Source organism: Dryas octopetala, chromosome 5, assembly GCF_963921425.1.
Source record: "Dryas octopetala chromosome 5, drDryOcto1.1, whole genome shotgun sequence".
In the NCBI taxonomy this organism is placed as follows: Eukaryota; Viridiplantae; Streptophyta; class Magnoliopsida; order Rosales; family Rosaceae; genus Dryas; species Dryas octopetala.
This window is the reverse complement of record NC_141370.1, coordinates 11,048,942-11,113,345: the sequence shown is the minus strand read 5'-3', so window position 1 is coordinate 11,113,345 and position 64,404 is coordinate 11,048,942. Positions and strand designations below refer to the sequence as shown.

At 37.5% G+C, this 64,404-nt stretch overlaps 4 protein-coding genes and 1 pseudogene across 4 annotated transcripts; all 5 read right to left on the bottom strand.

The window, feature by feature from the left end:
• Window positions 1–19,272: 19,272 nt before the first annotated feature.
• LOC147284241 (uncharacterized) lies at window positions 19,273–20,489 on the bottom strand. The gene has a single exon (XM_086245233.1). It carries the CDS (start codon window positions 20,366–20,368, stop codon window positions 19,358–19,360), a length of 1,011 nt encoding a protein of 336 aa, XP_086101359.1. The 5' UTR covers window positions 20,369–20,489; the 3' UTR covers window positions 19,273–19,357.
• A 4,488-nt stretch (window positions 20,490–24,977) lies between these two features.
• Window positions 24,978–27,702, bottom strand: LOC147284240 (uncharacterized). The gene is made up of 4 exons (XM_086245665.1): window positions 27,613–27,702; window positions 26,518–27,022; window positions 26,019–26,215; window positions 24,978–25,919 (listed from the first exon to the last, which is right to left on the bottom strand). Exons 1-4 carry the CDS (start codon window positions 27,700–27,702, stop codon window positions 24,978–24,980), a joined length of 1,734 nt encoding a protein of 577 aa, XP_086101791.1.
• Window positions 27,703–29,338: 1,636 nt separating this feature from the next.
• Window positions 29,339–32,362, bottom strand: LOC147284239 (tubulin alpha-3 chain). Its single transcript, XM_086243062.1, has 4 exons — window positions 32,098–32,362; window positions 30,801–31,035; window positions 30,348–30,718; window positions 29,339–30,250 (listed from the first exon to the last, which is right to left on the bottom strand). Exons 1-4 carry the CDS (start codon window positions 32,188–32,190, stop codon window positions 29,594–29,596), a joined length of 1,356 nt encoding a protein of 451 aa, XP_086099188.1. The 5' UTR covers window positions 32,191–32,362; the 3' UTR covers window positions 29,339–29,593.
• A 3,760-nt stretch (window positions 32,363–36,122) lies between these two features.
• LOC147284238 (uncharacterized) lies at window positions 36,123–39,166 on the bottom strand (annotated as a pseudogene).
• A 6,757-nt stretch (window positions 39,167–45,923) lies between these two features.
• HSL2 (HAESA-like 2) lies at window positions 45,924–50,546 on the bottom strand. Its single transcript, XM_086244860.1, has 2 exons — window positions 47,341–50,546; window positions 45,924–46,356 (listed from the first exon to the last, which is right to left on the bottom strand). Exons 1-2 carry the CDS (start codon window positions 49,919–49,921, stop codon window positions 45,980–45,982), a joined length of 2,958 nt encoding a protein of 985 aa, XP_086100986.1. The 5' UTR covers window positions 49,922–50,546; the 3' UTR covers window positions 45,924–45,979.
• Window positions 50,547–64,404: the final 13,858 nt, after the last annotated feature.

Below are 64,404 nucleotides of genomic sequence, written 5' to 3'. Positions count from 1 at the left end.
TTTTTATTTTTTTTAAATTTTTTTTATTCAAAAAAAATTATTATTTTTTAAATTTAAGGAAAAGACGAAAATACCCCTGTTATTTTGACAGAAAAACTAACGGAGGTACTATTTTGACACAAAATGAAAGTTGAGGTACTTTTTTGCAAGGTTTTAAAGTTGGGGTACTAAATTGATACAAAATGAAAGTTGAGGTACTTTTTTGCAAGGTTTTAAAGTTGGGGTACTAAATTGTAATTTGCTCTTTTTAAAAACTATTTCCTTATATGGTGGATTACGTATTTAGCCCTTGTGTTTTGACCAAGGTGTTAAATTTCGATTTTTTGGGGTATCGAAATCGAAACCCATATTTATTAACTTTTCGGGATAATATACTGATTTCATTTATTCATTATGCTAATTTTATTTAACAGTATTTGTCTCCAGCGCACATTATATTTATCTTATATCACATGAAACCTACTATATAATTTGGTTTCTTCAATGTTTTTTATCAATTTAGTAGATAATATGTTAAATAAACATATAGTAAAGTTTCATTCAAAATTTCCGTATTTTGATAGCAATTTCCGTCGTTTCCATCTAATTTTTTTCAAAATTTAAAAATCTTCGAAATTTCCATCGAAATTTCCTCGAAACCCGAAATTTTATTCCTTGGTTTTGACTAGAAATCCCATTTGTTTATCGTGGTTTAAATTTTGCAAATTCGATGCTTGTGTTTTATGTCGTTTACAATTTTAATTAGGACATTCTGCAGTGAACAAAAAATTTTGTTCTCCAATTAAAACTAATTACTTGTTTAAACTCTCAAGTTAAACTAAAAAATGATCGAAAATCATTTATGTAGTCTTGAATTTGATTTTCAAACAATAAATTAACGAAATCTCAAACTTAAAGTTCAAGCTTAACAATTTTTGTAAGCCTCAATCTTTAAGGGTGAAAGAGGAATTTTAAAAGAATGGAGGGTCATTGAGCAATTATAGGGGTGCATTTAGAAATTTTCTAAAGAACACAAAAAGGTAACCTAAATTGTCATCCCTAGTATGACAAAAAAAAATATCATAAAAAATTACAATTTAGTATCTCAACTTTACGTGTTGTTTCAATTTAGTACCTCAATTTTGAAAACTTGCAAAAAAGTAACTCAACTTTCATTTTGTGTCAAAATAGTACCTCCGTTATTTTTTTTGTCAAATAAATCGTTATCTGCTGACGTGGCAGGGGTATTTTCGTCATTTTCTTCACATTTAAAAAATAATAATATTTTTTAAAAAATTTTAATAAACAAAATTTTAAAATAAGGGCAAATTACACAAAAGTACCTCAACTAACCACCCTATATCACTTGAGTACCCCAATTAAAAAAAGTTGCTCGTAGGTACCTCAATTACTGATTTTGCACACCCAGGTACCTCCGTCAACTTTTCCGTCAGGCCTGCCGTTAATTGCCTACGTGGCACACTAGAAACATGCCACGTGGACAAAAAAAATTTAAAAAATAAAAAATGTTTTAAAAAATAAACTAATTATTTAAAAAAACAAAAAAAAAAACAAAAAAAACAAAAAACAAAAACAAAAACAAAAAAAAAAAAAAAATGGTTGCAGGGGAGTTGCAGCCAGCCTCCCTCCGCCTCCCCTCCCTCCGCCTCCCACCCTTCCCTCCGAGACCCACCCAACCCAGCCACCCACCCCTCCGACCCCAGCCACCTTGCCGCCGACCCCAGCCACCACGCCGCCGACCCACCCCTTCTCTTTCCACGCCCTTCTCCTCTCTCTCTCTCTCTCTAACTCTCTCTCTCCCCGAAACCCCAGCCCAAGCCCAACCAGAGCCTAGTGACCCACCCCCTCCTCCCTTTGCCTCCCCCAGTGACCCACCCACCTCCCTCCCATCTCCGGCCACCAGCTCCATCTCTCTCTTTCTGCCATTCTCTCTCCTTATGTTTCTCTCTCTCTCTCTCTCTCTCTCTCTCTCTCTCATAGATCTGAACAAAGGTGGAGCTCAGGGCAGGCGGGTCGGCGGCGGCGGTGTGGTGGGTGGATCGGCGGCATGGTAGCTGGGGTCGGAGGGGGGGATGGCTGGGTTGGGTGGGTCTCGGAGGGAGAGGTGGGAGGCGGAGGGAGGCTCCTGCAACTCCCCTGCAACCATTTTTTTTTTGTTTTTTTTTTTTTAGTTTTTTTAAATAATTAGTTTATTTTTTAAAACATTTTTTATTTTTAAAATTTTTTTTGTGTGCCACGTAGGCAATTAACGGCAGGCCTGACGGAAAAGTTGACGGAGGTACCTGGGTGTGCAAAATCAGTAATTGAGGTACCTACGAGCAACTTTTTTTAATTGGGGTACTCAAGTGATATAGGGTGGTTAGTTGAGGTACTTTTGTGTAATTTGCCCTTAAAATAATTAAAAAAATTAAAAAAATTTCTGAAAAATAATTAAAAAATTTCTGAAAATTCCCCCCCCAGCCCCGTCCCCGTCCCCGTCCCCGCCCCACCCAGCCAGCCCCCCCGCCCATCATCCCCCTTTCCCTGGCCCAACCCCGTTGCACCCCCCATCAACCCCATCCCCATCTCCATCCCCATCCCCATCCCCATCCCCATCCACATCCCCATCCCCGTCGCACCCCTACCCCCTCACCCAGCCCCGCCCACCCAGCAGCAACCCCCCCTTGCCCCTCTTTCTTCTTCCCCTACCCAGCGCCACCCCACGGAGACCCGCCTCGCCCAGCCCAGCTCCTCCCTTCCCAGCTTCCCCCAAACTCAATCCACTCCTCTCCCTCGCCCGGCCAGGCCAGCCCTGACCCACCTCCTTCCACCCCACCCAGCTCCCCCCAAACCCAACCCACCCCCTTCTCTTCACCCACGCAGACCCGCCCCGCCTAACCCCAGCACTAGCCCAGCCCCGCACAATCCACCCACCCTACCCAGCTCCCTCCCCCAAATTTTTTTAAAATTTTTAAATGTTTTGATTTTTTTAAGAAATTTGTTTATTAAAAAGTTTTAAGAAATTTTTTTAATTATTTTAAAATTTTGTTTATTAAAAAATTTTAAAAAATATTATTAAAATTAAATGTGGAGAAAAAGATGAAAATACCCCTGCCACGTCCGCGGTTTATTTGACAGAAAAACTAACGGAGATACTATTTTAATACAAAATGAGAGTTGAGGTACTTTTTTGCAAGTTTCCAAGATTGGGGTACTAAATTGAAACAACACGTAAAGTTGAGGTACTAAATTGTAATTTGCTCATAACTATAACTCAACATCGTCTATATATATACCACTAGGACTGTCATTGAGTCCTTGTAATTTTTAATAGAACATTTTTTTTCCTTCTAAGTGAGAGGTTCTAAATTTAACTTTTACACATGAAAGATATGCCGAACATTTGTGGAAGGGATTATGAAATATGAATAGAGAAAGACATAAACTAGCATGATCTAATTACGTATGCATAACAACATAAATAGTAAGTGCATGTTTATCCAAATCTTTAGAAAATTGTGAATTAGCTTGGCCGATTAAATGGGCCTAAATACAGAGGCATGACTACTGTTCTAATTGGCCATTTGATGCTGGCCATTAGGTTGGTTGCGAACTGACCCACATCAAATTGGTGCTCAATAACAAATGCTCTTTATCAATATGTTGTTTCTAGAATAATATAACATGTAGCTTTGCTCGGTAGAACATGGTATAAACAATCCACACCTTTGGAAAATTGTGATTTGATTCACCCTGCACCAATTGTTATATCACTTTTTAATCTTATAAAGATGAAAAGATTATCTGTATTCAATGTTATCCAACTATGGCTGCAAAAGGATGGGGGAATGATTATATCATATCTAAATCTAATGGTCAACGAAATGGCCATTAGCAAGATCAGTTCTAGGAAGACGGGACAATTCAACAGAGTAGTCAGAAGAGGAAGGTTGCACTAAAAGCTCATTCTGTCTAATTAATACATTCTTCTTCAAATTTTCCAAAGCTCCCTTGAACTTGGAGAGCTCCTCAAAGTTGAGCTGGTCAATTGGTTTGCACAACCAATTAGGCCTTGAGATCTCAATGCCAGTTTGTTGAAGTTCCTTCCCTCGTTTTTTTTCTATTTCCAATTGTTGAAGCAGAACAGAGTGTTCTTTTTCAAGATCTTGGATAATAGACTTTTGGTCAACCATCTTCATTGGAGTTTTTTTGTGGCCTATATTTGCCATTCTTACTCTAGAGAACAATGAAAAAGCAACCAAAATCTTACCCAAAAAAAGAACAACCATAACCTAGTCCTACTTGGATAGGAATGAGAAATTTTAAGGGTAATTTATAGGGCCATGGTCCGCTAACCAACTCTTAAATTAATTAATTCTAATTTTTTATGAGTGCTGCTATTTGCACACCATTTTCTTCTCTTTGCACACCTTTTCTTTAAATTTAAAAATAAAAAAAAAAAGAACTCAAAGGAAAAGACCTTATACCCCATCCATTTTTCTTTTTGCACACCCTTCCTAAACAGAAAAAAAAAAAACACACACACACACACCCAAAAATCACACACCCCATCCCCTACTCCTCCCCCCGTACACACCCCTTCCCTACCTCTCCTCTCTCCGACACACACCCATCCCCGAGCAGCCTACCACCACCGGCGACCACCCCACCCTCTCTTCTTTTTCTTCCCCCTACTCCGACCACCTCCCTTCCTCCAGCAAGCTCACCGTCACGCGCCGGAGAAGAGAACTTAAAAAAAAAATTAGAGCGGGTTCGGTGGACCAGTGCCGAACCCGATGGTTTCGTTCGGTAGGTACCCACCGAACAATCCTATTCTATTTGGCGGGTACCTGTCGAATGAAACCACCGGGTTTGGCACTGGTCCGCCGAACCCGCTGCAATTTTTTATTTTTTATAATTTGTTTGGCTGTCTGCTTGGGTGAGAGGAGAGAGGGAAGGAGAGATAGAGAGAGAGAGAGAGAGAGAGAGGAGATAGGGAGGAGCCGAGGAGGGGCTGCCGGGCTAGTTATGGTGGCTGTTTTGGGTGGTGTTGCGCGCGGTGGTGGTGCTACAAGGAAGGTGGTGGCGCGCGGTGGTGGTGGTGTTGCGAGGAATGTGGTGCTGCTGGTGCGAGGAAGGTGGTGATCGGGCGAAGGGAAAAAAATAGAGCAAGGGGAGTGTGTACGGGGGGGAGATGGGGATAGGGGTGTGTGGGTGAGGGAAGGGCCAAATTGTCTTTTCTCTTGAATTTTTTTTTTTTTTCAGAAAAGGTGTGCAAAAAGAAATTTAGGGGTGTGCAAATAGCAGCCCTCTTTTTTATTAGTCATATATCCAGATTTCTTTCCAAATATTACCCTTTTTTGGACTATTTCCTTATATTCCTTAGTTATATGAAACTAAAAATTTTCATATTTGTGTAAATATAAAGAAAAATTGAATATTGTAGTTCTTCGCTAGCACTTTCAAAACTTCGATTGATTAAGTATTTTAGACAAAAATGGAATTTAATTTCAAAACAATACTACCAAATATATATTTAAAATGAACTCTAAGAGTAATAAGAAATTCTAGAACTATCTATTACTAAAGATATGTGCAAGAGGTGGGTCCGAAGAGAGGGAGGGAGAAGGACGGAGAGGGAAAGAGAGAAAAGGTGCAGGGAAAGGAGCCAACTGGGCAGTGATGGTGGAGTAGAGATGAGGGTGGGGGCTGGGCTTTGTTTTTTCTTTAAAGGTAAAATAAAAATTTTAAAGAGTGAGGGTCAACTAAACAATTATGGGGGTACATTAAGATTTTCTCTAGCACAAAAAGTCAACCTAAATTATCATCCCGAAATATAACTCAATATCTTCGATATGTAGATCCTTGAGCCCTTGAAATTTAATAAAACATTTTTTTTCTTTTAAGTGAGAGATTAATTCTTTTTGAGAAAGGGAAAATATGGCTACACATTTGTCAAATCAGAAACAACATGAACTAGCATGATCTAATTAATTATACATATATGTATAACAACATAGTAAATGCATGTTTATCCAAACCAGGGGTGGAGGAAACTACCCCACTAGTTTTTCACTCAAGTCTATAAAAGGAGGCCTAAGTCATAAAGTCAATAAGTATTTTGGAATTCCGAACTATTTTTTGTGAATTTACAAAGTTTGGAAAAATAAAAAATAAGAAAAAGTAATTCATTTCTAATTGGAATGACAGCACACTACGTGGTGCTCTGCTATTCGTCCGAACTCGCTGACGGAGGATTGAGTGAGCGAGCTCACGGTGAGCTGTGTAGGATGCACCACACCAGATCAATCTGTGTGTTTTAATCTGGACCATCCAAGATCATTAAAACCCTTTAATCTCAGCCATTAACTCCTTAAGGGAACCAGTCACTATTCAACTGGGTCCTCTTGACCCACGTGTCTTCTATCCGCCCCGGCCCCGCCCGCCCCGCCCGTTTTCTCTCATGAAATGGGTAACCCACCGGACCCAACTTGTGTTTTTTCCCTTGTTTTTGCACTTTTAGTACATTTTATCACACATTGAAAACTTATGACTTTTTCCAGCCCTCTAGTGCCTATAAATAAAAACCCTTATATCTCATTTTTACTTGCACCACCAAGTGAAGTTTGAGGTACACACTCCTAGGTTTCTTTGGGATTCTCTTTAAGAAGAGACAAACCAAAAGGGAAGAAAATTCTCATAGTTTAAAAGTTTTGGAGAGTAAGCTCTAGGAGGAGGAGTCTAGCTAAGGAGGTCTACAACCGAGTAAGTGTTCTAATCTTTCTTATTTATTTATTTTTTGGCTTTAATTTTAGGTTTCCATGTTTAGATTAATTAAGTATGATTTATTTATTAATTGAGCATGCTTAGCTTTATTTTGAAAATTTAATTACTTATTTAAAGGTTACTAGCATGATAGGTTTAGCAAGTTTATATTATAGAGATTAAGTTGGTTTAAACTAAATTAAATTGCTTTGAGTTAAAATAATTAGTCAAGTGGTTTGACTTTAAGATAAAACTTGAAACTTGTAAACCCTTAACTAGCTTTGAAAGAGTAGATCAGTTTGGTCCACTTAGGGCTAGTGACTAGTGATGTGTGACTCAAGGAGAGGTCATACCGTCTTTCCTTATTTGTTGTCATCCCCTAACTTATGATTTGTTTTCTTTTGTCGAAATTGTCTTTTCCTAGATTACTCAGTTGACGAGTCGTTAAGAAGTTAAGGTTGTCATTGTGATTAGTTGTCGAGGAGTTGCCAAGATAGGACAGTGCGAGAACGTGGAAGGTTATGGAAGAGAATATGTGATGAGCATAGAATTCCAAGTAGAGGGATTTATCCTACATGTCTGATTATGGATTTTGTGTGTGTATGTGTAGTTTTTAGACTATTATAACATGCTATTATTTCTATGTTTATTATGATTGGTTTTAGAGTAAAAATAACATAACTTGTGACCCTGAGTTCAAATCCTTAAACCTTCTAAAAGAAATCATCATTAAAGTTATGAAGGATCTAGTCAAGGCAATTATGTTGCGATGTCGTATGCTCGTGCGAAGTAGTTGCTCATAACTGATCAAGTGGCAGTTGGTACGGTTACTTAATTGCGAGTTTTTATCCCTGTTAACCATGACACTTTCACTATGGTAGTTGTTTCGTTGATGACGGTTGACTGTAATAGTACCTAATGTGTATCGATCATTTGAGTATTGTAATTTGTGGGTTTTTATGCATGTTTCTCATATACTGTTGCAGCTGAGGTGTTCAAATGTTTTTGTAGAAGCACTTTTGGTGTTTTGGAAAACCATCTTTCACTGGTAATGGTTTTAAAGGTTTCAAACCTAGCAGGGTCCCCTGAAGGGAAGCAATAATCATGTGTTATTCTTACCCAGTTACCCCTACCTTCTTTGTCTTGTGTTCTTTTATCTTGTTTATACAGATTTGCCTCTTGGAGACAATTTTGATTGAGGGGTGCGCAACGTTGAAGTTTCTTGTCAAGTGTCTTTATGTCTCATTGCTCATGTCTTTTGTCTTGCAACCATTCTGGTCTTTCCTTGGTTATCTTATGCTTATCCCATTTGGGAGCTTATTTGAACAAGGATGTTTATGTTTTAATCAGTTTGTAAACTTATTTAGGTTTTGTTATACTTTAGTAATTCTCTTTTTGGGATGTTAATTCAATTATTTCACCCTAACGGGTTGGTTAATTTTATTTATCTATTTTGATCTTATTATTTACTTAAAGATATATCCTACTGTGCAATGGGTATTCGATCTGATCCAACTCTTTTTATTTAAATAAAAAGGCTTAACCCGCCTTAAGTTTATTGGGGGATTAATACCGATCTATTGGTATTAATTCTTTGGGGCATTCAAGATGGGTGCCTCTGTCGTATACCTGGGGTTTGAGGTGCGACAACTTTTGTAGGAAGTGCTTTTGTTAGAAAAACATAATTTTTTTTTTTTTAAAAATCTAAGTGCTTCTTATGAATGTATTTGAAAATTTACCTGCAAGTACTTTTATAACCCAAAAACATTTTTTTTTTTGTCAAACACAAGTAAAAACGCTTTTGACTATTTGAAAGCACATTTAAGGCATGCTTCTAAGAACAAAGCCAAACAAGCCCTAAAATTTCAAGTGGTAATGTGAGACTCAAACAAATACTTTGGATGGTAAAACAAATGATAAGCCATTGAATAAAACCAAGTCTATCCATTAAACAAAATGGATTTAATCTTATTAATCCTAAAACATAATGGAAAAACTTAAAATCTTTAGGATCCACATAATCCTAAGCCTTCTTAAGACGCTTGAAATATAGGCGATATTCTCTTACATTACCAGTTACTCTCTTCTTGACATGGCTGGGAGCAGGAGGTTCTGGTGAATTCTCTCTATATGATTCTTCCTCTGATCGAGTCTTGAGAATTACTTCCTTCTTGGTTTTCAACTTGAAGATCCACCTCTTTAACCATATATTGATTCGGCTGTACTAATGTAGGTGGCCATACTGGCCGGGCCGGCTTGAATCTAACTCTACCTTGATAAGAGACTTTGATTCTAGTGATGAATACTCTGTCTCAAACTCTGATAGTGGAATCTTTAGGTTATTCAGTTCTTGTCCTTGACTTCTATTTTGGACTTTTTTATGAATGTCCTCCATGTCTTGAAGGTGACCATCCACCATCTTTAACCACATGTCATCTGAAATCGTGACTAAGTTTGGATTACACTCTGCCATAACCTGCAAATAAGAAAACATGCAATTTTCAGTATAAGATATATATGCATGTATGGTAAATCCAATTTGGGAATTAGGACTTTAAGTCCAAATTGGGCTCCCACTAATTAATATATATATCTAGCTCAAGCTATCCCTGAATCCCTCCATTGACCTAACGGTATAATAATAATCCTTAGTGGAGATCGATAGCTCACTAATGCCAATCGGAATTCACATAATAGCGTATTAACAATATATAATGACTTTGACAGTTTTTTTTTTTTTTTTCTTCACTTTATGTTTTCTCTTTTGGTGTATAAAAATTGGTAAAAGGCTAATAATACAAACTGAATTGAAATTAATATTTTCTCATCATTTGCTTATGCATCTCTGTTAGTTGCTATGCAAGTACAGTTAGACGTAAAGCACACTACAAACTCAAATGAAGCAACAAGAATATATGAGCTATAAGCGAGTAAATAAAGAAAAGCATAAGAGAATGATACCTGATCACTTATAATTGAATAATTTGATCACTAGTAAGTGTTAGAAATATTAACCACAAGCATCAAGAAATCAATCTATAGTCAGTAAAAACTAAACCAACACAGAAGGAAAACACATACAGGAAGCCATCGAAAAGTGCAGCTAGTCTTCTCCTCTCTGTAGTCTTCCTTAATTGCAGCTCAATATGGGACTGAGTTCTTGTGCAAAACGTGACTATGAGAGCAGGGACTAGTTCCTTTTATATGTGTTGGTCAGATAAGAGTCCTCCCATAAAGGTGCAACTCATGCCTCTTATCTAAACATACACAGCTGTCAAAGAAACCTTAACCATGTCCTATAAGGATTCAATTACCTTACTAATCAGGCCCTTATGCTTATTGAATTAGAATCAGAAACCAATAAGGATCCGGATTGACTTAGTATTGTTCTTTCTTGGACTGCAAGTTATGAAGCCTTGTAGAATCCTAATTCATTAATGATAAGTTCATTAGGAAATCTTACATTCTCCCACTTGAACTTATCACCAATGTCTTACAATAACATCTTAAAACACAGCCCAAAAATCCTTTGTGATCACTTAAACAATACAAGTCAAAACCTGCAATGTGATTTGATCAACTACTGATTTACAAGGGACCATAGAAAGGTCTTGCAGTACAGAAAAAGCAAGTATCCTATGACCACCAAGGAAAATCGAGTAATGTCACTAACCACCTGTATGAACATGAAACAATGTGTTGATCCTTAGTGATTCAATACTTGAAAACACATCAATCCACTTTAACGATTCAGAAGAATCTTCTTGAAATGCTTTAATAAAGCCTGTTAGTCTTAAAAGAGACTATATTCCATAACCATTACTTAATAATAGTAATAAGTTGTATTAAAACCACAATGTGAAAACAGAGACAACAAGTATATTTGAAAAATGATCGAGACCAAAACAGTAAGTTGACTAAATGATGTTGTAACTGTAAATGCACTTAACATCACTTCTATAAGTTCCAACTAACCAATGAGTTTATAAACCAAGACTCGAAAATTATCAAAAATGTTTGAAAATAAATAACAAACTCCCACTAGTCTACAGCATCAAAAGATTCTAAGACTCCCATTCTAGAAACATGTTCTTTGAAAACACCTATAGGCATGGCTTTAGTAAACGAATCTGCCAACATGTTGTGAGTGTCAATGTTTTCCACATGAATCTCTCCATCTCTGACCTTATCTCTTAGCCAAAAGAACTTAGGATCAATATGTCTTGACTTAGTTGACCTTCTGTTATTCTTGGCAAAGAAAACTGCAGCTTCATCATCACAATAAAGTGTCATTGGGTTTGCTGCAGAATCCATCACTTCAGTTGCTTGGGTAAAATTTCTCAACCAGACTGCTTGAGTTCCAGCTTCATAAAGTGCTACAAACTCTGCCTGCATAGTTGAGGTTGTTGTTAGAGTTTGTTTTCCACTCCTCCATGTTATGGCACCACCTGCTAACATAAACAAGTATCCAGAAGTTGATTTCCCCTCTTCTTTACTTCTAGCAAAATCTGAATCCGAGTAACCAATCACTTCTAGCTGACTCGTTCTCTTATAAACTAGCATATAGTCTTTGGTTTTCTGCAGGTATCTCAGTACTTTCTTGCCTGCACTCTAGTGTACCAAACCAGGGTTTGTTTGATATCTGCCTAAGATTCCCACTGCATAACTAAGGTCTGGCCTTGTACAGACCATCGCATACATCAGACTGCCTACTAAGGAAGCATAAGGCTTATCTTTCATTTTGTCTTTCTCCAAATTGTTTCTAGGACATTGACCTTTATGAAACATGTCACCTTTCTGCATTGGTACTTCTCCAGGTGAGCAATCTGCCATAGAAAATCTTTTCAACACCCTGTCAATATAATTTCTTTGTGACAAGCCTAAAAAACCCTTTTCTCTATCTCTTCTAATTTCAATACCAAGTACAAAACCAGCCTCTCCCAAATCTTTCATTTCAAATTCCTTAGACAGAAAACCTTTGGTTTCTATGAGTAAGTTCAAGTCACTGCTAGCCAACAAGATATCATCCACATATAGTACTAAGAAGATAAATCTGCTCCCACTTACTTTAAGGTAGATACATTCATCAAGTTTATTCTCTGTAAATCCAAAAGATGTAATAACAGCATCGAATTTGAGGTACCATTGCCTAGAAGCCTGCTTCAGTCCATAAATGGACTTTTGGAGTTTACAAACTTGGTTCTCACAGCCTGGAGTTATAAAACCCTCAGGTTGTGTCATGTAAATGTCTTCCTTTAGATTTCCATTAAGGAAAGCAGTCTTTACGTCCATTTGATGCAACTCAAGATTGAAATGTGCTACCAAAGCCATGATGACTCTAAAGGAGTCCTTAGTAGAGACTGGTGAGAATGTCTCGTTATAGTCAGTGCCATATTTTTGTGTGAACCCTTTTGCTACTAACCTAGCCTTATGTCTTTCAATTTTCCCATCTGCACCCCTTTTGGTTTTAAACACCCATTTGCAGCCTATAGGTTTCGAGCCTTCAGGTAGATCAACCAACTCCCAGACTGAATTGTTACTCATTGACTGAAGTTCTAACTGCATAGCTTCCAGCCAACTGCTTGCATTAACACTATTTATAGCTTCCTTGTAAGTTAGAGGGTCATTCTCATCTTCCCCAATGTTGTAATCTGTTTCCTGCAAGTAAACAACATAGTCTTCAGAAATTGCAGGCTTCTTTTGTCTTTGAGATTGTCTCCTAGGTATAACATCTGCAGCTTGATCAATATGAGCATTGAAAAGTTGAGGTCCTTGGTCACCTTGGTTCTGAATGTTAGTTATTTCAAGATTTTCAAGATTTTCACCTTGAGCTTGAAATAGAAAGGATTGATCCGAGATGGTCAAGGGGTCAAAACCTGAACTGGTGGCAGTGTTTGGCTCTTTTACAGCTTCTTCTATCACTTCTTCAAGAAAAGAGTCCAGATTTTCCTCACTTTGCCGTGGCTCACCCTCCTCAATGAATTTAGCTTTGTTGGTTTCCAAAATCCTGGTATGGTGATGAGGGCAATAGAACTTATAACCTTTTGATTTGTCTGGAAAACCAATAAAATATCCACTGACAGTCTTAGGATCTAGCTTACCAAGTTGAGGATTATAAACCTTTGCCTCTGCTTGACAGCCCCAAACAAGCAAATGCATTAAGCTAGGTCTCTTGGTAGTCCAAAGTTCATATGGTGTCTTAGGGACAGATTTGCTAGGCACTCGATTGCATATGTAGTTTGCAGTCTTCAATGCTTCCCCCCATAAAAACTTAGGCAAAGTGCAGCCACTCATCATGCTTCTCACCATGTTAAGTAAGGTTCGATTCTTCCTTTCAGCAACACCATTCTGCTGTGGGGTTCCAGGAGTGGTGTATTGGGCTATAATTCCACAAGATTCAAGATAAAGTGCAAATGGACCTTTGTTTTGACCTTTTTCATCATATCTGCCATAGAACTCCCCCCCCCCCCCCACGATCTGACCTCACTACCTTAATTGTCTTTTCTAGTTGGTGTTCTACCTCAGTTTTGAAAATTTTAAAAAATTCAAGTGCTTGTGATTTTTCTGAAATTAGGTAGATAAAGCAGTATCTTGAGTAATCATCAATGAAAGTAATGAAATACTTGTTTCCACAGATTGTTTGAACAGGGAAGGGGCCACAAATGTCAGTGTGAATGATTTCTAAGGTTTGTGTACTCCTAGTTGAGTCTTTCTTACTGGTGTTAGTCATTTTGCCTTTAATACATTCTACACAGGTCTGGAAATCGTTGAAGTCAAGGGCTGGCAGTAGGTTGTCTTGGACTAGTTTTTGCAATCTTATTTGTGAAATGTGGCCTAAACGTTTATGCCAGAGCATGGATGAATTAATATTGAACTTATTTCTCTTATTTCCTACATTGTTTTCAACCAAGAAAGTCTCATTCAGGTAAGAACATTGCAATTTCCAATAATCATCCTCAAGCACAGCACAACCAATATAAACAGAATTTTCAAACAAGGAAAATTTATTAATATCAATACTTGAAGTCAAACCACACTTAATCAATTTCGAAAATGAAACTAAATTCCTCCTTATAGAAGGCACAACTAAGACATCTTTTAATTCCAAAATGAAACCTGCTTCCAACCTAAGCCTAATGGTTCCTATAGCTTGTACTTCTACTGGTGCTCCATTGCCAACGCAGAGCCTTGATTCTTCTTTATTTGGGATTCTCCTTCTTTCCAGCCCCTGCAAAGAGTTGGCAATGTGCACAGGTGAGGCAGTGTCTATCCACCAAGAAAAAACAGGTATGTTAACTAAATTGGATTCTAGGATAGTGTAGATATCTATACCTTTCTTAGCTTTCCACTTCTTGTACTTGTTACAGTTCCTCTTCATGTGACCCTCTTGATTACAGAAAAAGCATTTAAAAACTGTGGTTTTGTTGACTCTAAGGTTCTGTGGAGTAGGATTGTTAAAGTTGGAGACTTTGGCAGTATGATTGATATTTTGATCTTGCTTAGGTCCAAGTCTTGCACTCTTGTCTGAACTCCTTTTGGAATTTGGGTTCACCATTAGATTAACAGTGTGCTCATTCTCCTTTTTCAGCCTTTCTTCCTCCAGAACACAGTAACCAATCAGCTCATTCACTGTCCACTTATCCCTTTGAGTATTATAAGTATGTTGGATCTGACCATACTTAGGGGGTAAGGCATTCAGTGCAGTCCACACCAAATAGCCATCAGAAATTGGCATGTCTAAGCTTGTCAGTCTAGCAGCTACATCAACCATCTTCATAATGAACTCCCTAACACTCCCAGCACCATCAAACTTCATGTTAGTGAACATATGCAAAAGGTTCCCAGTTTCTGCCTTGTCAGATTCCATGAACTTTTCAGTAATGGATTGCATAAAGTCTTTAGCAATCTCAGATTCTGAAATACCTCCTCTAATGGTTTCACTCATGGTTCTTTTCATTATAAGTAAAGACATTCTATTCGATCTTTGCCATTTCTCAAATTTAACTTTCAACTCTGGAGCACTATCTTCAGCTATCAAGGGGCAATCTTCCCTTAAGGCTAAATCCATTTCAGAGAGGCCTAGGTAGATCTCAAGATCTTGTTTCCATTTCTTAAAGTTTGTACCATTGAGAGGTTCTATATTAGCAAAGTTAAAAACAGATGCTGCAGAAAAGTGAAAACCAAGTTTAATGATCTTGAAATCGAAAGACAACCAAAAATCCCATATTTTCCTTAAAACTGTCATTGAGTCTCACCTTTGGGCAGAGAACACAAAGAAAAGAAAGAAACCATATAACCAATCTCGACACAACATGTCTGTCATCATAAACCTTTCAACACCTTTAGGCAGTAGCAAAGATTTATAAAGTAAATACATGTTTTGCCTTAACTGTAATATGCTAATTATATTCTTAATCAAGTAAATGTTTAAACCTCCTTTGAGAGAACCATTTATTTAATCAAGAATAAATTACAATCTGATCTTTATTCTTGAATCTAGAAATTTTAATAAAATTATTACTTTGGTAAAACAAATTATTAAATTTCTAGATTTGTTCTAAGATCACATAATTTGCCTTGAGTTACAAAACTTTATTTTGAACCTAAAAACGTGTCTGATAGATTGAAGAAACTTAAAAACAATTATAAGCACATGAAAACCAGTCAATACTCAAAATCTACTAGAGATTATAAAGCAAGAGTAACATATATTAATATTGCACATACAGAACTGAAGCAGCAAGATTCCCAGAATCGAAGAGTAATATCACAGTTTCAGTATTATGCATATCAATTCCATATAATCAAAAGTTCTAGCAATTCAAGACTAATATAATGTTAAGTTCAAAAATTCACTTTACGCAGCAGTAAGACATCTTTCAAATATATGTATGTCAGATTAATCATAAGGAAAAACTAGATGATTTCAGAATGTTTGTGTGAAATGCTCTGATACCAAATGTTAGAAATATTAACCACAAGCATCAAGAAATCAATCTATAGTCAGTAAAAACTAAACCAACACAGAAGGAAAACACATACAGGAAGCCATCGAAAAGTGCAGCTAGTCTTCTCCTCTCTGTAGTCTTCCTTAATTGCAGCTCAATATGGGACTGAGTTCTTGTGCAAAACGTGACTATGAGAGCAGGGACTAGTTCCTTTTATATGTGTTGGTCAGATAAGAGTCCTCCCATAAAGGTGCAACTCATGCCTCTTATCTAAACATACACAGCTGTCAAAGAAACCTTAACCATGTCCTATAAGGATTCAATTACCTTACTAATCAGGCCCTTATGCTTATTGAATTAGAATCAGAAACCAATAAGGATCCGGATTGACTTAGTATTGTTCTTTCTTGGACTGCAAGTTATGAAGCCTTATAGAATCCTAATTCATTAATGATAAGTTCATTAGGAAATCTTACAGTAAGAACTACCAAGGTGTGCAGTGAGCACACAATGAATTGAGAAACATGCAGTAGGTGGTGAGTCTGGTGACTGCTAGTGAGTCACATGGTTTACAAACTGATTATAAAGCTGTAGGAGTGACACAGAAAAAAAGAAACTAGGGTTTTGTTCGCTCTAAAATTCTCTTTGGGCCACATGTTTGTGAAGCCGAGATTTCAAGTACACTGTATCTGTGATCTTGAGCATGTATGCCAAGTATATTATGAGTGAGGCATCTGAAGGTTGGATACAATGAACATGTTGGAAATTTTCTAGCTACCATATATATATGTATTGTAGCAATTATTTAGTAAGTAGAGCAAATATTACTTACAATCTAGGATTCTATTATTGATGATTATTTTTTCTCAAACTAGAATCATCTTGATAACTTCAGTCGTAGGTTAATTTAAAATAAGAAAGACTAGTTAAGCCAAGTCGAATATTATGGCACTTGATCAGTTTTGACTTGACTTAAATTAGTCTAGCTAGAGCCAAGGAATAAAATTTCGAGTTTCGAGGAAATTTCGAAGGAAATTTTGAAGATTTTTAAATTTCAACAAAAATTAGACGGAAACGACGAAAATTGCTATCAAAATACGAAAATTAATTGTGAATGAAACTTTACCATATATTTATTTAACATATTATCTACTACATTGATAAAAAAATATTGAAGAAACCAAATTATATGGTAGGTTTCATGTGATATGTGATGAATATAATGCGCGCTGTAGGCAAATATTGTTAAAAAAATGTTTTACTAATTAATAATTACATAATGAAATTACACGAATAAATCACCAATGTGGCAACGAAAAGTAGCAAGCTTACTCAAAGGGACTTGGAAATGGTCTTCAATAGTCAAATTGAGCTAAATTGGGTTAAAAGAGAACCGACCCGGTAACAGCAGCGGTGACAACAGTTTACCTAAAATTTCAATTTCACAAATTCTCCAAATTGAAAAACCAAACATTAAAAGAATAAAACCCCATGGTGAGGGGATAAATTTCTTTTTCATAATTTATTTTTACAAAGATTTAAGCTAAAAAAATTGGATTGTGATTGTTTTTAAAAATGTTTGTTTTAATTAAATTTTTTATAATTTAGTTTGACTCCAAAGTTGACTATTTTCAATAATGGGTTTTTAATCTTAATTTTTGTGCCGTTGGAAATGTCTCGAGCTCACGAACGCATACACACGAACCGTTCGTAAATCGGAGTTACGATTTAAAAGTTACAAGTATTTGATTATGAGGGGCTTTTGGGTAATTTCAATTTTGGGTTTTTAAATTTTGAGTTTTAAAAAGTTAAAAACCTTAAGCTAATCAACTTCAAGTCTTCAACTTCACCGTACTACACACACACGGTGACACAGTACAATCTTTTCTCTTTTTTTTTTTTTTCTTTTTTTATTCTTTCTGTCCTTTTCCCTTTGACTTTCTTTCCTTCATTTTCTCGTCACTTCCTTCTCCTTTCTTTCCTGCCTTCTTCAGTTCTTCGGTTCTTCCTTCCCAATATTCCAGCCGCCTCTCTTATCTCTCCCAGTTTCACTGTGCAGTCCAAGATCTATTCTCTCTCCTTCCTCTTCTTCCTTCTCTTCCTTTCCTTCCCCGATCTCCCTCCCCCATCTCTTCTCTCTCCTCCCTCCCCACTCATCACTCTGTTCGATCCGCCGCTCTCCTCCGGCGACGGCTGGCCTCTTCCTCCCTTCTCCTTCTGGCTCTGCTTCCCCAGCTCGAAAATTTTGCCGAAATTTCGAGAATTTTGGCAAAATATTTCGAAATTTAAATGAAATTAATATAGTATAGTATTAAAATTTTCATACTCTCTGAAAAAGAAATTTTACTCTTTGGCTAGAGCCAAACTTAATCGATCGGTTCTGCTAGCTCAAACTTTTGACTTGAATACTATTCTTTTTCAAGCTTGAATTTGATTTGGCTTGACTTGTGTGTATGACAAGTTGATCATTAAACAAGTCAAACTTATCTTAAAAGATCGTTTCTCAGAGGCTTGCACCCTTAATTCTTAATTGTCCAAACAAAAACACAAGATAAAATATTTATAACATAGAAACACCAACTACATACAAAAACAATTTTAATCCTTAGATCTTTACGATTTAATTCGTTTTTATACTCGAATATTTTTTAAATTTCTTCTATTAATTAAACCTGTTTCTATACTAGTTCTACAGCATTCCTAGCTACTATAGACGAACACCCGCAAGATGTCCGGTTTAGAGATTGTGTGTAGCTTATGATGAAGAATTTGAGTTCATGAAAAAGGAAAATGGACCACAACTGAAAACGTATCATTAATTAATTACAATATATCTAGATTTCCATCTATTTTGTCGTTGAGAATATTTTAAATACAAGTGGTCCATCTCTTTGCCGAATTTCCTCCCTCTAAAACACGTGGGAGGATGCATAAATATATGCTTCTGAATATCAATATACTAGGAAAGAAATGAACAGATATATATAATCCTTCAATCTTAAACAAATTCAACAATAAATTAACACATTTTTAAGATCATGTCAATTAGCTATTAATTTAGTAATATTTTTCTCTATAATGTTATCGTATATATGCATCCGAACTAGCTAATTAATATGAAAATCACAAAATTAAAGAAAATAGAAATAGAGTGAGAGTGTCATGATTGAGGGAGTTTTTTCTTTTTTAGAATGAATTTGAGGAGGCCGGGTTTAAGTGCATAATAAGATTAATGGTGTCAATTATAATCCTATTTCAAAAATGTAATTCGATTATAACTGAATCAGCTGATAATTTTTTAACTTAATAAATTATATAGCGATTAAGACGTACTAATCCAATAATTCATCGTATATAAACAATGAATAATGTTACACTAACCACATTTTTATACCATAATTTCATACCATCTTACATGACATTCATACATTGGACACTAAAAATTAAAAAATAAAACCTAAAAAAGAAAAAAGAAATACTCTTTCAGTAAAGTAATGACACATCAGATGAAATATAAATGTGGAAAAAAAAAATGTGAGATAATTAGCATTATTGATAAACAATACACTTTAAAGTTAATAGAAATGATGGATTTGATTATTTGAATTTAAAAATAATAATAATCCTGTGCATGTCTAAATGGATCGGATCAGATTAAAATCTAATTACAAAGGTGGAACTCCACATAAGGTTTGTCTTGCTGATTTTCCGTATAAGGTTAAAGGTTTGACCACTTTCCCGCATACACACGCGTTCTGGTCTTGAACACCAAGCGAGTACACCACATCTTCCCTGGTCCATCCCCCACGCAACAAAACCAGCGACAACAATCTCACTCGCCACGCCACATCCTCATTGAGGCGGGACCCACTCTCCGTGATCTCCCCATCATCACAGCCGTCCATCATCATCATCTCCCTGACCTCGTCCTCCTTCCAACCCCCCTCCCTCAACCTCCACACCACCTCCTCCAAACGCCCCCCCAACTCGTCCGCACTCCACCACCCGCCGCGCGTTACCCCACGCGCCGCCGAGGCCTCCACGACGTCGGTCCAGAACTCGATTCTCCGTGCGGCCTTGGGGGCCCACGCGGGGACATGGTGGAATCCGAAGGAGTCCCGAAAGAAGCTGGTGACATCAAAGCTGAAAACGTTAACGCTCTCGGCGTCGATATAGAGGACGGGATTTCCCGCCATTTTGGGGGTGGTGGAAGGAATGTAACAGTTCCGGTAGAGCGGAACGAGAACGGGGGCTTTGTGGATGAGGTAGTGTTTGGCTGCATCGATATTGTGACGGCCCCAAGATTGGCAGGAGAGGGTTCCATTGGAGAGCTGCCTGAGAAGGCTGAGGGTGGGGAGGTTGAGGAGGAGGTGGAGCTGTTGGGGGGAGGAGGACCGCCAGTTGGGGAAGCCGGGGCCCACTGGGAGGCCCTCTTGGAGGATGGCGCGGAGGTCGGGAGGGAAGCTGAAGTTCAAGGTGGCTTCGATGGAGGTCAGTTCTGCCTCCGAAAGGCCTTTCTCCACCGGAACGTCGGAGGAGGACTGGAGGTGGTCTATCAGTGTCTCGGCGTAGGCAGTGAAGGAAAAGCAGACCAACTGTCTCATGTTGTTGGGTTTTGGGGGCTTTCTGTGGCTGCTGGTTGTGGTGGTGGTAGTGGTAGTGGTGGCTGTTGCCATTGAATTAAGAGTGAATCAGACCCAAATGGGATTTGGGTTTTGGGAATTTGGAGAAGAAGAAGAAGAAGAAGAAAACGATGTTGATCTCCAAGACTCCAACTGTTTAGCGAAAGAGTCGTCGGAGGAAGTGAACAAAACTAAGAGTGCGTGTTTGACTGGTTTCGATATTCTTTAACGTCTCTTTTAGATGACAGCATGGGTTTCCTTCATCAGGAAACCTGGCTAGCTACTATGTGATGGAAAATGAGAACGAACTCACGTGCTACTCTCGTTGACATTTTTAATCTCATACTATTAACTCATTTTTATTATTTTCAGTATTTATATGTCATCATTCTTCTCATGTCATGTGTGTGAATTGTGATTAAATGGAATGATGTTGTCTCATGCATTTAATAAAACATTAGGGAATGTCAGTTTTGCAGAGTGGTAGCTGAATTCTACAAAATTACATATCTCTATCCCAAACTTAATTTATAATGTATGTAATAAATGTAGTACATATATGTAATATTAGTCTTTCTCTTAAAATATGCCAATTTTGCACCAAGAAAAAATTATGGAGGTTTCAATAATTGACACTAGTTGCTCATAACTTGTTAGCAACTGTTAGTTTTATAGTTATAAGATAAACAATGCAAATCATAATTCTCAATTCAACTACTTAAGGGAGTTCAATTTGGTTACCTATAACCAAATGCGATAATTCTTTTTTTAAAAGCGCTATTAAGTAAGTCGTTATTAAAGATATGATAAACCTAAGAAGCGTATGTGTAAGTCATATTTAACGCTATATATGGATAAAATTTTAACTGATAAAACAAGGATAGAAAATACTTGTTTGTTCAGTAAAATATAAGAAAAATAAAAGTTGAAAAAATAAGTTGAGATCTCTAACATTATTGTTTTCCTTTAATTACATTATGCCACTCAATAATTGCTAATTAATTAATTACATGATGCATGTACTATATTATTCAAAAGTTGTTTAGATGATAAGTATCAGGAAATGAATACAAGGAGTATATAATGTTGGGTTAAAAATCACCACAGATGACGTCACAGGTCTAAAGTTCACAGATTAGTAAGAGTCGACCACGACATTAAGGGTAGCTCATAATGTCATTTTTGCATGGCCTTAGGAGTTGGGCCCAACACGACTTTAGTTCCAGCACTAACTCCTAGAGACGGCATTTGTTCATAGAATCATAGCGTACACTGTACATCTTACACTCTTTTTGTAAGGAAGCTAATTAAGTTCAAATTACTTTCCCTTTTTGGAGAATTAGAAAAGATTACTTCCCTTTTTTGGGAATTAGACTAGATTAATTCCCTTTTTTGGGAATTAGACAAGATTACTTCCCTTTTTTGGGAATTAGACAAGATATATTACTTCCCTCTTTTGGGAATTAGACAAGATTACTTCCCTTTTCTACAGATGATGAAGACAAATCCTGATAACCATGACATTTATATATGGTTAGTGATTATCTAGCTTATTCAAATGAAAAACCAATTAACCTTCCAAAAAAAACTCTATGGGGTGTTCAAAATTCAATCCTTAAAACGGAAATACTCAATCCAATCCAATTTGACCAATGTGACTTATACAAATTGGATTGGGTCTCCAAAGTTTAAAAAAGAGTGACATTTTGGATCAGCCGACATATTTTTTTTCATAAATGTTCAATCCAATCGCAATCCAATTCGTTTCAATTTATACTTATTTTGTAGACATTTTAAATTATAAAATATAAATAATCTTAGGATCGTATGAAAGAAATTATTTGAAAATGATTTGGATTATGACACTAATGCTAGCTAGATTAGTTAAAAACCCTATATGCAATGTATGTAGAAGGGATTCAAACAAGTAACTAAATAACAATGTAAATTTTGAATTTAAAATTACAAAATACAAATAATAATAGGCTTATTCACACCATTGCCCCCTGTAAGATACACTTTTTTTCACTTTGCCCCCTGAAACTTAAATCCTCTCAGTTTGCCACCTGAACTTCACAAAGTTGTTGCAAAAGACCCTATGCCGTTAACTCTGTCAATTTTTCCATTAAAATAGCGGCATCCATAATATTAATATATTCTGACCCAATTTTTTTTATCAATAACCCCAACAATTTAATAAAATGTTAATTTCCGTTAAGGACAAACATTTAATTTAAAATTTTTAAAATTAATTAACTTAAACTATACCCAACACCATCAGTTTACCTAACAAATTTGTATATCCAACATCTCTACACACCTATCATATTTAACAAAACCTTAAACCCCACTACACTAACATTCTCTATATCAAGGCAAACAAGCATAATTGATGAATGGATGCTCAAGTCGCGGTTTGAGAGTCTTCAAATAAGTTATTTTCATCATTTCTTCAAGTTTTAAGATAAAAAAAAATTGCTTATTTTTAAAATATAGATTCGCGACATATTCAGCACCGGTGTGCTGAACGACTTAAGTGTCGAACATGTTCTATGTCGTTCGGCAATAACCCACCAAATACTAAGCAATGTGTTTGATCGATAGTCAAGTCAACTACCGAATGGTTCTAGAAAATTTGAAAAAAATAATGTTCAGCATTGTTGCACCGAACCTCTCTATACATGTTCAATCGTGCAACACCGAACATCCTCATACCAGGGCCGAACATAAACCCGAATTTTTTTTTTTCAAAACCGTCTCCATTTTGTTCAAATTCGACATTAAATAGTTAGGATTCAAATTATTTCCAATAATGCTAGTTGTCCCACATTTTTTTTCCCACATTTGTATCCCACTTGATGTGTCATTACTTTACTGGAAGAGTATTTCATTTTTCTTTTTAAAGTTTTATTTTTTAATTTTTAGTGTCCAATGTATGAATGCCATGTAAGATGGTATTAAATTGTGGTATAAAAATGTGGTAAGTGTAGCATTACTGAATTATTTCATCCCAAACACAGATTATATAACAAATAACTTACATTTGAAGCCCTAAATCTAAGATTTCATTCATAAAAGATTTGATTGAGTATGGTATTGATTCGGTGGTGGTAGTGGTCGTCATCATTGGTAGTGTTCGGTGGTGGTGCAATTGAATCTCACGTTTTGGTGGTGGTGGTGGAGAAGAAGCTAGGTATAGAAAGTAGATTAGGTTGGATGTGGTGCTGAGTTTTAGTAAGAGTAATTTGGGAAAACTTGTTGGGTATACTAATAAATTTTTGTAATTTATAATTTTTAGTTGGGTGTAAAAAATGCGTTGGAGCTACTGATAAAAAAATTGGGTCCGAATAACCCTAATATTATTAACCAATAACTAATTTGTTATAATTCCTGAATTTGAAATCACTCTTTTCAAATGAACATAAATTCAGTTTTTGACTTAAAATTATGTTTGTTTGGTAGTGGTACATCATCTCATCAAATAACTTTTCTTCCCCTTTCCTTTTCTGGTCTTCCTTACTTTAAGACATTCTTCATTGGTTTCAAGTGTTGAAAATAACATGACTATTAATGTGTTTTTTTGAAGAACCCTTTTTATAACTGATGCCAGATTTTATGGTATTAGTACGACCGATGGTTCGTCTCATGTTTCATAGTCATTAAACCTTCTAGACTGCTTGACCTTTACTAAGAAGACATGACGTATTAGTGTTTAATTTGTAGTATGACACGAAATGAGTGATTGGCTACTGTCTCTTCTTTAGTCATGGATACAAACATAATGGCATTAGAGTTTGTTAGGCATACCATATTTTCAGGAAATGGGGCCAAGTATTTGTATTGCATACGGAATGGTAATATATCTGGTTTTTCATTAAACCAAATTGAGAAAACCAAAGACAAAATTTGGGTGCAAATTACAAGTAATAGCCACCTTGGCCAAAATATCTTTTTAAGTATGGATATGGTACTATGGACTATGGGTAGGTAGTGTTTGCTTGTCCTGTTTCGTTGTTAGTATATGTGGGTGCACACTCCATATGAGAGAGATAGAATAAAGAGGTGATGGTTTTGCTTAAGGAATTTTAGTTGGGTCAAGCCTAATTCGTCATTAATTAATGGGTTAAGATGGGCTGACCAAGTGACCGTATCGAAAGCTCAAATTGATCGGTGGACACCGCCATGTGACCTATCCTGGCCCAATACAACTTACAAGGAAACTATAAATATGGTAAAAAAAAAAAATTCAGGTCAATTGCAAGGCTTTGGTCATGACCCTGTTTCTACTTCAATAATTAGTATATAAGCCATAAGATTACCAGCCAAATCAAGTTTTTTTTTTTTTATTAGGGGAGAGGGGAGATCGAACTTGGGTAGAGGGGGAGTAATTCTATATTGAGGAAGAAAGACAAGTAGTTTCACAATAGAACTGAGTGCCAGAATTAGATAGAGTCCTACATATACTTTGCCAAAACTGAGAGAGTCAAAATCCACTTTTCTGCCTACCAGATTTTCCATGATCAAATCCTGCTCCCCTAGCTACAAAATATTGGGCTAACATTTCTGTGCATAGAAAAGCAAGCCCTATTGAACAGAATTTTTCATTGTCCACTACATCAAAATTCAATCATAAGTCTCAATTCAGACTGGTGAAACTAAAATTCTATGACCAGATAGGGGTGGATCCTTCTGTACCATTAATGTTGTAGGCACCGTCGTCTTTTGTTTGAGCAATCTCGTCTGCTCCTGAGCTGGAATCATCTCCCATGTTCTCCTCATTGTCTTCCTTTCCTGATCCTAATACAGCATCTTCCAGCTTCTCTGAATCGTCGTCTTCGTTTACGAAACTCCATCCAGGAATGACCTTTCCTTCTCGCCTGATAACACTACTACTGTTGTAGAAACCCTGGGAACCTATATTTAGCTCGTTTCTCTCAGCTTCAGAGGTAATGTTGGAAGGCCATCCAAGACTCCCAGTACCAATGGCACCCACATGAAGAGCCAAACTATCTTTGGTGTTTGTTCCATTAGCGTGCTGAGAAATGATTGAGTAGTTAGCCTTTTCACCATTACCTATCATTTCTGAAGAGGCAGTATGCCCAGTTCCACATATCTGGACATTGGGAAGTTCCTGCTGAAATTGATAGTGAAATGCAGGCATCATTGAATTGCTTCCATTATTAATCTCCATGCTGATACCAGAATGTGTGGCAACGTTTGAGATATTGTTTCCATGCTCTACAGAAGCTGTGGAGTGACATGCTTTTTCTTTATCTTCTACCTTGCTAAGGATAACTTTTTCAAACACATGTGGTTTAGCCTCAAATTGATTAACGTTGCATGCTGCTGGTTTTCTACCTCGACCTCGGGGATGAGACTCATCAAGACAAGGCAATGCATCAACAGAAGCAACTGCCCTCTTTGGTCTCCCTCTTTTTGATGGTTTTCTGGATAAAACAGCCCCACTAACTTGAGCACTGGGCTCTTCCGCTGCTGGTTTCCGAGAAGACACTTCTGCTTCCAGCCTCATTAACCGATTCTTGTAATCAACTATTTCCGATTGCAAGTGATTAATTACATTCCATAGCTGAACATTTTCTGCAGACTACAACCTCAGAACCAAAAAAACTCTGTTTATAATCATATTGACGAGATCATGAAATCATATTACAAAGGTTTAAGGGGAAAAGAAAAAGATTCGTACCTGAGCATCCCAAAGTTGCTGGTGCTTTTGAGAAAGTTTTGCTGGTGGCCCGATAACTCCTTTTTGAAAGCATTGTTCAAGGGATGCAGAGCAACTAGGCAGTGATGCAGGTGGTGAAGAAAAGTAGCCTCCTGGAAAAGCATATCTGCATAGAGGTTGTTGTGCCTGTCCCCACCAAGCTAAGGGATCACAAGGACCTGTAAACAAGAAAGCACCATCTTCATATGACTCAAATTTTTTTGGCACGTTGATATTTTAAATTATCAAACTGGAAACCGTGTAAGCAAACTGGAATTATTCAAGAAGACAAAGTTGTCATACAGCATATACTGCATAATTATAACAACTGTCACGGTGTCACCACCTACATATGTTATTCAAGAATGGTTTGATTATTTTTAATCATACATTAAAATCAGCCTAACAAGAAAAGATCATAATGTCTGAAAGAAGTTTGTTATGATGCATAACATAGAAATAGCTGAAGTTGCATGTTTACCTGGAAAGCCGGGATATGTGTACCCAACTTGGTAACAGAAATTGGGAACCCGAGGTTGGTTTGTTGTTGAAGTTCCACCTCCAACAGCTGCAGGAGTTTGCCAACTGACATCAGTTGTTCCAAGAGCAACGAATGGCTGAAAAGTTGCCGGTGCATTCAACCCAGGCAATGAGTAACCAGGTCCCGGAGGTGGCCATAAGGGAGCAGCTGACTGGGAATAGGTCCTTGGTGGCTGGCCTTGCTGGACCGGATGGTTAGAGGGATTTTGTTGCTGAGCTGGAAACTGCGGCCATTGGTTTACAACGCCAGGCAAGGGTGATTGAGTAGCTATAAAGGGTCTAGCCATCAAAGGAGGTTGTTCCATGCCAGCATGTTGAGGCGTGTAAGGCCATTGAAGAATTGATGGGTATTGGTGAGTTAGGGAAGGTGCACTGTCATTTGGAGGACTAGTTCTTGTATTCTTTGTAAAAAGTGGGAGAGTAGGTTGGCTTTGGTCATCCTTGCTCTGTTTCCAAACAGATTCACCATATTAAGTTGTAGAAAGTGAATTTTACAAATTGTGGTCTTGTTTCCCAAGCTTATATAGCATTGGCCTCATAATATATTAGCACAGTCAATTGGTTGTCCAAAATATAAAGAAATAGCTCAAATCTCTACATTACTTTTAGACAATGCAAGCTGCTACACAAAATCAATAACATTAATAAAAAGAAACCAAAGAAAGCTCCACCAGATAAATAATGTATTTGTTTGTTATTCCATTTGATAATCTATACTCAGTATATACTGTCATTGCAGTAGATAAAATCTAAAATACCCAATTAAAAAGACGGCAGAAGCCTCAGAAGACAACAATTTTCAGTATTATTCTTACTTAATAAACTAAAGAGAGAAAAAGCCCAAAAGAGAAAAGAAAAGAAAAAATACCCAAAAGAACAAACATAGTGAAGACCCACAAAAAGGTCAACTAAGCATTGTGTAAATCATTTATAGATTGAACCCAGAAAAGAAAGGGTTTTGACAAGCTGGGACTGAATAACAAAAACAAGACAAACCATTGCAGAAAGATGAGAATGAGAGAAGAGGGTTTCATACCAAGATGTCGTTTGTCTCTGATTCTTGACTATGACTAGTGCCGCAAGCAACTTTTTGATCCTTCTTCTTCTTCTTCTTCTTCTTCTCCATGGCATTTAAAGAACACTCTTCTTTATTGATTTCTTTTGACATTTAAAGGACACTCTGAGATACTCAGAAATTTCCTTATACCCAGGTAGGACTGTGGGAGAGTAAAATTGAAGTTGGTACAGTAGCTCTTGTAAAGCTATAATAATATTATATGTGAGAGAAAGACAAAGAGGGTCCAAGACTCCAAGCCATTAAAAAGTGGCCGAATGTCTTCAACCCCAGAGAGAGAATATTGTGAAGGAATTTGTACAGGCTTTTTCTGCTTCTTGATCTTGTTGCAGACTTGTTCTATTGTTTCTTGCAGCCAACTATTTCTCTATTCTTTTTTTTTTTGTAAAAATTAGTGGCAACTTTTTTCTTTTTTTAAATTATGCTAAGCAGCCTATGCTATCAAATGGTGCATTATAGTTTTGTTTGCAATTCTAGTTCAAGAGTGACACCTGCACTGGAAAACTTACATCGAACGGCTCTAAGGCTGGCAAAGCTAGTGTGGAGGTATTTTTGTAATTTGCATGTGAAATTGTTTGTGCTGCTTGCACAAAAAATAGATTATAAAAAAAAACATTTACCATGAAACCTACCGTACCGTCATTGAAACCAGTAAGAGTCGCACTTCTACCGAATACACTTTTTTTTTCATAATATTTTCTCACATGATAATTATGTAACATTTATTGGAATAGGAAGGGTGTTACAAACAAGTATTTCTCTACCCAATGGCTCATATCAAAGGTCTGGTTGGCTTCTTTTGTTCTTTATTTTTGTAATTTTAAATTAGGTTTCCACTCTTTGAATGAGAAAGACAGAAAATGCACTCGTTTGGAGAAAGAATAGAAAATCCTGAGAAAGCATTGGACAGCTTCACAGTTCCAATAAATATTTGGATTACGAGATTCATTTACCCAAGAATACCATGGAGAAAAAAATCAAATGACTGAAACAATCTCGCGCCAAAACACACGAGGAGATAATATATTAGTGACTAAATTTATATTTTTGAACAAAATTAATTATATGTAAAGGAACATCAAACATGTAACATCAGGACAACCAAAACGTTGACTAGATGATCTAATAAACGTTAATTAGATGGTCTAATGAAATATCTAGTATTTTTTTTTTTGTTACTAAACAAGTAATTTTTTCTCTTTTTAACATAAAAAAAAATAGTAATCAAGTGGAATTATAAGTAAATCTTAAAAATTAAAACAAAAAGTTGTTAAAAGAGCATAAACTTAGGAAGCAACATTATTGAAAAGAGCATTTTAGTGCATGGAAGACCACCCCCCCTCTAATATCCTGCTCTGGTCAAATTCCATTTTGTTTACTTTACGTGATGCTAAAAGAAAACAAAAACAAACAATCCCCTTCTCCAATGACTCCTCTCACTCACGTGTGTCTCCACATAACATAAAAAAAATTAAAAAAAAATTGTATTGGTGTACCAAACTTGGTGGGTGGGGCAGTTAAGTTGGGAGTAAAGGGCAGGCTTTAATCAGTTACTTAAACAAACCAATTCTACATCAAAGAGGCCCAGCCCAAAATTAATCCAGCATCTAACTGGACTCAGCCCACTAATAACTAATCCATGCTCTCTTTGAAAGATTGATTTGTAATTCAGTAGGCCCTAACAAAGTTCAAAAGAAAAGGTCAAATCCTATTATCACATGGCCGCCGCTATGAACATGGAAAACAACACCACCATTCATAACAACAAAGCCACATCATATCATTGAGAAGTCTAGAACAGTAACAAGCATAACCACATCAAAGTATCAACGAGCAATAGCAAACTGATAGTCTGATGATAGTAACAAACACCACACAGCACAGGAACAACTAAAAACAAGCTAAACTGGCTGAACATGCATCATGAACGATCTCTCTCTTCTCAGTACTCATCTCCCTCATCACCATCCTCGCCCTCCTCGGCCTCAGCACCGACCTCCTCATAGTCCTTCTCAAGAGCAGCAAGGTCTTCACGGGCTTCAGAAAACTCACCTTCCTCCATGCCCTCACCAACGTACCAGTGAACAAAAGCCCTCTTGGCGTACATAAGGTCGAACTTGTGGTCAATGCGTGAGAACACTTCAGCAACGCTGGTGGAGTTTGAGATCATGCACACTGCCCTCTGAACCTTGGCAAGATCACCACCCGGAACAACAGTTGGAGGCTGGTAGTTGATACCACACTTAAACCCAGTTGGGCACCAGTCAACAAATTGGATAGTGCGTTTGGTCTTGATGGTGGCCACAGCTGCATTCACATCCTTGGGCACCACATCCCCTCTGTACATCAGACAGCAGGCCATGTATTTACCGTGGCGTGGATCACACTTAGCCATCATGGATGAAGGCTCAAATGCACTGTTGGTGATCTCTGCAACTGAAAGCTGCTCGTGATAAGCCTTCTCAGCTGAGATAACAGGAGCATAAGATGAAAGCATGAAGTGGATCCTGGGGTATGGGACCAGATTGGTCTGGAATTCAGTCACATCAACATTCAAGGCACCATCGAACCTCAGAGATGCAGTCAGGGATGATATCACCTAGAACAGACAACAGAATAAAATTGGCATGCTTGCTACTTCAATGAGAGGAAAAAAAAAAACAAGGGTTAAATTCAAAAGAAAAGACAAACAATACCTGAGAAACCAAGCGGTTAAGGTTGGTGTAGGTAGGGCGCTCAATGTCAAGGGAACGCCTGCATATGTCATAGATGGCCTCGTTATCCAGCAGCACAGCAACATCAGTGTGTTCCAGAAGGGAGTGGGTGGAGAGAACACTGTTGTAGGGCTCAACCACAGAGGTTGAAACCTGGGGAGACGGGTAGACAGTGAACCCAAGCTTGGACTTCTTGCCATAGTCCACTGAGAGACGTTCCAGCAGAAGGGAGCCAAGACCTGAACCAGTGCCTCCACCCACAGCATTGAAAACCAGGAACCCTTGTAGACCAGTGCAGTTGTCAGCAAGCTTTCGGATGCGGTCCAGGCACAGATCAACAATCTCTTTCCCAACTGATAAAAACAAAGAAATGTAAGCTGTTTGCTACTTAACAAGGAATGAAAATCAGAAACCACAAAGGAGTAGAATAGTAACTGGTATAGTGGCCACGAGCAAAGTTGTTAGCTGCATCTTCCTTGCCGCTGATGAGCTGCTCAGGGTGGAAGAGTTGGCGGTATGTTCCAGTCCTCACTTCATCAATGACAGTGGGCTCCAAATCCACAAAAATTGCACGAGGAACATGCTTCCCAGCACCAGTCTCACTGAAGAAGGTGTTGAAAGCATCATCACCTCCCCCAACGGTCTTGTCACTTGGCATCTGACCATCAGGCTGTTGCAGACATTGAATAAAATCTTTAGAGCCTCATTGAGAAGGAAAATCAACCAATTCATAAGTGAAAACCCAATGAATTTTAGATATCGGTACCAGGACTGCAAACCACATCACATAGTAATAGCTAATGACGATTCACCTTTTACAGATTTACCGAATATCACAATCATTATAGCTAAGTTACTAACATGAACAGTTTACCGAATATCACAACCATTTTAAAGCTATCATTTAAGAATGTAAAATATTCAATCAAATTTAGATGTCTCAATAAAGTAGTTCTAGGATTATAAACTTACATAGAACCACATCTAATATAAAAGAATAAATACTATTAAAAAAAACAAAAAACACATGAAATGCATGCTTCATTTGAATATAAATTACTAGACCTAATACCCTGTGCCCTAGCCTGGTTATGCAACAATATTAGACAGAATTTAGCAGATCTAGTGAAAATGTGATGGAACGAGCAATGCTTACGATTACTAAATATAGCTCAATTACTAACATAGAACAATTTTACATGTTATGACAATCATTTTAAAGCTATCATTTGAGAATGCAAAATAGTCAATCAAATTCTAAAGTCTCATAAAATTATACAGAACCTCTTCTAAGATTAAAAAACAAAGATAAATTTCTTAAAAGAAAAAAGGCATCAAATGCATGCTCCACTCGATCAAAAACTCTAGATCTAACACAGATATGCAACATTTCTAATGATCTAGCGAAAATGTAAGGGAACAAGCAATGCTTATAATTATCCATCATATAAACCAAGAGAAACCGAAGCTCTGGTTCAGAAAATTTCAAAATCAACGCGATTACAGCAAGATCCAACGAGATCAGTTAAAATTAGCGATTCTTTTGGCCAATCGACATCAAAAGGCAACAATGGGGCCTAGAAACCCTAGATCCAGCGTAAAATTGAAGGAAATGAAGCAAATCTAGACAGCACAACGCAATGTACAGAATGATAATGCATGAAATCCCTAGATCTAGTGAAATCTGAAAGAAATCAAGCACAAAAAGGAAGATGAAGAAGAGATGGAGTACCTGAATTCCATGTTCGAGGCAGTAGAGCTCCCAGCACGCATTGCCGACTTGAATACCGGCCTGACCGATGTGGATCGAAATGCACTCCCTCATTTTCGACTGAGAGAAAAAGAGAAAACGCTAAAATGCGAAGGAGAGGAGGCGAAGATCGATGGAAAACAGAGACTGGGAAAGAGAGAGAGAGAGAGAGAGAGAGAGAGAGAGAGAGAGAGAGAGGAAAGGGCGTTTATTAAGACGCCAGAGGTGGAGAAGAAGGCAAATGTTTGGCTCTGGTTATTCTGTGGCGTTGGTTTTTTATAATGGGGGAGGAGAGGATTAGGAGCGGGAAGGGATTTTTTAACCGCGGTTGGTTTGCGGGGTAAAATTCTTATTTAGCTGCTGGCATCGGCTGTTTAGACAGCGTTTGTTTTTACTTTTTAACTGCGAAGCAACTAACCGCGTCGCTTGTTTAGCGGGGACGGTTTCTGGTTTTTGTAAATTTGAATGGCTCATCGTGTTTAGAGTAAGTGCGACGTCGTTTGGCCTCTGTAGCCTTCATGTGAGTATGTGACATTGTGCCTTGCTTCCCCTTTTTTATCTTTTTTGGGTCAAAGTGCCTTGCTTCCTTATGCTTTGGAAAATGCAAGGAAAAAGGCAAAAGGCTTGATTGTGTTTTGGGTAATGCTATCCACTTCTCCGACATCTTTTCTACGGACATTTTTTATTTATTATATTCATTTCACAATGTATTTTTATAATTGAAATTATTTATTTTTTAAATAATTATTAAAGATCATCTTTGTAAAAAATTAATTAAATTAAAAATCGTTTGATTATACAATTGTTATCAAATAAACAAACAGTACATCAAATTGTTATTAAAATTATCTATTTATTTTACATAACCAAACGATTTTCGATTTGATTAATTTTTTCATTTTCTACAAAAATCATTTTCATAGTGAGATCTGAAAAATAAACAGTTTTGTTCATGATTTTACATTGCGAAATGATAATAATAAATGAGAAGATTAGTGGAGAATGTGGATAGCATTGTCCATATGTTTTTATCACTCATAATTTTAATTGATTTTCACTTTATCACTTAGATATTTATTTGTCTCACTTTACCACCTAGATTTTTATTCCATATTTATTTGCGCATTGGGTTGGGCGAACCCAACCAACCTGAACTTCGAGAAACTTGGATAAGGGTTTTTTTTTTTGTAGAAGGATGAGGATATTCAATAAGTTGTGCAAACTTCAGTAATAATTACCAAGCTGAATTAGAAGTTAGGCAAACACAAGTTGAGAAATCTCTAACATGAGGAATTCAAAGAACTATGTCAAATATAAACTATATATTATCAAATATATTAATTATAAATTATAAGCTATAATAAACATTTACAAACATATATAAACTATAATAGGAGGTTTGGTTTTTTGTTTACTCTATAATAGGAATTAAAACTATATATAAACCAATTAATATATATAAATTAATATATTTATATATATTTGTTTTAATTGGCCAGTCCGATTTGGTTTGGCTAAATTAGGTGTGAAACTAGAATTGAAACTGGGCCGGACCAAACTGGATCGGTTTTTTTACATGATGTTGACTTTTTTTGTCAACTTAGTTTTTTTGCCCTTGGTTTGGTTCGGTGTTATTGGTTTACAGTTTTTATGACCACCTCTAATAAATTTTCAGAATTTTGGAGTGCCATTAGCCTCCACTAGCCTCTCCGCACTCGCTCTCGCGAGTGCGAAGCGGCTCTTTCTATTGCGCATACGTTAATTTTTGGGCATATATTCTATTTATTAATTTGCACCTTTGAAGTTGTTTTGTTTCTAGTGTGAGAATGTTTTATTTTTTTTTAGATTGGCATCAAATTTTTTACCCATACACCGTTGATTTGTTACAATAGTTGTTGTTATGAGTCTAAGTATCAAGTTCATCTAATTTATACATGCGAGAGGCCGGATTTTCCCTTATGACCAAATTGTCGTCACACTTTGTAGTAAATGTTATCACTTTTTGAGGTATGGATTAACTGAGAATGCAATTACTAAATTTATTGAAATAGTTCTCAAAATATATGTGCAAATGAGCAATAAAGTTGTAGGGAAAACCACCTTAGTCCATATGATTAGGTTGCTTATGAGAGACAAGTCATACGTTATTGGGTTGGAGCAAAACTTCTTTGTACACCACATTTCTGGTAAAAATGCCACTTTCACCGGCTATTGAGCCCTTTTTTACTTGAACCTTAGTTGTTGACCTTGAAACCCCTCTCGATAAAGCCACATATAACTGCCCATGACTGAAAACATGATCTGGAAGATAAATACCTACGTGTGGTATTGTCTGACCTTGGGATTTGTTTATAGTCAAGGAGAAACTCAATTTAATTGGAAACTGCTTCCTTGTCAATTCGAATGGGAGTCCAGCAGTCTCTGCATTCTTTAGAGGAATTCTTGGTAAAAAAACTCTAGTTCCTGAAAATTGCCCAGTTAGAATTTCTGCATCAATGAGGTTTTGGTAAGAAGCACGGCACAATAATCTGGTACCATTACACAATCCCAATTTCGGATCAATATTCCTTAGCAACATGATTGGAGCACCTCTCTTTAACGTCAATTTGTGTGGCGGCAAACCACCAACCGTTATTGCATTTAAAAATTCTGGTTGATACAAATTTCTTGTGTCGTCATCGACCTTGTCAAATGAATACAAAGTCTCTTCCATACCTGGAAAGATATCAATTATCTTTTCATTCAACATGTCAACAACTTCATTTGTAGGGGTTATTAAGGCTCTCTCCACCATGTACCTCGCATCATATACATGATCTTCCAAATTAGGAAAAACTCAGCAATCAGTTGATTAATGGATTGCTCGCTTTCCCACGATACAACCATATTTTCTGGTATTTTAATCATGTCATCCTTGACCACATGTTCTTCCCCATTGCCAACACGAAGTAAAAATTCAGAAAAGTGTTCATCATTTCTAGATCTCATATTTTGTTTGAGTTTCAGAATCTTTATTTACGACCAAAATGATGCTTTCACCACACTGGCTTGAATTAGTTCAGCTTTGGTCCCTTTCGGAACTACGGGAAGAACTTGTCGAAAATCTCCACCAAAGATCATTATCTTCCCCCCAAACGGTAAATCAACATCTAATATATCTCTGAAAGTTCGATCCAATGCTTCAAAGGCATGACGATGCGCCATTGTGGCTTCATCCCAAATGATTGCTGTTGTCCTTTGTATCAATTTTGCAAGATCAGATTGTTTACTAATAGAGCATGTTGATGATGCATCAGGATTTAGTGGAATCTTGAATCTAGAATGGGCTGTCCTCCCACCCGGCAATATCGTAGCCGCTATTCCAGATGTTGCTGTTGCCAATGCGATTAGACCTAATCTCCTTAAGTTTGCCAATAATGCACGATATAAGTAAGTTTTTCCAGTTCCACCTGGACCATCCACAAAGAATATTGAATTTTCATGACGGTCAACTACGCCCATTATTGTGTTGAATGCAAACTTTTGGTCGTCATTTAGACGCTTAATTGCATCGAGGTCCCCTTGTGGAATGCTTATCAACATTTCATCTTGAATACATCTCGGCTCCATTGAGCTTGTTTCGACATTACTTGTCATTTGGGGAAGATCGTATTGTGAAATATTTTTGTTAAACTGCTCCAGTAGTCCGTTTAAATCATGCAAGAGTCTGTTGACGACTTGCACATCATTTACGTCTCTTGAAGAAGGATAATCTTCAATCAAGAATGGATAAAATTCGTCCCATAATCTCCGTACGCCAGTTGGTTCACAATACACCAAAATTGTGACGAATAATCTTCGTAAAGCTGATGGCATCCTCATAGTAGAGGCCTCATGCAAACATTGTTAAATACTGCCATCTTCTTTTAATAAACCTACACAAAGAAACCACAACAACATTAAGAAAGTAAAAAAAAAAAAAATTATGATTCAAATCATTTGAAAATCAAGAAATAAGATTTTATTGGCTAACCCCGTCTTTCGGCTGCTTGCTTAAACGTGGGACACATTACATCATCAACAGTTCGTAAATCCTCGAATGATCTTAGTCCTTTTACATGATTAAGGAGGATGCGAAGATAAAACTTTTCTCCTTCAGAAGGTGAGACTGTGTATATCCTCCCAATAACCCTTTGAAGGCCTACTCGTTTAGTCCATATTTTCTCCTTACTGATCCATCTATAGTGTTCAGGCATCTCTCGATACAAATATCTTCTTGCTTCCACATCCGTACGAATCAGAGTGAAATATTCAGTAAGCATTGTCATTGATAATCCATCATCTGACAAAATATTTGTTATAGTGTCATTAGCCTGATATTGGACTTGTTGCATGTTCGGAAGATGTATTTGTAATCGCCACACCGATGGGCATATCTTATTCATGGTAAATTTGAAAATATGCCATAGTGCTTCCGGTGCACAAACCCATCTTGCATCGACAAATTGCCTTATTTCGTCTCTAATAGGATCTGGCTGTACTTCAAGGGCGACTCTGTCTGGTCCTTTGTAAACATACTTATATAAGTACTTGACACTTTTTATACTGCAACATATTTCTACATTGATGTGACAATCATACTTTAAAAGAAACCACGGATTGTATGGAATAACCCAACTGTTATCAACCATTACAATTCCACGTCGATCTAGAGGACGGACATACGATCTCCTTGTCTTCGATAAATTGGATAAGAATCACTCCCTAGAATAGTGACGGGTGCAAAGGATTTAGGGTAACTTCTTTTACATCTGCCATTTTTCATGCATGGAGAATGTTGGTTTTGTACTCCACATGGACCATGTATCATATGTTTTAACACTGCATTGTAAAGTTGCGGCTCTCCATCTTCGTCCGGTATTTCAGCTCTAACAATGCGGTCATAATCATCTGGGTTGTGAACCTTATCATTTTCATCTAACACAATAAGCATGTGCACATGAGGTAGGCCCCGCTTTTGAAATTCAATAACATAAGCATGTGCAACAACTTTGCCCAATACCCTTTTATCCACAATGTCTTGCTTTAAGTCTGTAAATTTTGCTCGAAAAATTCTGGTGAGTAAGTCAGGACGATCTTGAGGCGTTTGGCCAGGGTGTAATTCACTTTTAATTTCTTCCCAACTTGGGTTGCATGTCATTGTGATGAAAAGATCATGCTTCCCATATTTTTGAACCAAAGTCATTGCATCTTGGTACTGCTGATACATGTCACGTGGGCTTACAACAAATGATGATGGCAAAATGGTTCTGCGACCGATGTTACCTATGACATTAAAATTTTTGTTTGGTAATTACTTTGCACACTCCTTACATGGTAGATAATATTTAGTTATGATTGTGGAGAGAGATCCATACCCGCATTATTTTCACCTGCATTTAGAGAGTCCTGAAGGCCTTGGTAAAGTTCAGCTCGAAGTGTTGTTTGATGGGAACGTACCCATCTAAGTCTGTGTGATTCAATTTTCACGTAATTATCCACAACGTACTGTTGTAAAAGACGCCCCCCTCGAAGTAGAACTGATGGATCATCCTCGCGTATCTGCAAAATCAAAGTTTGGGTTTACATTTCAAAAATTTTTGAAATTAATTAGGTGGTTTTTATTTCTTTACGCACCTGTAAAATATACGCATAATAGTCGCAAGGCGATAGTTCTCTTCCACGATCGTCACGACTATTAATATCTCATCCATATGATCCATACGACAATAACAACGGATACTGTAAAGGATCATAGAATCCAGCTGTGTCTTGGACATTTATAAGTTGCCCTTGAGCTATCTGAACGATGAAATTTCTTCCATTTTGATTGGTGGCTTCATCTCCGCTTATTATAATTGCAGCGACCTAAGATGCAGATGGTAAACTATATTGAGGCCGGTTTGCTGGTTGCTCCTTTAAGATGAGTTTACAATTTGGCAACTGTGGGTGTCGCCCTAAGTGTTGTAATGTCTGAGCGAACGGATTATGTTCATTAAGAATCTGTTGTATCTTTTCAACCACACTTCTATCTAGAATATCACTCTCAGCCAACCGATTTTCAATTGCATGCTCGGTATCATATATATAAGCTTGTAGAAATCGCGGTCTATTACCTTCTCTTGGTAGAAGACTACCAATTTTATGATATATAGATCCTTGTGCTCGAAATGTATAAATTCCACGTCCTCCAATATTAATTGTGTCATCAACATGGACACCCATTGAAGTGAAGGCAAATACATGATTGTAGGCTCGAATATTTTGCCTAAAGTGTCTACCCTCCGATGTTTGGTCTATGAAAAGTGTTACCATTTCTGGCGGAGATGGTATCCATGGCAAGGCAACTTTTCCGTTGCAACAACACATATTGGAGGTCTCATTATGAAATAATTGCGCTGTGCACTTTGAACATATGGTTGGTATAGGTAATTGGCATCCTGGGACACCCATGCTCTCACAATAATCTCTAGCACAATTATGATTCCTCCTTTCTCTTGGCCTACGTTGAACTCGAGGTACGCTATTGCTGCCTGGCCCCGCATTACGATTCGTTGTTTCATTAGGCACTTCTGCTTTTAAATAATTCACTTTTAATTTTGAGTGAAATAATTGTAATTCAAACTAAAAACAATGCAAAAAATAACCCACCATTAGGAGCAGAATTTAGATTATCCTCGTTGGTCATTTGCAACGTACCCGAACGTGCCATTTGTCTTATATGAGTCAAACGTCTTCTAAGAGGTTGCTGAATGTTGTTGCTACGTTCATCGCCAACTCCTTCTATCCAATTGATGATTACACTTGAGTATTATATAATTTTAATTTCACTTTTCATACTTAAAAAATTATAATTAAAGAAGAATAATAATAAAAATGCTATTTAATAGTGTAAACAATATATGAACTTATTTTAAATAAGAACCCTACAAATGTATATTTATTAGTTAAGCGTACAAAAAATACCAGGGGATGACTGATCTCTATTACTGGTGTCCGCCTCAATTTGATTATCACAAACATTATCAACCATTGGTCGCTTTCCTCGAGATGCCTCGCGCCGTCGAGCCAAATAATTGCGATATTGTGAAGAACTCAATGATTGTCTCCATTCTGTTGAACTTATCCTATAAAAAAAAAAAAAAAGGATAAAATAAAGACGTGTGAAAAAATTAGGGTTCATTTTTTTCTTTTTGGAAAATTATCAGTCAGGTTTTTTATATCATGGTGTACTTTAAAATTAGCATAACGACAACCATGTTGATTGCCTACAATTCCAAATATTTATGGTGGGCTGCACTCAGAGAAGGTAAAATCACACCATCATCCTCACTCTCTCCTCCTATTTTTCGTATTTATTTGCTGTATTCCAATATGTATTCTAGATTATGAAGGTAATATATAAAAAGTGTGTTATGAAATATGGAAGTTTGAAATTCAAATGTGATGCGCAAAATTAAGAGTGTGTGAAAGTAATCAACATTACATATATACAAATATCAGCTTGTTTTACGCTTCCTTCTTGAGTTAGCTTGCCAATTCAATATGCAGCAGGGACCCAATCCGAGGATCAAAGTTCACACCCGTGTCATGGTCATCTATCAAAAGAAAAAGTAACTTAGAGGAAACACCAATTAGAACCAAGTTTCATACATTGTCATCATTAGAAGGTACAAATAAAATTCTCCCTCGTTCAGATTCCCAACTTTGGCATTCAACAACAACATCTAAATAGAAACAAAATTAGAAATAACTCCTAAGCGATTTTATTAGAATTCCACTAAGTTGTTGACCACAAAAAAAAAAAAAAAAAGAAAAAAAAAACTCCGAGAATTAGAAAACACTAAAAGTCCTCTAAATAATCCGTCAAACTCTCAGCTTGACAGTCCCCTCACATGGAAAAAACTTAAAGGCATTAATCAAAGTTCATGTTATAGAAAATGTTGGGATTTAAGTTGGTATAGAAATTGACGCCGGTGCCTCTTTAGAACCCAATCCTTCTACATTAAGATGCAGATAAAGGAAAAAAAATAAATTGCAATTAAAACAATAAATACATTTAGAAAATGCAGAACTTGACCCAAAGCTGTGAACGCACATTTCGTAAACATACGACTCCTCTTTTGTTGGCACACAATCAACGAAGGATGCCACTAACAGACAAAAGGTATTGCAATCAAACTACAATCAAAAGAGCCGTTGCGAGTACTGAAAGACAAAAGGTATTGCAATCAAAGTACATTAATTAAGCAAAAAATGCCAGAAATTTTCTTACTTTCTTTACTCTTCGGATCCTCTTGGCCCTGTTCTTTCTCTCCTTCAACTGCTTCCTTGACTTATCGACCTTGGTATCAAGCCTATTCTGCCATATAAAAAACACTTTAGTGATATAACATTGGAAATATAGAACTTTCAAAACAGAAACAAAGAGTGCGTGAAATATTCAGAAACACATACAACTACCATAAAAGTATATGTTGTGCCAAAATTTGTTACATTAGACACATATCTAAGTATATTAAAAAGAAAAATCTTCCCCAGTCAGCCGCCCACCAGACAAATTTTTTAATTCACCCTTTGAAAAGTGTATCACTCAACATACACCCATAACTAAACTTATCAGAAAATCATGGTGTGTGTGTGTGTGTGCATGCCGTGTGATTATATTAAAGATATTGATCTTGACTAATAAAAGTACAATTATCCATCAATAAGGTTTCTGAAAAGATAACATCCAAGTGGCAATAAGTATACAACAATGGCATGGAATATTAAAAATTAAACATTGTTGATTTAGTATACCTACAGCCTGCTTTTTGGCACTTCCTTTAAACTAAGGAATTCTATAATTGCAAGAAGATTTAGAGCGAAAGTTCTCTTTTCTCAAAAACTAAAAGTTCTCTTCATTCATCTTAAAACTCCATTTTTAATATTCTTCATCTGTATATGTGTGATCAGAGAGATTCATAAGAACAATGCTACCACAAAGTTCACAGAATTTACTACAACAATATCATAAATGTCCTGGACTTTATTTATACCAAAATATCCAAATGGTCTCTTATTTATTTTGAATATGAACCATAGAATAAAATATCACATTTTATAGTTTGAAATGAATTGTAGTTTATTAGTTCTATTACTTGCTCAATGTAAATTCCAATGAGTATTACAAACACACACAACTATATGATCACAAAATTAGAGTATGGAAGCAAGATCACAAATTATGATTATCAGCTTGGATCTTAAAAATAATTAAATAAATAAAATTAAAATCATATACTATATACCTTGCGGAGAAAATTTCCACTACTACTGTGCAGCTTATCAACTTCATAGATTGTAGCATGAAGCGTCCCATGTAGCCAATTCCACTAACAATGATCAACCAAAACAAACAAAACCCACTTCGCATCAAATCCCAATTCCACTAAAAACTCAAAAACGAATCAAAAAATGACACAAAATCAACCAGAAATCGATCATATCAGGCATAAAAAAAAAAAACCCAATAAGTGTAGTTTATAGGTGAAAACAACAAATAATTAACAAACTTAATTTGACTTAATTTGACTTGTTAGTTTTCTCTGGACTTACTATGATAAACCCGTATTTGGGCTCATACTTATTTGCATTCTCAACAGTCGTAAATCAATCCAAAGCCAGTAGATTTACCACCATCAAAGTATGTCCGTAACTTGAAAACAAAGATTGAATTAGGGTCCTTAACCTCGAAATTTTTTGAAAGCTCCTCCTTCAGCTCTGCCTTCACACATTAAACAGCCCAATATAATCTTTAGATTAACCCCAAAGTCGCCATTGCCCAGAGCAAATCACTACCGTTAATAGTCTTCCTCTTCTTTCTCTGGCACTTTATCACTCGCCCTACACACAATTCAATTCCCCAAACAAAAAAAAAATGCAATTTCATTTCTAAAAAAGCTAAAACCAAAACAAACACTAATAAATGACAGAAAAGACGGTGTCGTACTCGCTGGTGAACTCAGAGACGCATTCCTGCAGTCTACTTGGTTTTAATTTCGGAGCGAGAGTTTGCATCTGAGGAATCCTAGTTTGCAAGCAGATTTCAAAATGAAGGAGGGAATGACCTGATTTTCAAGAGCAGAAGACTGAACTGAAGTAGAAGACTGGAGAGACGTTCGGCCATAAAAGGTGGAAAGACAGTTGCCTCCTGAGTCGTGGTTGCCTCAGAGTCGTAGTCGTGGTTTACTATTCAACTTGGTTTTGTGTTGTTTTTTTTTTTTTTAAATGAATAGGTATTTACAATTGTGTCCTTTAAAAATGTATTTATGTTGTTTTAGTATTTTTCATCAACAATGGGTCTTTTGGGCATTTTTTGATAATTTCACCTAAGGGGAGGGTTGGCTTTATATATATAGATATAGATAAACCCTTCCTCTATGGCATAAAAGTGGTTGTTTTTCGACTATTACACTATTTGACCTGACAAGACCACTTCTACTACACTTCTTCAAGGAGAAAATTGATTGGTTCTGCGGTGAGCATCAAAATATGGGTTACGTGGTCTACAATTGAAAAAGATGAAAGTTAAAAAATCTTGTAGAACATAATAAGGGTAAAGTTGGGAATTCAAGTAATTAAAAGATATAAAAATAATAAAAATTAGAAAATGAGTGTAAGTGGAGTGTGGGTATCGCCTCTCTATATTAAATGTATATTTATAATATCTTTTAACCCTAAAAAAAATTTGACCAAATTTGTTATTATTGTAATTTACTTGTTAATTTTTTGTCCACCCATTCAAAATGTCATGATTTGGGAACCCGAAGAACTCATTTGGAAAATGGACAACCCTCTATGATTTCCTTGGCTTCCTTGTAGGAGCAAAGTATATTTAAAATTTATACAAACATGGATATAATAAGATATAAATTCATTCGGACACTTAAAAGTACTAAGCAATGCTATCTTTTTTTTATGTGTTGATCCCAACTTTTATTAGATATCTTATTTGGATTTGGATGTCTTAAGCACTCTAATTTCTAAATATTTCTAATCTTTTAATTATAGAGTATCACGTGTCTTTTATAATATCTTATAGTTCACACTCATTTAAAACTATAATCACTAAATCAAAATAATTTATAAAAAAAAAAAATGTGTGTAATCCAACCACATAAACATAAAAAACTTAAAAAAAATTGAAAAACTAGAAAACCATAAGCCCAGCCCACTCTCCCTCCCTAACCTCCGACCCCTTTCTTTCTCTCTCTTCCCCACCCACGTCACTTTCTCCCTCTTTCTTCTTCTTCCTCCTCCTCCTCCTTTTTCTTTGTTTTTCTTCTTTCATGGCTGAAGATACATATAAAAAATTAAAACAAAAGGCTAAGAATCCCCCTCCCACGGGCTGCAAATCCCCAAATCCACCCCTCCTTCTTCTTCTTTTTACTGTTCAATACATATACAAAATTTACAAAATAAAAATAAAAAGCTAAGAATCCCCCACTAACAATCTGCAAATCCCCTAAACCTACCCCCTCACACACTAATGTCTGCAGATCCCTCATACCCACCTTATTTTTCTCTTTTTGTTGTAGATACATAGAATTAAAAGAAAATTAAAAACAAAAATACTAAAAATTCTTTCATGTATGCAAATTCCCTACTCCCAACCCCTTCCCAAAAGAAGTTGGGCTGTGATTTTTCTTGCCATTTTTGGATAAATAGACCTTGGACAGGTCAATAATGGTGGAAATGATCTTCCAGTTAGTAGGTTATGGCGGAAGTGGGGGAAGAGAGAAGATGTGATGATTCAAAGACAGAATTACCCTTTGAAACATGGTCATGTGTTTTGCACAAGACAATTTTTGTTAATTTAAGTGACAAAAATTGGAGTTAGTATCAATTTGGGACAAAATAAAGGAATAGATATGCAATTGGATCGAATTAAAATTCAGGTAGTATATTTAAAAAAAAAAAACTCTTTTAATTATTTTGATTTGGTGATTATAGCTTAAATGAATGTGAACCATAGGATGTTATAAAAGACACGTGACACTTTATAATTAAAAAATTAATAATGTTAGGAGATTAGAGTGCTTAGAATGCTGTTAGGAGGAGATGTTTAAGTTAAAGCTCAAGTATAAGGTTTTATTACACAGTATCATCCATCTTAGGGTGCAAGTAATATTAAGAATTAAAAAAAAAAATTGGACAAAATTTAAAATTCAATTGGAGTATTTAAATTAGATAAGAGCTATCTGTGATAACATTTTGCGTTAAGTTGCAGTTATGTTTATGTATAGAACAATGAGACTCCTCCTTGGCTGGAGCTTCTTGTTCTGAATGATATTGCAATTTGCAACCCCTTGTTATAACATCAATAAAATTTCGGTTATCCGAAAAATAGATGCATAAAAGAAATCTATTGTGTAATAATTAAATGGAAGTCATGTGGATTTGAATTGCATCATACGAAGGGTGGGATTTACATAAATCAGTACATCATTATTGACCCAAAAAAAAGTGGGGACTACGATGTTTGTGGGAAGTTTTTTTTTTTTTTTTTTTTAGAATAAAGCATATCATTGTATTAAAATAACCAAAAAGGCAGAGTGAATACAAAATATGAGCCCAAAAGCTTACAAGAAAACAAAAACCCATAAATGGAGCAGAAAAGCCCACAAAAATTCGAAGATCTCATAACATCGGCATCGAGCAGATAATAGCCATCAAACGGAAAGACATCGTAAGAATTAGCGAACTAGTCACGTTTGGGTTCACGATCCTACCAACATCTTTAAGTCGAGGCTGACAATAGCGCAAAGTGGCGGATGTGGCAATAGTAACCGGTGGAAATAATAACCGGTGGAAATATGACCGGTACCGGCGAAAATAGTGACTTCATAACACCTTGTGATAAGCGCCAGAGAAAACTTGAAAGTATCAAAACACAAAACAAACCAAAACAAACAAAATCTGAAAAACTCTCACGAAGAGAGGTGGACAAACTCTCACAAAGAGAGATGAAAACGCTCTCACTTATTGGGATGAAAGTATCCGAAATGACAAAAAAAAAAACACAAAAAAAGGAAAAAAAAAAACAAAAGAGAGAGGGTCGAGGGGAGAAGCAGTATGAGAGAACACAAGGGCCGCCCTCCCCCATGGAGGGGTTGAGGAGAGGAGAGGGTTTTTTCTTTTGGGGGTGGCGGCTAGAGTTTTTCTTACATAAAATAATTTAATTAAAAGGGGAAACATAGGTTTGTGGGAAGTTGGAACGTGTACCTTTTCAAGATATATACATATGGTCCATATGGAGGATTAATTCACACTCAACTTAGACCTTTATTAGATTCCATTTTAAGGTATTGACTATTTGTACTAGAGCTATAGCCCACTTAAAGCTTCTTGAGATCTTAATTTCTTCCTTTAATTAAAAGGAAAAGAGAAGAAATACAACAACAAAAAGTAGGTTTGTCACCTACATTGGCCCCAACTCAAGTTAAATGTGTTAGCTTTAGTTATATTTTAATAAAGAAAGCTGACCAATTTGTAGGCAACTAAAAGGCAACACTATTTTCTGTTTTTACTTAATTGTTAAGCGAGGGAAAGTAAAAAATGTGTGGAAATATAAGTGACCTAAGACAAAAATAAAATTATATAAGCAAAAACAAACAGCTGGATATTTACTTACTATTGATCATTATGTAATTTCCTTTCTGTTGTATAAAAAGGCCAATGACATAAGCCAAGGTGATTAAATTGTGCACTACCAAATCTGGGACACTACTCTTTACACGAAAAAATGAGTGCCACGAAGTCATAACAACTCCAATAATATATGTTAATCGGAGCATCATCATCATTTTGAACGACAATGTTTCTGATCTTTAAGCAATTCCACCACTCTTCTCATGGAGGGCCTGTTAATTGGGAATGCAGAGGTACAAAGAAGAGCCACATTCAGAACCTTCCCAATCTCTTCATAATCACATGTCGATGGGTCCATTCTCGGGTCAACAATCTGGGTGAGATCTACGCGACCCGCATTGACATTGAAATTGCCATTTTCTTCTTCATGTGATGAAGACATGGCAGCCTCTGTGACCCACTTCACTATGTCCTTGTTCTCACCGAAGGAAGAGTCGTTTGGCCTCTTGCCTGTAATCAATTCTAGGAGCACCACTCCAAAGCTGTACACATCGCTCTTCTCAGTGACTTTGAGCGTGTATGCATACTCTGCCAAAACAAAACACAATGCGACAACAATCATTGAATAGGTTTAATTAATTCCTTTCAAGCAAAGCAATCAAAATGGTAATAAATCCCAATAATGAGTTGATCGAGGGGTCATGACTCATGCATGTTATGGTACATCGTATATGGGTCTCGAATTTAACACCAGACGATTTGTCAAATAATTGTCCACATACGTACGTGCAAATAACTAGCAATCATTGAGGTCCACGTAGATGACTAGAGATTTATAATGTACATTAACAGTTAACAGTTGTCCACACACGCACGAAGGAATAATAACTATTATTTTTTATTAAAAAAAATTATTATTTTTTAAATTTAAGGAAAAGACGAAAATATCCCTGCTATTTTGACAGAAAAACTAACGGAGGTACTATTTTGACACAAAATGAAAGTTGAGGTACTTTTTTGCAAGGTTTTAAAGTTGAGGTACTAAATTGATACAAAATGAAAGTTGAGATACTTTTTTGCAAGGTTTTAAAGTTGGGGTACTAAATTGAAACAATATATAAAATTGAGGTACTAAATTGTAATTTGCTCATAACTATATATAAAAATTAAAGTAGAAACTGTTTCATGATCAAACCTAAGTTGGAAGTAACCCAACCAATGGATGGTGGATGTACTGTTGTGGAATAAAGTATATACAGTATATGCTTGACTATAAGGGCAGTCACCCACCCACCATAACAGTAGGACAGTGAAAGCCCATGTTGGAAGACAGCCTTTGTTCTTCTCCTACAAACTTAGCCACTAGTGTCAACAGTACTAAACAGATAACAAATAAGAACAAACACTAATGCCGACGATTTGACGAACGCAAGAGGTTGATGGAAATAATATATTCACCCGTGGGCCCAATCGGCCCATTTTTTAAAACTGTGGGCCCAAACTTTCGACTACACCAACCGAGAGAATCTAATCCCAAACCTAAAAAAAGCAATAGGTATCGACCAAACTCACCTGGCGCAATGTAGCCGTAGGACCCTGCAATCCGTGACATGGCACCATTCCCAGCCGCCACGTCAAGCTGCAACGCCTTGGCCAGTCCGAAATCCGCCACGCGTGGAGTCCACTCCTCGTCCAGCAATATGTTGTTGCTCTTCACATCCCGGTGCACGATAGCTGGAACACAGTCGTGGTGGAGATAGGCCAGACCGTGGGCCGAGCCCAACGTAATCTCGAACCGCTTGGCCCAGTCCAGCAAGGGCCCAACCTTGTCCCCATGCAATGCGTCCCCTAAACTCCCGTTCTCCATGTACTCGTACCCCAATATTCTACTATCCTCCCCGCTACAACAGAACATCAATTTTACGATATTGCCATGGCGGATCCGACCCAGCGTCTCAACCTCGGATCGAAACACGAATTCGGATTCCGGTTTTTTATTCCCGCCTCCCCAGAGCTTCTTAACCGCAACGATTTCACCCGTTTTCAGCTTTACTCTATAAACATTACCCGACCCGCCCGTTGCAATTAGATTCTCTTTTGTTAATGATGGCATAACTTCCTCTTCACTAAACCCGACCCGTTGAAATGTGGTGACCTTGTAAAGCGGTTTGGTTTTACCGCCAAATGCTTGCGATCTGAGTTTGAAATACCAAACGAGTGACCCGATAAGCAGTACAACGCATACGGACAAAAAAACTGCCAGGAGAGGAGTAGGGGATTTGGGTCTCGGGCAATGCGGTATGGGTTTGAGATTCGGACTGCATAGATTCGGGTTACCCAATAGACCCGAAACGTAGAACTCGAAATCGAACCCGGACGGTATCTTTCCGTACAGTTTGTTGTTTGATACATTGAACTGGTTGAGCTTGAGCTTGGTCAACTCTACCGGAATCTCCCCGGTGAGCGAGTTTTCAGAGAGATCCAAGTAATTCAGCACCGGCAACTCTCCGAGTTCGGGAGGGATTCGACCGGAGAATCGGTTTCTGGATAGGTTCAACTCAGTCAACTCGGTCCACGAACTCACATGACTCGGAATCTCACCGGAGAACATGTTTTCCTGCATCCTAAGCTCCTGCAACTTCTTCAGCTCCGTTATACACACTGGGAGGTGACCAGAGAACTGGTTTTGGCTCACGTCGAGCGTTGCGAGCACGGAGAGTTTACAGATCTTCGGCGGAAGCTCGCCGGAGAATTCGTTGCCGGAGATCAAAAGCGTTGTGACATTATTCGCAGCGGAAATCAACGACGAAACCGAGCCGTTGAATCTGTTGTTATTGATTTGAAGCGTATTGAGCAGCCGAAGACCCCAAAAGCCGTCCGGAACTACACCAGAGAGTTCATTGTGTTCGATACGGACGTAGGTGAGAGAATCGCACTCGCTTAACGTATCTGGTAAATTTCCAGAGAATTGGTTGCTGAATGCTACGAGATCGGTGAGCTTCTTTCTGTAGCAGAGGTACTTGGGCAACGCGCCGGTGAATCTATTCGTGGAGACATCCAAATAGTCCAAATCAGAATATCGGCCGAGATTCTGAGGAAGTGTACCGGAAAAGCTGTTGTTGAAGATCTTCAACTCTTGCAGATTCGGATTCGAGGCTAAGATCTCAGGAACTTCGCCTTGGAGCAGATTGTCGTTAAGGTTCAGAGAACTTAAACGCATTCCGGCGATCGATTCCGGGAATTTTCCGGTGAGGCCGTTCTGAGACAAATCCAAGTTTCGTAAATAAGTCAAGTTTGCAATGATCACTGGAATTTCGCCAGACAATTGGTTTCCGTACAGCTCGATTTGCTCTACGCTTTTCAGTTCTCCAATGGCGTTTGGTATCGGACCTGACAGAGAATTCACAGACAAGTCGAAGTTCTTCAATGAGACTAAGTTTCCGATCGAGTCTGGTATGCGGCCGACGAGGTTCGTTTCGGTGAGGAAGAGGTTCTGTAGTTTTGTTAAGTTTCCGATTTCTGAAGGCAACGCGCTCTGCTTCAATGGATTGTAAGCGAGTGCTAACTCAGTTAACTCGCTCAGATTGCCTAAGAACCCCGGAACCGAGCCGGAGAGCAAGTTCCCCGAGATCTTCAGCACTTGAAGCGCGGGAAACCGACCGTAACTGGCCGGAATATCGCCAGTGAAGTTGTTCCTATCGAGGTTCAGGACTCGTAAATCGGTGAAGTCCGGCGAGAAATCCGGTAATTCTCCGACGAGGAGGTTGATGTCGAGCTCCAGAACGTGGAGGTGCGAGCAGAGAGAGAGAGTTTGGGCAGAGAGAGTGCCATTGATGAAGTTGGAAGATAAAGAGAGGTTCTGGAGGGTCCGAACCCGGCAAAACCCGAATGGAAACCCGCCGTAGACTCCGAACCCGGTTACGTTTATGGAAAGAACAGAGAGGTTGTTGGAGTCGCATGTGATTCCCGTCCAATTACAAGGACCATGATCGCCGGTTGAAACCCAGTCCTTGAGTTTTCCATCCGGGTCGTCGAGTCGGGTCTTGACCTGAGTCAAGATATGGGCGTCTCCGGCCAAAGAGGCCAACACAGAAGAGAAGCATAACAGTAACGCAGACAGTAGCAGAAGAGGTTTGAGGGGCAAATGTGTCATCTTCACAAAAACTGAGACACAAAGCTTTACAAGTGAAGAAAGAACATTTTAGTGAAAGAAGAGAGCATAACGGTTGGAAATTTTAACACATGGAGGGAGAGGGATTTGGATTTAAATAATTAGGGAGGTTTCAATTTTTCAAAGGGCTCACATGGAAGGTGCTTTATTGCTTCATCTTTTGGGATATTGTGAGAGAGAAGAGAAGGGAAGCAGAGGTGGTGGTTTATGAAATTATGAGCAAATGAAACGTGATTCGATTTTGGCTTTTCTCGAGAAAGTGACATTATTTTCAGTAGTCAGTTGGGACTTGCAAGTGTTCTAAAGTAGAAGACCAATATTGATAGGCCATTATTTATTCTTAGGAAAAAAAAATTGATGGGGAAAATTAATTTTAAAATTGTAGTTGGTTAATAAGGAAAAGTATTTTTTTGGTCGAATAAGGAAAAGTATTTAAATACCCACTACTCCACTAGGGCCAGTACATTTTTCTAGAAGCAAGGAAGAGTGAAGATTACTACTATGATTTATGTGATTTTCAATGTTAATTTAATTTCTTGGGAGGGACATTGGAACAGGGACAGGTTCTATTTGTAGAAGGAATGAGAATCAATGGGACTCTTTTTTCTTCCTTTTCTTGGCGGAGGTTGGAACTTGGTTGTAGTTGGCATCGCCATTATACTTTGCTTCAATTTGAGGCTACACAGCATCGGATGGAGGGTTGCACCTTGGATGATACAAATGAGAGGTGTGCGTGGCCTCACTATAAAACCAAGCTTGAGAAGCAAGGATGGCAGAACTAACAAGTTTGGTTGTGAAAACAAATACTACTTTCTCTTTTTTCTTTTTTTCTTACTTTTTTTTATTGCGACCAAAAATCTGGTGTGATGCCGATTAAATACACTTTGATGCTAAAATCAGTAATTAGTTATAAGGGATCAATAAAGTTTCAATGTATAATCAAACCGTTTACCCAACGTGTAAATGACAATATTTTAATGTTTAATTATTAATTAGACTGTTGACCCAACGTGTAAATGATTTCAGATTTCTTACCAAAACGCATTCAATTATTTTGAATTGGGTCTTAACCATTATTAATATAATCTTACTTCTTAATTTGTCATATAAAATTATCTATAAATATTAGCTTTGGGTGAGAAAAATGACTAGAATAAAGCTAATGAGAAAGTAATTAGACTGGAGGATTGAAATTAAGACATATATTTGTTGATATCGTGCGCTCTCACCTTATAATTAAAAAATAGGCCAGGTTAATTTCATTTTTAGTACCTTAATTTAGTCTAAATTCAACTTTAATTAACAAATAAGATGCTGCCATGATAAGGACATTATGGTTTCAAACATTCCTTTTCAGGAAGCATATATATAGCTAGCTCTGAATATACGAGGGCTTGGATGCATACACATGCATTAATTTTGTGAATAAATTAAAGAAGGTACATTGCTGCTGATGGAGAAGCCAGCAGGCGAAACAGGCTCTGCGTCGCCGTGAAGACTCAGTTGTTTGAGTTCCAAGCTGTCCAACTTAATTTATGCGCATGCTCCCCGAGGCCTCCATGCATATATATATTGAATTATTAAAAATATTAAACACCCGTGGCTCAAAAAAAATAAAAAAAATTCAACACCATTGTCTGCAGATGCCCTACAGTGCGCCTCTAGTTGTGCAAATGTGTGTCCCCTTTTTTAGGTAACTGAAGCATGACTGATACGCAGCATCACTGCAACAAATATGGCTTAAAGCTACCTTGAATTGAAACTAGATTGAAATTAGTGAGAATTGACATTTTTGGAGTCACCAATTAATATTTTGGTTTGTTTTAAAAATTATGGTGGAGAAGATGGTTGCTTTAAATCCCACTAATTTGTACAATAGTTGACTAATAAGTAGCATGATGAACATTGAAACAAATAAAAAAATTAGTGGGATAATTATTCCTTTCCCACTCCAAATCCAACCAAAAGAGACAAAGGGTGAGATTAATAAAATTTGATGAATTATTATTTCCCAATTAAGACTCAAACTATAGGAGTAATAGTTACAAATCTCCACTATTTGTTAGAAGTGGATTATACGTCCCTCACCCATTTCCAATAAATATAACACTATTAGACCATTGCCACTAAACATAACCTTAGCCCATTCCCACTAGCTAGGGGTGTGTTTCGGAAATGAGGGAATGAAAATATGGTATTCCAATTCTAATTCAAAAAATTTCGGAATGAAATTTCTATTCCAAAAAATTGGAATTTCAACATCTCATTCCAATTCAAAATTTTCAAATTTCTTTGATTTTTTTAAATTTTTTCATAATATTACATTTTCGGAACTTTCGGATAATAATGAAATTAATTGCCCCTGATTAAAAAAAAAGTAATTACAAGTACAAAAATGTGAGTGTATTTGTTAGAATTTATATTATTATGATACACATATATTTATAATTAGTCATCTGTTTTTAATATATATGTTATATGTATGTGCATGTTTGAAACAAATAAAAAATTATTGAAACATATAGTAGAAAACTAAAAAAATGATAAAATATTTAATATAAATACAAAATAAATTTGGCATAATTTATGAAATATTGGATCAGAATGCCTTAGGAAAATTTCGGATCAGAATTTATAGAAACATTCCAATTCCAATCCAATTTTTTTTTTTTTCTGAATTTTTGGATTTCGGCATTTTCAGATTTGAATCAAGTGTTCCAAAATTAGAAATTTTCGAATTGGAATCGGTCGGATTTGGATTTTCCAATCCAAATCACACCCCTACCACTAGCCCAATCCCATTAAAAAAAACTCTAAATACTTATTATAGAAAATTTTGAAATTATTTCCTATTAAATATTTCATTAAAATTATTTTTCTATGAATTTATAAAATTGTTTGTTTTAAAAAGAAATGCTTTTATAAATTGGTATAAGGTTTTATTTTGACAAAATTAAATCAACTAGGGTTTTACTATAAAACCTAACTTCAGCATTTTTTTTTCTCATTTTCCTCCTCAACAGCCGGACACCCCCTTCTCTCTCTCTCTCTTCTCTCTAATTTGCCGTGAGTTCTCTCCGGCCATCTCTTCATCGTCCGGCAGCCAACGCGAGCGACATGGACCCCAATAAACTTGTCTCTTCCTCCTCTTTCTATTCATGCCTTTTGATTGCCCAACAACCCAATGAAAACATGAATTTAAACCGAACTTGAACCGGCCTTCTTCTCCTATGGGTCACTAATTCCGGTGACCTCTTGCAGTCGAGTTGGTCCCGAAATCTTCCCCTGGGTGAGCTGAGTTCAATGGTGTAAACACCCAGCCCGTTCAGCCGCCGTACGTGCTGGTTCAAAACCCTAACAGCCCCGACCCTCCTCCGTTGTGTATGGCGATCTAGGAGGCGGATTTCGGCGATCTTCATCGGGGTTTACTCCTCTCCTCTGTTTTCATTATAATTTTTTTCCTTATAATTTTCTTTGTTCTCATTAAACTTATATGTTTTCATTATAATTTTTTTTTCATTTGCAGGTCTCTACTCTCTAAATCGATTTATGATTTGGTATGGTTGTTTTTGTAATATTTTTTAGTTATTTGCAAATTGTACAAATCTATTTAGGGTTTAGTGCAAGTCAATTTTCCGATTATAGTATGGTTGTGGAATTAACTTCTATGCAATAGTGGTTCAGAAACTCTCTTTTGTATAGTATAGTATAGATTTCACATTGTGAAGTTGGTTGAGAAACTCTCTTTTGTATTGTGGGTATGTTAGTGATGGTTGATGATGGTTGATGTAATGTAGATGGCAGGTTGGTATCTTCATTTGTATTTCTAAATCAGTTGTTAGATGGATGATTGATGTAATCAATGAAATTTAATGAAGTTTATGTGATGCTTTCTGCCATGTTCTGCTACTGAATTTCCATTTTATCATTAAGTGTAGCACTAGTGTTTAAGATGTATTAGATGCAAGACAGGAAAATTTAAAGGATGGTTAATTATAGCAGCTCAATAATCATGCAGTGAGTACTGCAAGATTTAATGGAATGCAGAATTGCTTTTGTAACTAAATGCTAATGTAATATTTGAACATTGGTAGGAGAATTGCTTTTATCCACTATTATACTTAAGGTCCTAAAATCCATGGCTAGTATTTGTTAGATTCACCAATACATCAACTATATGCAACACTGGTGAGTCTTTATTTGCAACTACCTGCAACATTGGTGGAGAAATAAACTATCAGTAGTGTTAGACAGTTTTTGTCTCCCAATTCCACCATTCCAAAAAATTGGTTTGGGTAGCCACTTTGCCACCCCTTTCTTTGCAACCTAATGCCTAAGAGTGATTGCAGGGTGGCTATTGATCCTTCAAACTAATTTTTAGTTGTTGATGCATCAATAGATAACATAAACCAATAGTGGATTTAAGCAACAAATGGTGTAGTGCATGCCTCAAATTCACTCTATGATATTCTCGTCATATCCATCAACCCACGAGATTGGCTTATGCGAGATGAGAAATGTGAGATAGCAAGATGGGATGAACTCAGACAAGAGGTGGTAGTTCATTTTAGTGGATTGTGTTTGTGTCATTTTGTACATATTTGTGTTAAATATTCAGAACTCTATTAATCCAACTTGTATAATTAATCGTATTAAATAACAACTCGTTTATAATCATATTGTATACGGGTTGGCCCATGTATCTTGTCAACTAAAAATTTAAACATAATTTTAAACCAAAGCTATCACTTATATGTCATTTGTAAAAACAAAAATCTATATTTAATCATGATACTAACAAAATTATAAGAAGAAATAACTCTATAATTATATAATGACACATACTAAAAAAGAGAAAAATATTTATTTTTTTTAAATAATACTAATTAAACGTGTCTAATGTATCACAATTGTGTTTAATTCACATATTAACACAAACCTAACCTATTTATTATTTCCACCTAGTAGGTCGTGCAACATATATATATGTTCATGTCAAAAAATGTTCAATCCAAACACACTAATTATATACGTGTTAAATTCAAATTGTATTATCGTATCGCATTTAATATTATCACCCTTACTCACAGTAGAGATCGAAAGCCTCCACAACTCGTATGCACGATGCTTATTACTAAGAATAAACGGCTCATGCTCATCTTGATTGATTGACTTGGGCACCAAGCTGGACCTATTAGATTTTGAAGCTTACAATTCTGATCTAGCTGGATTATTAATTTGGTCATTGCTAATTAATTAAAGAGATAATTAGGGTTGAGTCATGTAAAAAAATAGTTTTTAGATAGAGACTGAAGCTGTTTTAAAATTTATAAGAAAATTCTTTTAATTCATAATAAAGTCCTTTTAATTTATAAGAAATTTTTTTAATTCATAAGAAATTTTTTTAATTTATAATAAAATTTTCTCCCGATTTGATGAGTATTTCCCCTCTAGGGTGTAGAATGAGATTTGTAGAGATTGCATGTTAAGTTTTAAATCCGTCCAAAATTATATAGTTAAAACCTAATATAAAGCCGCTAAAGAATAAAAATAAAAAAACTTCATTTAAAACCTTAAATCACTAACAATTTAGTCTAAAAGAGACTGATAAAAATAAATTACACTCTAAGTCTCTCTTAATTAAATTCATTAACATGTCGCTAGACCAACTTCAATTTGTTGGCTTATCTGTATCTTATCTGCATATATACTCATATATTATATGTGTCAATGACTGACTATAATTGGGACACGATTCCTGGTGACAAAGCCAAGGTTAGTTGAGCTAACACACCCTATTTAGGTCCTGTCGATTTCATTCCTACAGGTCAAGATCACAACCCCATCACATTAATTAGTTTTAGCCACTCATCCACATCAATAACAAATCATTCAATTCAACGTGTCATTTTCGTTGTCTTATTTTAATCTAGTTGCTTATTTTATAAATCCTTAATTAAGCTACTCTTTGTTTGTTGCTGCTAAAGAAAGAGTTGGACTCTTTAGTCAAGCACTCCAAATGTTGTGTCTGGTGACCATTTGACTTATGGTAGCGAAATGAATCATAGTGGTGGACTGCTGTCGGCACATCGCGTTCTATATATCTATATGTCATGATAAAAAAACATATTATTGACTGGTAAACTGGCATGGACTATGGACTGAGATGTATATTGAGATGTATGGTCACAGATGCATATATATTTTTCATGGTTTGTATTTTTGTACTCGTCGGTGTGCAGTTTTTGACTCTTTTCTACTGAGAATTTTATGCTAAGTACGTACTAAGCCTTGAGCAGTGGTATGTGGCTAAGATAGGGTAAATGCCTGCCTAAGCAACAATATATAACCCAGTGGTGCATCCACATCCACATGTATTAGTGAGGTATCAATTGACCCATTGAAGCTATACTTTTTCCATTAATTAAATTTAGGTGCTTAATGCTTATCCTAATTTTCGTGAATTTTATTTTCAGATTTTTGATATATGGTCACAAAAAATAATTTCTAAACTAAGTGTCACGAGTCTTCTTTATCAGGCCTTATAAAATTATTTTTTGAATTCATCACTTCATACAGTGTATGCATCCAAAATTGTTAGGTTTAATAGTTATTTTGTCCCCTCTTCAATTATAACTCGTGGGTTAAATTGCCCCTACATAAAAAATTTGATAAATTAAGTCATAAAACTTTTAAAATATAATCAATGTGCCAATAGATAAAATTTTCATTCAAAAGATTGCATGAGGGCAAAATGAACAATTCATGCTCAAAGCCCTACTTGGATCATACAGAGTTTGACATTAATTGTATATTATAGGCCTATGAGTTATAACTAGGTCATTAGGAGTTTTGGAAAATTAAGCTTTTTAATAATTAGAGTGCACAAGGGTTTTGGGGATTGGGTTGATTTATTCCAATTATAATCTTGTATTGGTTTATTCTCACAGAGATGTCTCCTGGAGACGTATGAAAGAATTTTTCCGAACAAATCTTGGGTGTTTTCTTTTTGTGGTTTGTTTATCTGTCTTCTTGGTTTGATTTCTTTTATCGGATTATTATTTTGTCTTTGTGGGAATTGGATTTAATTATCAAACTACAACAATACCAAGACTTATCCTATTTCTTGAAATTTAAAGTAAGCAAGGAAGACATTTTGGTTAAATTGGAAGTGAATTAGGACAAACCCACAAGACTCAAGGCTTTGGACATTTTTTTCCCTCACTTAAATAGTACGTGATATCTTTTGAACGGAAATTTGGATGAATTCCTAAGAAATTAATTTACATAGATCTATTTTTAAAAGTTTGAGGGCTAATTTAACACATAAGTCATAGTTAAGGGAACAATTAAAATATTGGCCAAAAAAAAAAAGGAACAATTAAAATGATCATTAAGTCACATTGTTAAATATGAATGATGCTAGGGGTCTCTACGAAGCCTATAAAGGCTATAATCAAAGCTGAATAGGTCAAGGCTCAAACCAATGAACATAAAGGTGTCAAAAAGATAGATCAACTCAAAGGCTCATGGGCCGAGTGGATGATTAGAAGCAATATCATTGGGCCAGCTTGAAGGTCCCGAAAAAGCCATGCAATGCATATAGACAGAAAATTACATTTAAATGCAATGCATATTTGCATGTAGCGAAAATAGATAAATGGATCGGAATATCGGATGATGTAGATCTAATTGGTCTGTATCTAATCGATCCGATCCCACAAAGAAATTGTTCAATAAATTTGGTTCGATAATTGGATAGATCAATGATATATAAATCCATAACCCAATTGTTATTTTTAATATATTTGGATCATAATCAAATAATTAGACTGCATATATTAATTATCAATCATATATATCAAGATGTTTGTGAAAGCAAAAAAGTAATCATGCATAATGATGTGTGTAGGAAGAAGAGAAAAATTTGGTAGTCGATCATGTGATTTCCAACAAATAATTATTAGAAAGTGCCGCATTTCTTGACCCTGATCAAAATCGATACATAACATGAAAGATACCAGACATGAAAACATTTACGCACTGCCCTAGAACACACGATCATATAATAGAGCTAGCAAGTAGCAACACCCATGATTCCATGAATAATATATATACTCATCAAAGAAATTATAATTAGTGTACTTTTATTCTAGGGTTATTGTCTTCATTATCGTGCGCAATCAGCCAAGATCACATTTGAGAAGTACGTACTGTTAAATATATAACAAATTTATAAGTATTCAATTTGGGAACCCAGAAGTTTGGTGTTGAAAGCTAAGGAGGTGCATGTATTTATAACTAATATTTAGGTTGTTTTAATTAGTGTTTTATATGTTTTATTTTTTAAATATAAACCTTGAATATTAAACTTTAAACTGAAATCGCTTGACTAATTTGTATATAAACTCAAAAAGCTTGAATGGAATAGACAAGTAATTATCCCAATATAATTTTGATTTCAGAGTTTAATTATGAAGGGTCTCAAATACTCACTGAACTACTTGGAAACAACAAATTAAAACTAAGGGGAGCACTATATATCCACGCTCCTCAAAAAGTTTATTATGTACTCCTCGATCAATAATATTATCACTATGACAATATTATTTGTACTTCTGCAAAGAAATGTTGTAAGAAAGTTTCTAAAAATTGCGAATAGCACTAACTAAAACTAATTAAACAACGTAACAACTTATTATTCGGTTAGTGATATTTTTCTTTACAATGTTGAGCAAATTATAAGATCAAATTCTTAAATCAAAAGAAAAGAACTAAAACCAAAGGTACACAGAACAAATATTTGAACGGTAGAAGAGGCTGGAAACTGCAGGGAAAGCAGCATAATCCCAGTTTCCATGGTACTATACAAAACAGCATTTTGTTAATTTGTATATAAAGAAATACCAAGCAGCGTAGTTCACAAAATTAAGGTTATGTATAGAATCAAAATTCATAGTTCATGAAACATAATATATATTATAAAATTAATTAACCACGTGATTAGAAGCAAGAAAAAGAAACTCGCATTGAATTCGATCTGTATCGATCTTAGAATGCACAGTATTCGTTGAAGAGCAACAATATTAATCCCAAAAGTGTCGGTGAGATCATGCAACTTTCGATGAACCAACACAACAATGATATTATATATATATAGCTGATCATAAAATGATGGATCATATGATTAAATAGATAGCAATAGACTCAAATTTCACTACACCCCAACTAATTAAATACATCATCGGAAATTACAAATTAAAGAGTAAAATGCAATGGAAGCCAGAACACGTACAGATCGATCGACAAATCAGGAAAAGCATGCATCGATCATCATTTCAAAATGAAAATTCAAAAACCCATTTAATTAATTAAATACATGAAATAATTATGCTCAAATCGATCCCTTCATGTATATACTAATTAATCCCCACAAGAACTTTTCATGATCCATGATGAGGACGATGAACCACGAACCCTTAACCATCTTATTCCTTCTTCACCTCCTTTAAATTCATATAAAAGTTAAGAAGTTACAAAACAAAAAGGGTTGCTGGTATAAATACATATATGAAAATCTCAATAATTGATTATATATATATAATTTTATAGAAGTACGTACTAATGTAGACTTGATATATGATATGATTTACCAAATAGAAGGTACAGAAAAGTAGTATAACACTAGAATTGCCTGGCTCCATTCTGTCTGCCTCTAAGTTTCTACTAAGAAATGGTGTTGTGTGTCGTGTTGTTCTACACACAAAAGAAGCTAGATCAAGAGAGTTACATAATTAATGATACTGATCGATCATCTTCTTCTTCATTCTTGGGGTTGCACGACAGCGACCTCTGATTCCCAATGGAATATATGTATGTCTTCAAATGTAGGGTACCCTTAATTTGAAAGGGCAGTTTGGCCAATGCAGTAGTAATAGTACTACTACTCAACACAGGAAATGGGTGGTTGAGAAACAAGTGCTTCTTGTCATCTTGAGCCATTGCTGAGATGACTACTTTGCTTGCCCCCAACAACAGGACCCCACCACTTGAGAGACAGAGAGAGAGAGAGAGAGAGAGAGAGAGAGAGAGAGAGAGAGAGAGAGAGAGAGAGAGCACTGTGGTGAGAGAAGATTGAAGGAGAGAGATCGAGAGGGGGTTATATAGATTGGACCCAGAATTTATGAGGGGGAAGAGGAAGCATTATTTGTATTTCAATATGCGGCTAAATTTGGCAAGCATATGAATTAATTGGGGACCTTTGGGGTTTGGGTGGCCGGTGAAACACCCTTTTCAACTTACCCTTTGGTCCGTTTTCTGGTAAGACAGAAGAAGATGTGCCTTTCTTGCTCCATTCGGCCATTTTATTATTCTATTCTAAGGTCACACTATCTTCCCCCAAGGTTTCATGCTTTTTCCATGCAATTAAACTTAATTATTAAGTTCATGGCCAAAAAAAAAACAATTATTAAGTTGGTATGGTTGAACAACCCCAAAACATAAAATGTTTTGAGGAGGCTAGCTAGGAGATGTGTTGTGAACATGACTACTGTTGATGCAAATTCTCGTAAGGCAGATGCAACAACGTAGAGATGATGACTTGGCCGATCCGAAGTCCTGCTGGATGTTGATGTGGATGTTGATTGGGACCTTCCTGTAGACAAAACAATATCAAAGGGAATGGACCGGTGTGGTACCAGCCAAACACACTCCGATGATGAAATCAGTGATGATGTTTGGTGGTGGATGAGGAAGAACAGAGGATGAACTTGGGAGAATAGGAAGAACAAGGCAAATGTTCTGGGTTATTCTCAGCAAGTTGGGTAGGCCCTTTTTTTTAGAAAGGAATACAAGTGTTTTGCGTGTATGTTTGTAGATTGCTAGCCCCCTCATTTTGTGCATATGACTTGGTATATATAAGCAAAGGAAACCTTAATGAGTAAGATACCTGCATGTGAATGAATGGTTGCCAAAGACCCACGCACCTGGTCAGACCTAGTTGCATGCTCAGCTGCTTGCTTCCTCAGCATTCAATGCTGCATTGAATGCTCCATTAAATGCAAGGTTGGAAGGTTCAGGTAGACTGCTCCAACATTCATGAATGCAGGCCTGATATTCTATCTGTCAGAAGAATGTGTCAGGTGCATTTAAGTGTGGCGGTTCGTCCCAGCGTGATCTTCCTGGGAATGGCGGCGGAGAGCCGAGCCGAGCCGATACGAACACATGTTCCCATGCGAAGACACGAAGTCCATATGTGGTCGGATCGAGCATGGGACTCCAAACCGAGCCGGTCCAAAGATTGGAGTCTTTCCGAGCCCTAACTGGTCGACGCCAGAATTCGGAAGGAAGCCATCTCGTGTGCCGAGCCGAGCCGGGATGATCGTGGGAAGATGGACACTCGATCCCAAGGAAGATCATCGGTTCGGCTCGGATCGAACAAGGAGGGGCGGTGTGGAGATCCGGTCTGATCTGGTAGAGGAAGTGCTGATCAGTGATGACGTGGAAGTCAAAGTTTGACCACTGAGAATCAACTCCGAGGTGGATGTTTGACCAGCCACGTGTCGAGCTGTGATTGGCTGTTCGGGTCGATGTGGGTTTTCCCACAAACAGGAGTCCCCCAGCTTCCGATCCGAGCGGGCAGTGGTGGATTGGAAGTTGAAGTGTAATCCCGAAGATGGCGTGTTCGCTTGGTCCGAGCCGAACCCTACAAGCCCATGTTCCCGAAGGTCCGAGCACATGACGACTTGTGATTGGTCAGAAAATCTCTGGGACAGGTGAAGGGACGTTTGATTTCTGCATGGGGGAACGTAAGGGTCACCTCATTATGGGTATTTTTGAATGCTTGACAGGTGTCAAGATCTGGCATTTGAAGCGCCAGAAATGAAGGGCTGAGATCGGTCTGCATGAGGATATAAATTGGCAATTTCTCTCTCTTCCCTTTCATTTTCCTGAAGTTCACTCTCTCTCCTGCAAAAATTCTCTCTCTCACCGTGAAATCTTCTCTCTCACCGTCGTTGGAGTGGTAGTCCGATCCCAACATCGAGCGGGTACGGCGATAGGCGAGGTGATTCCGAGGGTGTTTGGGGCGGAGGGATTTGGCCGGACAAAACCAGTAAGTGATTCTGTCCACTTTTGAGTTTTTTGTGTTTTTCGGGTTTTTCTGGGTTTGTTCTTGGTGTTCTTGAAAAAGACACTTTTCAATCCAAAAAGTGAGAGAAAAACGGAAAAAAGGTGTTTTAGCAATGTCTGAATCCGATTCGAGTGATCGGCTCGGCTCTGGGGAGGCGTTTGATGGAGACAGTGATGCCGATCAGAGCCGAAGTCCTCCCGCGGGCCAGGCAAGTTGGGATGGGTTGTCCGAAGAGTTGGACGAGGTCATCTCGGCATTGCATCGCAACCCAGGCGAGGAGCGCCGAGCCCGAGAGGATCGGGAAAACCTCGAAGCGCCGAGTTCCGACCGGGAACAAGAGGCGGCCGAGGGCGACGACGAGGAGCCCCTTGACGTCGAGCCGATCGTGACCGTCCCGAGCAGGTTAACCTCGGGCTCAAGTGAAAGGGACAGGGGTCACGACGCGTCGACCTCGGCTCGGCAAGTGACAGGGAGTCCGATCGACCCGGACTTTTACGAGGAGTTGGCGTGGAAGGCCGATCAGATCCAAAACGAGATGACCGAGTTTCATCTCGAGGATCTGAGGGCTCGGTACTCCGTTCCCGAGGCCGTGCGGATGAGATTGCCGATGGAAGGGGAGAAGCCGAGCCGACCTCCTAAGGGATGGGTGACCATGTACCCGGAAATGTTTGAGAACGGGGTTCGGCTTCCCCTGCATCCATTCCTGCAGGACTGGTTGGCCATGATCGGCGCGGCGCCACATCAGTTGAATCCCAACGTGTACAGGATCATCCTGTCCATGCATATTTTGTGGCACAAGGTGCACAAATGCGAGCCGGATAAAGATATCCTGTTCTGCTCATACGCACTGAGGTCGAAGAATACCGAGCTCGGCTTCTACAACCTGCAGGCGTACTCGGGGCCACTATTCACAGGGAATCCCTCCTCCCAAAAGACTTGGAAGAGGCGATACTTCTTTGTCTCCGGGGATTGGGAATTTGCCGATCCGATCAGACCCACTCCGGCCCGGGTTCCGAGAGCTTTTAGAATCCCAGGTGGGCAATGGAAGACTGGGACCGATCCGAGGGCAATTTGTATATGCTTTGTAATGTTTGTATGTATATTTTGTGGCTAACTCCTTTTGGTTTCATCTTTGCAGTCAGCTGGGGCAAGTACAAGCTGAGAGGCGAGCTGAGGGATCAAATTGCCGTGATCAGAGACTCGCCGAGCGAATACCTATCCACCAGGTTCTTGCTCGGACAGACCCAGATCAGGTCGAGCGGAATCTCCTGGTTTGTACCCAGGTGGAATCCAAGAGCCGAGAGAGGTATGAGTTCGGCGGATCTGGAGGCTCGGCTCAGGAGGAAGGCGCAGAAGAGCGCCCAAAAGAAAGCTGAAGGCCGGGTGCCCGCCGAGCCGATCCCGGTGCCAGCGCCTGCCGCCGCCGTAGCCCGACCCGGGCCTTCCGTGACGAGACCGGCTCGGCAGGGAGAGAAAAGGAAGGGCCCGGTGACCGGTGCTCGTCCCGAGAAGAGAACCCGGGCCGAACCCGGTGGTGGGGATACCGAAGCCTCTGGCTCGGTGCCCCAGAAGACGGTGGAGGTCGACCCCTGCGTCGAGCCGTTCGTCTCGGGCCTTAAGCGCGTGATGACCGCGAAGACGCAGGAGGGGTTGTGGACCGGTCATGGCGAGCCGAGCTTCAGCCACCAGGCTCTGATCACATCCCGCCAGGCTATGATGGTAAGTCTTTTTTACCTCGGATTTCGTCTATCCGCTCGGTTCGGACTAATGATAAATGTGTTTCTTTTGCAGCTCGCCATGAGGCAGTTCGAAGCTGCCCACGCCGCCACCGAGGCCGAGGCGACAATGGGGAGGCTTCGGGAGCGTGTCCAGGAGCTTAAGGAGAAGCTGGCGGAGGCCGAGCGGATGGTGAAGGCCGAGCGTGATCGGTCGGCGGGTCTGCGGTCCAAGTTGGCCGAGAAAGAGGTGGACGTTGCTCGGCTCGGAAAGGAGCTCCTTGCATCCGAGCAGAAGGTGGCCGAGCTGGGCCAGTTCGCTGACGACCTTCAGCGGGACGTCGAGGCTGCCGAGCGGAGGGCTGTCGAGTCTCGGCGTCAGGCCGGATTGCCGAGCGTGCAGGCACTGGCCAATGCCCAGTTCGAGGGGTACAAGGAGCTGCTGGAGGAGATCCGGTCGAAGAGGCCGGACTGGGATGTCTCGTTCCTCGGCGAGTCCGATGGTGAGGAGGATACCCAGGGGAGTCAGCAGGATGAGCTTCCTCTTCCCGATCGCCAAGTCCCTACCGAAGCCGAGCCGACTCCGGAGGATCCTCCGCTGCCTGACTGCGAGCCGACCC

Bases quoted from the DNA above. Each gene is read 5' to 3' on its own strand.
- LOC147284241 (XM_086245233.1), bottom strand. From the start codon at position 20,368: ATGGCAACAGCCACCACTACCACTACCACCACCACAACCAGCAGCCAC.
- LOC147284240 (XM_086245665.1), bottom strand. From the start codon at position 27,702: ATGGAGAAGAAGAAGAAGAAGAAGAAGAAGGATCAAAAAGTTGCTTGC. The intron at 27,023-27,612 runs GTATGAAACCCT...GTTTGGAAACAG, and splicing joins CAGAGACAAACGACATCTTG to AGCAAGGATGACCAAAGCCA. The intron at 26,216-26,517 runs GTAAACATGCAA...TCTTGTTTACAG, and splicing joins CACATATCCCGGCTTTCCAG to GTCCTTGTGATCCCTTAGCT.
- LOC147284239 (XM_086243062.1), bottom strand. From the start codon at position 32,190: ATGAGGGAGTGCATTTCGATCCACATCGGTCAGGCCGGTATTCAAGTC. The intron at 30,719-30,800 runs GTTACTATTCTA...TGTTTTTATCAG, and splicing joins TGCTCGTGGCCACTATACCA to TTGGGAAAGAGATTGTTGAT. The intron at 30,251-30,347 runs GTATTGTTTGTC...TGTCTGTTCTAG, and splicing joins TTAACCGCTTGGTTTCTCAG to GTGATATCATCCCTGACTGC.
- HSL2 (XM_086244860.1), bottom strand. From the start codon at position 49,921: ATGACACATTTGCCCCTCAAACCTCTTCTGCTACTGTCTGCGTTACTG. The intron at 46,357-47,340 runs GTGAGTTTGGTC...TTGTTTTGGCAG, and splicing joins CTACGGCTACATTGCGCCAG to AGTATGCATACACGCTCAAA.